Source organism: Suncus etruscus, chromosome 4 (assembly GCF_024139225.1).
Source record: "Suncus etruscus isolate mSunEtr1 chromosome 4, mSunEtr1.pri.cur, whole genome shotgun sequence".
Lineage (NCBI taxonomy): Eukaryota > Metazoa > Chordata > Mammalia > Eulipotyphla > Soricidae > Suncus > Suncus etruscus.
In genome coordinates, this window is record NC_064851.1 from 154,022,166 (window position 1) to 154,093,306 (window position 71,141).

A 71,141-nucleotide genomic window follows, 5' to 3' on the forward strand; every position below is an offset into this window, starting at 1 on the left:
TGTTGACTCCTATATCATGGGCTATTCTAAATCAGTAAAGACACCACATTATATTAGAATCCCTTCCTTTATTTATGAATAGCAAAACAACACTGCTGGTTTCCAATAGAGATTGAATTGAGCTGTATGCTGCTTTGGGCAACATTGTCCTCATAACAATGCATGAATGAGTAAAGTTTTCCACTTACTTTTATCTTAATTTATTTGGTGACAAAAGCCTCCCAGTCACAGTGCTCTAGGAGGCTTTGGGGCCATTCCTGGCTATTCTTGGTCAACAAGAGCAAATAATTCTGTGTTTGGGTCCAGTTGTGTAGTGAGTGGTCAAGGCTACCCAGGTGTTATTCAGGGGGTCTCCCCAGATACACCTGGGAGTGTTCAGGGAAGTTCATGAGATATCAGGGATCAAATAGGGCCCTAGACTTGCAAAGCACATGTGCCTGACCACTGAGATCTCTCCATTCATCCCAGGTCTTCCTTCCTTTATCTCTTTGAGAACTGTTGTATAGCTTTCAATGTATGAAACTTCCAAAATTGAAGTTATTCCAAAATATTTCTTCTTTTTAATGTACTATAAATGAACTTTTCTTTCTGATTTTACATTTTGGATTATTTATTGCTAGTATATAGAAATATAATTTATATGTGTATTGATCATATACTGGATGATCTTTTGGATTTGCTTGATTTATTAACTCTGTAATAATGTATATCTTCTTCAGAATAGATATGGGATCTTTTCCTCTGAAGATAAGATAATTTCACATCCCCCCTTTATTTTTTTGTTTTTTGTTTTGTTTTGTTTTTGGGCCACACCTGGTGATGCTCAGGTGTTCCTCCTGGCTATGCACTCAGAAATCACTCCTGGCTTGGGGGACCATATGGGACCTGGGAAACAAACCAAAGTCATCCTTGGTCAGCCATGTGCAAGGCAAATGCTCCACCACTGCTCTATTGCTCCGGCCCCAACATCTCCCTTTTAGAATTTAGGTTCCCTCCCTCCCTTCCTTTCTTTCTCTTTTATTTTTTGTTTGCTTGTTTGGGTCCATACCCAGTGATGTTCTGGGGTTATACCTGACTTGTGTTCAGAAATTACTACTGAAATAGCTCAGGAGCTCATATGGAGTACCTGAGATAAAACATTGGTTAGCTACATGCAAACCAAGCATCTTATCTTACATATTATTTGTCAGGCTCCTGTGCCTCTCAATTCTTTTCATGCCAAATTCTGGCTAGAAATTCTAATCCTATATTGAATGGAAGTTGTTGATCTTGAGAAGAGATGAGAGTAGGAATCTTTGTCTTTTTTCTAATCCAAATAGAAAATTTTCAGTTTTCAGCATTGAGAGTAATTTTAGGTATACTGGGTTTGGGGTGTGTGTGTTTTACTGTCATTGTGTGGTATCAGAAGCCATCAGGGCCATACTCAGTAGCCAATGTCACATTGAGAAGCTACTTTGCCAGGATCTCATAGAAAGCAGGTATGGCCCCCAGCTATTCCTAGATCATTGCATTCTTATCATAGAAGGGTGCTGGATTTTGCCAAATGCTTTTTCTGCATCAATTAGGATGATATTGCCCCTCTTTGATCAGTTAATGTGGCTTTAATTTCTTGAACCATCCTTGTATTCTTGGATAAATCCCACTTGTATGGCCTATTTGTCATATTTGATCTGCTGAAGGTTTTGCTTCTTCATTCATTAAAAAAACAACAACAACAACAAAAAAAAAACATTGATTTGGCCCGGAGAGATAGCACAGTGGCGTTTGCCTTGCAAGCAGCTGATCCAGGACCAAAGGTGGTTGGTTCGAGTCCCGGTGTCCCATATGGCCCTCCGTGTCTGCCAGGAGCTATTTCTGAGCACACAGCCAGGAGTAACCCCTGAGCACCGTCGGGTGTGGCCCAAAAACAAAACAAAACAAAACAAAAAAATAAAAACCATTGATTTGTAGGTTTCTTAGCTCGACAACAAAGGTAATGTTAGACTTACAGAAAAGGCTAGGATGTATTCCATCTTAATTTGTTTGGGTTTTGGAGTCACAGTTAATGGTGCTGAGCACAACGGCTCTGTGCTCAGGATTTACTCCTGGTAAGACTTGGGAAATGTAGTGTTGGGAATGGAAATTGTATTGGCCACAAGTGAATTAAACACCTAGCTCCAGCATACTATCTCTATGGCCCTCTTGTTCAGTTTTGAGTAAGAGTTTGAGAAGGACTAGGATTAATTTTTATTCAATTGTTTGGATTAATTTACTAGGAAAGCCTCCTATTCTTTGCTGTATAATTTTTTCTAATTTATGATTTAATCTCCTAACTTAAAAGTATTCTCATAATTTTATTTATTTCTGGGTCCATGTTGGTAATTGGCATTTATCTTGGTATTTGTTATTTCATCTATGTTATTCACTTTGTTGATTCTCTTGGAGTCCTTTTGATCTTTGTGAAGTCTGTATTGATGCCCCACCTCAGCACCTCTGGACAAAAGGAGCAATACCAGCCAGACTCCGGCTGGTACCAGGATTGGCTTGGCTGCCTTGCAAATCTGGATTCTCTGAGCATTTACTGTTTGACAGGCTCATAGAAACTAACAAGGCTACCTCCCTACTACTCACATCAGCCATGTTAGCATACCCATTTCACAAGTGGGACTGAGAATCAGAGACATGAAAGACACATAGCCAACATGAAATTGGGTTTGGAGCCAGGTCTAACTTTCTAACATCCTCACTTCTTTCAAGCCTCCTGAACAACTCAAGTTCTGACTTCTTCTTCTTCTTCATTGAAAGGTGTGACAAAGTGGAACCTCTTCCAGGAACCTCTGACAGAGAGAAGTCTCCATTGCTTCCATGCAAAGCACAAGAATTTGGAAGTGTCTGTGTAAAACCTGTGCAAAGATGTAGGCCCATGTGCTGTGTGGTCACACTCAACTGCTGGTGTATATGCAACAATTTCCAAGCCGAGGCTGGAGCACAAGTTTTGCATGCAGAAGCCCTGAGTTTTATTCCTAGTACTAACTCCCCCCCCCCCCCAAGCAATTGAGGTAGCAGTAATCTCCAAATACTACTGAATGGACCTTCCCCCAAAACTAAAAGATTTTTGGAAAATTTTTAGAAATCAGTAGTGATAGTTCTTTTGGGGAGGAGGCACACCCAGCTGCGCTCGGGGGTTACTTCTGGCAGGCTCAGGGATGCAGATGATCGAACCTGGGTCAGCTGCGTGCAAGGCAAATACCCTACTCACTGTGCTATTGCTCCAGCATCCTATATAGAAGTATTAATTCCTTTTGTAGAGAAGAAATGAGGAACAAAGGTCAGGGGCCAGAAGTAGATTCCTCCCTGTATGATCTATTGTCAAGCAAAATTGTGTTTAGAGTCATATAGGTGTGTACGTTATAAAGTGATTTTAAAGAACCCCAGAGCTGCCCCGTGTCCAGCTTTCGATCCAGGAAGAAAGGCTCCTGGTAGATTGAGAAATCTCAAAGACCAGACTCCTGACTCCTAACCTATGTAATCCTGGCAGAGTTACTTACAATCTGAGCTCAGACTCTCCTTCCATATAAAAAGAAATGATGAGCACATAATTGAGAGGTGCATATAGATAGAACACAAGAGCCCTGCGTTTTGCCCTCTTCCAATATCCCCAGCACTGCTGGGTAGGCAGACAAATGAAAAAGAAGTGATGAAAATAACTACCTCAGAGTTGTTGCTGGAATTAAGTAGTATTACTTAGCACACAATGTGAACTATCTTTTATTGTTCCCATTTTTAATTTTAATTTACTGATGCTGTTACTGATTGATTGATTGATTCCCTCAATGATTCTTTTTTTGGGGGGTGGGGGAATGGTCATACCCGGCAGTGCTCAGGGGTTACTCCTGGCTCTACGCTCAGAAATCGCTCATGGCAGGCTGTGGGAGACCATCTGGGATGCCGGGATTCGAACCGCCGCCCTTCTGCATGCAAGGCAAACGCCTTACCTCCATGCTATCTCTCTGGCCCCTCACTGACCCACTCTTTTGTGGGCGAGTTCATGTGGACTCCCGCCTTGAAAGACTAGGGCGATAGTGCCCACTGGTGGGCATATTCTGAACTGCAGCAGAAAAGTCCGATTAGAAACCCTGGCAAATGAAAATTCCATTTCATTTCCCCTTTTCCCCAGAAGTATTTCAGTGTATGCTTCTGAATAACATAAGACTCTTACAGAGAAGTAAAATAACCAAAATCTGGAAATTGTATTGCTATTATCCTAATCCCAGTTTCTCTTTCTAGATCACACATAACAACAGTTTGCTTGTCAGGTCTCATTAGCTTCAATTCTGAACTGCTTCTGAGTCTTTATCTTGAAATATATAAGCCAGTCACTTTGCAGAATGTCCTCAATAAGATGTATCTGGGGTTTCCTCTTGCCCTGACTCATGTTCCATATTTTTCTCAGGGGTTCACAGGCACACCCTTGTTACAGGAAGCTGGCTCATCCCAGATTGATGATGCCTCTACTTCCCAGATCTAGGAGCATGTGGAGTAAGTTCACGGCTAAAGAGGAGCTGAAATTTACCCCGTCACAAACTAGGCAGGACCCTCAATTTGGGGTGGCTACAGTGAGGCAGAAGCGCCACCATGGTCCTCCTTATGTTGTGAGTTCTGATGCACACTTGAGAGCTGAGTGAAATGCCTTTTCAGCATCAGCTCCCCAACAATCCAAAGTCCTACATCCCCACCCCAGCTTTGTCCATATAAACTTCAGGGACAGAACAATAGTACAGCAGGTAGGGTGTTTGCCTTGCACATGGAAGATCTGGGCTCAACCCCCAGTATCCCCCAGTGGTCCCCCTCACCACCGCCAGGAATAAGGCCAGAGCACCACCAGGTATGACCCCAAAACAAGAACAAAATTTCTTAGATTCACAAATTAAATGACTATATTATGGGGTTTTCTTGGCCAGGTCTAGAAATACAGCTCTTGCTTTTCTAAACTGCTGCCATGATTTTGTTGTTGGTTGCTATGTTTGGCACATTCAGTGGTGCTCAGGAATTATTCCTGGAGGTGTTCAGGGAACCATCTGCATTTGCACTGCCAGGTATCAAACAGGGTTGCACCTTTATCCCTAAGCTATCTCACTGGTCCCAATGTCTCCGGTTTAAAAACAAAAAAAAAAATGTTTCACACTAATGCCTGACACAAATGTATTCTGAATGACTTTGCAAATCAATGCTAAAATTTTTTTTTGTTTTGTTTTTGTTTTTGTTTTTGGGCCACACCCGGTAACGCTCAGGGGTTACTCCTGGCTATGCGCTCAGAAGTTGCTCCTGGCTTGGGGGACCATATGGGACACCGGGGAATCGAACCGCAGTCCGTCCAAGGCTAGCGCAGACAAGGCAGGCACCTTACCTTTAGCGCCACCGCCCGGCCCCAATGCTAAAATTTTTAAGAAATAAAAATGTGAGGGGCCGGGCGGTGGCGCTGGAGGTAAGGTGCCTGCCTTGCCTGCACTAGCCTAGGACGGACCGCGGTTCGATCCCCCGGTGTCCCATATGGTCCCCCAAGAAGCCAGGAGCAACTTCTGAGCGCATAGCCAGGAGTAACCCCTGAGCGTCACAGGGTGTGGCCCAAAAACCAAAAAAAAAAAAAAAAAAAAAAGAAATAAAAATGTGTTTCAATAATTTATTTTTTTTTTTGGTTTTTTTTGGGTCACACCCGGCAGTGCTCAGGGGTTATTCCTGGCTCCAGGCTCAGAAATTGCTCCTGGCAGGCACGGGGGACCATATGGGACGCCGGGATTCGAACCGATGACCTCCTGCATGAAAGGCAAAATGCCTTACCTCCATGCTATCTCTCCAGCCCCGTGTTTCAATAATTTAAAGAGATCTCTATCCTCTCCCTCCTTCAGCATTATTGGGACATGTTAATGTTAATGAGTGCCTACTGACAAATAATGCTGTGGTCTACGTGGAGGGGAAGATGATCTCATTGTAAAAAAAAGAAAAAAGAAGCACGATGTTTTGCACTGGCCAGAATGGTCCCAGAGTGAATTTACTGTGCTTAGTGAAAGAAGTTAGATAGAAAGAGAGACATTGCATTGATTCCACTTATATGTGGTATATCAAGAAGATAAGTGAACTGAATTAAAAAAAAAAACTTTTAGATGCTAGAGTCAGCTAGAAAGGAAGGTGACTGGGAACATCAGAACAAGACACATCTATAAGTTGAAGGTTGATATGGACTTTACTGAGTTGATAATATTTATACTATAAAAATTAAACTTTCGGGGCCAGCGAGGTGGTGCTAGAGGTAAGGTGTCTGCCTTGCAAGCGCTAGCCAAGGAAAGGACCACGGTTCGATCCCCCGGCGTCCCATATGGTCCCCCCAAGCCAGGGGCAATTTCTGATCGTGTAGCCAGGAGTAACCCCTGAGCATCTAACGGGTGTGGCCTGAAAAACCAAAAAAAAAAAAAAAATTAAACTTTCTCCAACTAAAACTAGAGTCTCCTACCCTTTCCCTCCCCTCTGCAAAAATAAGCAGTTGCTGGCTCGTTGTGAGCCAGAGGCACACTCACAGAAAATTTCCTGTGCAGTGCTTGGGCAGGAGATGGAACTCTGGTCCAGGGCCTGGCCACTCTGGGATGTGGAGCTGACCATAGGGGATGGACATGTGACTGTGAAACATTCCACCCCAAAGATATAATGCAGAGCTTCTCATAGAGAAATGCCCACTTCTGGGATGCCAAGAGCTGGATGCTCTGGGGCCGGAGAGATGGCATGGAGGTAAGGTGTTTCCCTTGCATGCAGAAGGTCAGTGGTTTGAATCCCGACTTCCCATATGGTCCCCCAGAGCCTGCCAGGAGCGACTTCTGAGCGTAGAGCCAGGAGGAACCCCTGAGCGCTGCTGGGTGTGACCCAAAAACAAAACAAAACAAAAAAAAGAGCTGCTCCCAGGTGCCATCGTTGGGGAGTTCTTCTGTAGTTTCCAAGACTGAAGCTCTAGGATGAATGAAAACAGGTCCTCACTAGTACCCTAGTCTGTGCCTTTCAGTTAATCTTTCTTCCAAAAACCAAGCTCCATTTTTGAAATTCAACAATGTCTTCAGGAACACTCACCTGGCAGGAATTCTTAGGAACTCCCTTCAGGTTTTGCGCTAAGCAAATTCTGATCATGGGGTTCATAGTGCCACAGGGTCTGCCTGTAGCTGTCAGCTGACAAAGCTCAAAGAGATCCTGCCAGTGCAGTACCTATGCAGGGGTAAGACTGGTGTGATACCTGGGTGGTATTTCTGTGGACCTCCAGTTAACATTTGGCCTGGTCCTGTGTTTCCACACATTCTCATGCACCTGTTTGTATAAATGCATTTCTGGGAGCTAGAGAAATAACAGAGGTGATAAGACATGCTGCAACTTGGTTTGCTTCATGCCCCAAAGATGGCCTCTCCCAGCACCACCAGGTGTTGTTCCTGAACACAGAGCCAGGAAAACAACCCAAGTATCTCCACCTGCTGAAGACAATGGGCCAGGGCCTCTCCAGGCTTCTGGCCATACTCCAACTTTGCATCAAGCCAGGGCTAGGAAGTCACAGATTTCCATCTTAGTTCTGGCTCTGGGGGTCCCCGAATGAATTAGGACCTCCAGGAACCACATTGAGAGCCAGGCAGCCCACTGGAGAACTGGTCAGAAGACAGTGTCTGAGTCCACACTCCACACATGGACAGGAACCTGCTAAATTAAGCATGTTTTCTAGGGACCAGAGAGATAGCACAGTGTTAGGGCATTGGCCTTGCAAGCGGCCAACCCTGGGCCAACGTTGGTTCAAATCCCGGCATCCCATATGGTTCCACGAGCCTGCCAGGAGCGATTTCTGAGCAGAGAGCCAGGAGTAAACCCTGAGCACTAAAACAAAAACAAAACAAAACAAAAAGCATGTTTTCTAGGAGCAGCATTGTTGCAAGTCAAGTCTCCTACACCCCGAGCAGTGAAACTGAGGGTTAAGACTGACCAGTCCCTGGCCAGCACACCAGGCTCTGGCTCAGACCCAGCCCTTCTGTACATGCACCAGACACCCACAGGACATGGAGCTGCCACCCATGAGAAGTCACATGGACACAAGATTGTCCTTGCCAGTGTGTGATGGGCACAGCTATGCCGGGATATTGTGCAGGAGAAGTTAAGAGAGCTAACACCCGGGCCCGGAGAGATAGTACAGCTGTGTTTGCCTTGCAAGCAGCCTATCCAGGACCAAAGGTGGTTGGTTCGAATCCCGGTGTCCCATATGGTCCCCCGTGCCTGCCAGGAGCTATTTCTGAGCACACAGCCAGGAGTAACCCCTGAGCACCGCCAGGTGTGGCCCAAAAACAAACAAACAAAAAAAAGAGAGCTAACACCCCTCTGGCCTTGCCATTGGACAGACACATGACACAAGTGTACAAAGAGAACCCCACTTTATTAGTAGTTAGTTCAAGATTGTACATTAATGGAGGAAGGCTCCCACTTGTAGCTTGGAGAGCCCTGACCAGGTGAGCTGGCAGCTCCCCTCTGCATCCCTCATGCCCCACCCTTCTAGTCAGCCCTCTCCTCTCCCTCATAAATGACATGAATCTCATGCACAAATTACAAAAGGAGCCCTCTTGCTGATACCAGAAGTCAGCACAGTCCTAGACCCCACATCCACATAAACCCTACCCCTTTCTCTGCAGAGGAGAGAGGAGGGTTGGAGCCAAGGCCTTCCCCCACCACGGCAGTCCACTCAGGCCTGTGCCCAGCCTCGTCTCCAGGAGGAGCTGAAGTGCTACTGAGGGGAAGCTTAGGAACACCCATTTCGCCCTCGCTCCCACTGACCACGTATTTTTCCTCTGCTGCTAGAACCTCAGTGGCTGTGGCACCTTAGCAGTTGACTCTCTAGGAACAAATTGTCCAGCAGCTACCAGATGACCCCAGTTGGATGAAGCTTCCCACCCCACCCTGTCCCTAGCATTTGGCTGAGCTCTTCCAACGTCAGAGCAGAGAGCTTTTTCCTGGGCATTCTCACAGACCACAAGACCACAAGTAAGTAAGTAAGAAAGATCCAGAGAGTGAGAAATAGAGGATGAGAGAGAGAGTGAGAGAGGAGAGAGAGAGAGAGAGAGAGAGAGAGAGAGAGAGAGAGAGAGAGAGAGAGAGAGAGAGAGAGAGAGAGAGAGAGAACACTAGAACACTGCTTTGGGGACTATGCCCATCACAAGGATCTGAGACGTGCAAATCCAGCAGGTCACGGCTTGGATTTCATGCTGCTCTCCTCTCCTTTATGGACCCCCCTCCCTCCAGCCTGAGCACCTAGATCCCACCCCACCTGTCCACTCCCCTGCTGGTTTGGCACTTGGTCTGGGAGACAGTGGAGGCTTCTCAGGCTAGGGTCAGACCATCCAGCACAAATTCCCGGCATGGGGCTGCAGGGCTCGTTCATGAGGAAACATCAATCAGACAAAACCCAGAATGAGGCTACAGCCAGTGTGTTAGTCTCCAAAATGCAGCTACGTCACAGAGACTGAATCAATTCTGACTCAACGTAACTGGGAAAGATTGCTTACATTCCGGTGTCATTTGCTTTAATCCCTAGAAATACTAATGCTGACTTTTTTTTTAAGCCAGCATAAAGAAGAGGACTTTTCAGCACCCAAAGAGATTTAAGATACTGGTACAAATGCAGCTTATGTGCCTTGAGTCTCAAGCTAGGCTAGAGTCATGTGTGTGGAGTGACAGCTTCTCCATACTTCAGAGTGCTATCTCATGACACAGACATGTATCTAAGGACGTGTGCGTGTGAGCCTGTGTGACGGGATGCTGCTCCTCTGTGAACTCTAGGAAGAGGTGCCTATGTGTACACAGCAATGAAGAGCCCTAAAGGGGGATGTCACCTGATCATATTTCCTCCTCCCCTAGAACCTGGCAGTGGGGCCTGAGAGATTCCTCCACAGAAGCAAAGAATTAGCAGTGGCCTGACAGAGACCCCGGTGCATCAAATGTCTCCGCTCCCCAAGATCTCACATCTGCCTGTTCTGTCCAGAAGTCAGTGGTAGGAAATTTCCAGGCTTATAGGGTAGATTCCAGAATGGGGGGTTCTCCCCAGGTCCTCACAACCTGCCACTGAGCCAAGTTCATGGTGAGGAGGCCAGAGATCTTCTGAGGAGCAGCACAGGAAGCTGCTCTGCAGACACTTTCTTGTGTCCCAATGGAAGGAAAAGGTCCAGAACTTCCCTGCAAATTGGATAGGAACATTCGGAGGTGGGAAGAAAGACTGGACTGTGAATACAGATTTGCAGCTGAGCTGAGAAGGCTTGAAGGCACCCTGGCTGGAAAGGAGTGGTTTGTCCCCATATCCTGGAATGACAAGGGTGTGACGAGGGAGGGGCAGGACCCTGGCACAGAGAGGTCCCCAAGGATAGGCTCAGAGGCAGTGTGGCATTGGAAGAAGAGTTCTGGACTCAGGTGCGGCAGCCTCATGTTCCATTCTCGGCCTGCTCCTCCAGCTCTGACCTTGGCATACAAAGGCTACCTTCTCTTTCAAAGGGCTTTTCCAGTCCCCGAATGCTAGAGCCTCTGAACAAGACAGGGTTCTGCAGAAAGGATTCCCTGGAGACAGTTCAAAGCTGAACCGGCAGTGGGAGGGAGGCATGGGGAAAGAGACACCCGGGCCTGAGTCACTTCACATTGTTAAAAGAAGGGAGGAAGAGCAGAACCCAGCCAGAAACTCATCTGCACCCCTGATTGGAGAGAGCTGTGTGGGCCCTAGCAGAACTCCAGCTCCCAGGCAGCTCCCGACCTAGCACCATGTGAGGGGTGGGAATAGGAGAGCCCCACGTTTCTAACACAGGCCCAGGTGCTGCCCTGGGCTTCACCACGCCAGATTTCCTGGAGAATGAAGACTCTTTGTGCGTCGCACTGTGTCCGTTTCACCAAGTCAGCCCTGTAGCAGCACTGACACAAGCAACAAAGGCCTCTCCGAGTGCCGCTCATGGCCCCCGAGCCCCGCCACACAGCGACAGACCCCCACCCACCCCCAGCACTGACCGACACTCCCCAGTCCCATTTTGTACAAGTGAATTAAAAACAAACCCAACCAAAAAAAATATAATATATATGTACACATCATATATGTATTCATATACACACATATACAGGTACATATATGTATGTGTGTATATATACATATATATTTTTAACACAGTGCGACCCCAGCACCCAGGTATAAACTGGCACCAAGAAAAAAAAAACCCAAAATATTAAAATACTTTAGCTTCTTAGTATTTGGGAGGTTAGGGGGAGTCCGGAATTCCTTGGCCATAGTTAGCTGAAGCAAAGTGGTGGATGGGTCTCAGCCACTATGCTCAGAGCCTGCCGAGGCTACCATGGGGGTTAGGGAGTGGGGCAGGGACATGTATGTACATGGGAAGGTATGTAATGGCTGGCCCCTAAGCCACCTCAGTCTTTATCACAGGAAACACCACTCATCAGATCCCAGGGTGCAGAGAGGGCCAGGGCTGGGGCTGGGAGGCCCTGAGGGAAGCAGATACTGCAGGAACCAGTGGAGACTTTCTCTCCCCTGAAGGAAGGTGACATGGAAAGGGTCCCACATCCTGGTGAGGGGACAACCCTCCCAGCTACCTGGCACCCAGCGGGGGTCCCTCTGCAGGGCCTGCCTGGCTCGAAACAAGTCAGGGGAAAGTCCAGTCTGTCTCCCTGGTTTGGCAAAAGGCCCGGCTGTGTGGAGCATAGGGAACACATGGCAGCTAATACTGAGGGATGGAGGGGCGGGTGAGTCAGTAGAACACAGTGAGGGACAGAGAGAATACATGGGACTTCCTCTCACCAGGAAATGGCCTTTCCCCAGCATGATGTGCCCCCCCCTAAAAGCTGGAAACAGATGAACTTCTGGTGGCCACAGGCTCTGCACTGGATGCTCTGAGGGTCATGTGGAAATGCCTCAGCTCTTCTTCTGGTCCTGCGTCCTCCACAGAGTATTGCTCATAAGTGCTGCCAGCTGGGCTGGGCTCCCCGCCTGCAGGTCAGTCTGGCTCAGCACGTGGCGGGATGTCCCTGCCATCACAAATGTTGAGTCTGGCTGTGCTGGCCGTGGCTACCTAGTGTTCTGGAGGTCCTCCCGCAGCCAGGTGGGCAGGGTCTGACCCATCTTGTACAGCAGCTTGGAAAGCTCCACATTGTGGTCCCGGTAATACTCCTTCAGGAAGGTGCGAGACTGCAACAGGGAAGGAGAGTTCAGGTCCCATGGGTGCTGAGCATGGAGACGCTCCCCTGATGACACACACCTGCATACCTACCACCCCATCCTAATAGCCAAAAGAAAAAAGCCTCCTGCACGTGAAAGCAAGAGGTCAGAATCCCGGTGCAGGGAGAGACGGTGGAAAACTCATGCAGGGCAAGATGCGCAGGGGGAGATCTATAAGGGGAAAGGCACAAGGGAAGATGTACAGGTGGGGAAGTGCAGAATAGATGCCGGGGGAAGATTCTCAGAAGAAAATAGCAGCAGCAGGGGAGGCCAGAGTGATAGCACACCGAAATGGCATTTGCCTTGCACACTGCCAACCCAGGACCAATCTGGGTGTGATCCCCGGCATCCCGTATGGTCCCCCGAGCCAGGAGTGATTTCTGAGTACATAGCCAGGAGTAACCCCTGAGCACTGTTGGGTATGGCCAAAAAAGAAAAAAGAAAGAAGATTAAAAGCAGTAGGGGGGCCCGGAGAGATAGCACAGCGGCGTTTGCCTTGCAAGCAGCCGATCCAGGACCAAAGGTGGTTGGTTCGAATCCCGGTGTCCCATATGGTCCCCCGTGCCTGCCAGGAGCTATTTCTGAGCAGACAGCCAGGAGTAACCCCTGAGCACCGCCAGGTGTGGCCCAAAAACCAAAAAAAAAAAAAAAAAAAAAAAAAGCAGTAGGGGCCAGAGTGATAGCACAGTGGTAGGGCATTTGCCCTGCACAAGGCCGATCCAGGATGGACCTTGGTTCAATCCCCGTTGTCCCATATGGTCCCCGAGCCAGGAGTGCTTTCTGAGCACATAGCCAGGAATAAACCCCTGAGTGTCATAGGGTGAGGCCAAAAAAGGAAAAAAAATATAAAAATAAAAAAGCAGCAACAGCAGGGGATGAGGCAGAAGAGCGCCTTCACAAGATAAAGTGTCCTGCATTCTGAACTCTTCCTAGCCCTAGCACCCCTCTTGAGAGAACCCTTCGTCCTGTACCCAGCTATAAGTGACTCCCCTGTTCTCATTTCCCTTGGTCCTGTATACACCTATCTGCACAAAATGCTCTGCCTCCTGTCCTGGCCACACTTCCCTCCTCCACTACTACTCTTGGAAGTAGAGAAAGCCCAGAGCAGAGCACTCAGTCCTTAATAGCAGAGGTAACAAATCCTCACTGGACTAAGCCAGTTCTCACCCTGTATTTCCTTCTCTCAAGCACAGTCAAGTGTAGGTAAGGTAAAGGGGAGAAAGATTCCCTGCAGTAGAGCATCTCCATTAATCCAGCATTAAGTCCATCACTTACATCCAAGTCCATTTCTGGATATTTCCGGCCCTTGCTTTTGCCCAGACACTTGGTTTTTCCTCCTTCAAGCAGCTGGCACCAAAATCCTTTCTTTGGATCAAACCTGCAGAGATGAGGGGAAGCTGAGTGGAAAGGCTGAGACCTGCTCAGTCTTCCTGCTAGCAAGGAGGTGTTCATTTCCCAGTAACAGCAGTGCTAAGGATGCACTGGACCCCAGCATACCCCCCAGCGTACCCTGGAGCCATGGACTGCATCTCGCTGACTCCCACTTCCACTCAACATACCTGCCCCTTTCCAGTGAGGACAGCTCACGTACTCTGGGCCTTACGTGCCTCTGAACAGTCTGATTGCCAGCAGCAGCTACAGGAGCACATTGTCCCCTGTAGGAGCCTGGGAGGCCCTTCTGAGTCCCTCAAATACAGAATGAGCTCCTAAGTGTTTTTCCCCATGATCACGGGGGAGAGTTTTTGCTGAAGTTCTTTCTTTTTTATTTTAATTTTTGTTTGTCTGTTTTAGGGCCATACCTAGTGGTGCTCAGGGGACCATAAGTGGTATGGGAATCAAATCTAGGTCAGCTGTGTGCAAGGCAGAGCCCTACCCACTACACTATCACTCTAGCCCCTCTTTTTTTATTTTAACTTGATTGATTGATTGATTGATTGATTGATTGATTAGTTTCTGGGCTATACCCAGTGGTGCTCAGGGATTATTCCTGGCTCTGCACTCAGAAATCACCTCTGGAAGACTGGGGGACCATATGGGATTCCAGGAATCAAACCGGGTCCCTCCTGATCGGCTGCATGCAAGGCAAACGCCCCACCACTGTGCTATCTCTCTGACCCCCTTCTTTTGTTTTTAATAAGTTCTTCAGGGATGGGAAAACTTAAAAGGCTGTACTGTTGAGTCTGGCTCCCCTCTTCTGCCTACATCTACAGGACAGTGAAAAGGAAATATTATTTGCCTTAAGACTTTCCCAACGGGCCCGGAGAGATAGCACAGTGGCGTTTGCCTTGCAAGCAGCCGATTCAGGACCAAAGGTGGTTGGTTCAAATTCCAGTGTCCCATATGGTCCCCCGTGACTGCCAGGAGCTATTTCTGAGCAGAGAGCCAGGAGTAACCCCTGAGCACTGCCGGGTGTGGCCCAAAAACCAATAAAAAAAAAAAAATTACTTTCCCAACAAGGTGACTTCATTCCTTTTTTTTTTTTCTCTTGAACTTATCTCATCCAGAAAAGACAGTGAGACAGAGTGTTGCCATCTGGACCTTCGCACCACACACAAGTACTTTCTCATCTTAGGATACCTCAGGGTTCCCTTTTCCTGATGTAGAAGTTCTAGTATAATGCTAAGAAACCATAGTTTATGGGAACTGAGGCTGCCCAGTTAGATAAATGCTTGGTCTGACTGAAAAAAAAAACAACAAAAAAACATTCAAAGGGTGGGAGCAACCTGAATGGAATAGTCTCATTCCCCCCTTTCTCCTAATTTACTCTGACTCTATAGTCATCTTATCTACCTAACCACCCTCAAGGACACACACACACACACACACACTCCAAATGGTATGTATCTCTCATTATCATTCAAGTCTTTGACTTGTGGACCCAGGTATGCTGAAAGATAAACTCACGCCAAAGTTTTGTGGTAGTCAATGACGTTAGGCACTCCAAGGAACTTCTGCACTGTGTCCATCACTTTGGCAGGTTCTGTCCGCAGCAGCTTGCCATCCAAGACCAGAATCTGCCCACAAAAGAAGGCAAGAAGGGTGACCCAAAACCATGTTCACCCCGAAACCATAGATCTGGAGCAGTGGTCCTCAAACTATGGCCTGCAGGCCACATATTGTATTTGTATCTGTTTTGTTTCTTCATTGCAAAATAAGGTATATGCAGTGTGCATAAGAATTCGTTCATAAGATTTGTTTTTACTATAGTCAGACCTTCCAATGGTCTGAGGGACAGTGAACTGGCCCCCTGTTTAAAAAGTTTGAGGACCCCTGATCTGGAGCCACTGCAGCTGATAGGGTGCTGACAAAGGGCCCCCTGCACCAGCCAGGATCTGCTGCCTCCTCCCCACTCTGGAGGACAGGCCTCCTGGGGCCTCAGTGTACCTCTTGGCAGTGCCCCTGACAGAGACGTCCTCTGCCCAAGCTGAGGCGCTCGCCATCCCTCGCCTTGCCCCCTTGCTTCTGACCACAATCCAAGGGTTTCCCTAAAACATTTCAATGCCAATTGGATTCTCACAGTCTGGACCCCTATCTCAGGGGTCCCCCCCTCAGGATGTCTCGTATCCCTCTGAGCTACAAAGCCTGCCATGAGAGGGCAAGGCTGGAGAATCCCAAACACTGGAGTAAACAAGATTGAAACCCACAAAGTACAGATGCCTTGGGTGGGTGAGAGAGACCTGGGGACTTTCTGCTAAATACCAGTGCTTTAGTCAGGACTGCAGTGGCCTCCCAAGGAGCAGGCCAAGGGCTGGCAGCTACCTGGTTGGCATGGAAGGTGCTGAGCCAGCGCTCGATGTGGGTGGCATACCAGCCAGGGACCAGGCAGCGGCTCTGAAGGGCACGTAGCTTTCCTGAAGCATCGGGCCTGGCAGTGATGACCTCATGGAAGGTGTACTTGAGGGCCACCGGATCATCGTGGGCTCTCTGGTGCTGTGGGCAAGAAGAGAGTTCAGCACCACTGAGGGAATTAGGGTAGAGTCTGGTGCTGCCATGATCACTGATCATCCTCAGGGAAGTCCCGGGGCCCTCTAGCATTCATTTCCCCCTTTTGCAAACTGGAAATTGGACTAAATCAGTTTCCAAATGGCACATTTACAATGCACCTCCAAGATGTTTGCCGTACTCACATCACTTGTAGACCTCTCTATAGTCTACCACTTCTCACTCAGGCACATTAGGTCAGAAAAAAAAAAATAAAAAACAGAGAGCCAGAGAAATAGGGCATGTAGGGCATTTGTCTTGCAATTGAAATAGGTTCAATCCCTAGCATTCAATAAGGTCCCCTGAGCACTGCCAGGAGTAACTCCTGAGGACTGTTGGGTGTACCTCCCCCACACAGACACATACACAAAAACTATTATCTCCTCTAAGCACAGAGAACCAGACCTATGGTCTATAAACCCTCTCAAGTGCTTTTCAATGCCAGATAAAAGGTATCCAGAAACAAAATCCCGGGGCCAGTGAGGTGGCGCTAGAGTTAAGGTGTCTGCCTGGCAAGCGCTAGACAAGGAAAGATCTCGACAGCGGTTCGATCCCCCAGCGTCCCATATGGTCCCCCCAAGCCAGGAGCAATTTCTGAGCGCTTAGCTAGGAGTAACCCCTGAAGATCAAAGAAATGTGGCCGGGAAAAAAAAAAAAGAAAGAAACAAAATCCCACATTGGCTATTAAAAAACAGAATTTAGGGCTGGAGTGAAAGCTCAGCGGTAGGGCATTTCCTTGCACACAGCCAACCCAGGAAGACCCTGGTTACACACACACACACACACACACACACACACACACACACACACACACACACACACACACACACCAGAATTTAGCTATGTGAGAAAGAACTTATAAGCCATTTGTACAAATTGGGAGCTGCTAGGGCTGAAGAGACAGTACAGTGGGTAAGGTAATTGCCTTATACATAGTGAACCAAGGTTCGATTCCTGGTACCCCCATATGATCCCCAGAACCCGCTAGGAATGACACCTTAGTGCAGTCAGGAATAATTCCTTAGCATCACCAGGTGTGATCCAAAAATTAAACAAAGAAACAAATCAGGAACTGCTTCTTTATAGAAATCAGAGGGTGCTATGGGCTAAATATGCATGCCAACTCATCAACAATCAAAGGTTGAAGCCCAGTACATGTGTACACTAACATTATTCCCATGTGCTTGTGCAGAGGTGGAGCCTTTGGTGGATAAGACAAGGCCAGGTCCCTGGGGAAGGATAAGAGCCTTAGAGATGCCAGAGTCCTTTCTACCACTTAAAGATATGGTGGCCAGAGCAGAGCTCACCCTGGTATCTTTGGGTCTAATTTAATCACCAGCATTCTACCTATCCCTGCTCAGTACCAGCACTGGAAGGAGGAATGCCTGGTTGTTAAGGCCAGGGCCTCTTCCACTTGTAACCCCCTTTCATCCAAGAAATTCAGCCCAGAGGAATACTTCCAGAAACATCCCAGATGCATGAGGTGATTGATTGGCTGTTGTGCAATAAGAAACATTTTACTATTGTCAGTTTTTCTGCAACCCCCACATTCAGCTATGTGGCCCACAGTTTGACAAGTGAGGGTTTAAACTTGTTATGACAGCCTGAAAAAGGATTGAGAGAGCTGGAAAAGGTCTGTGTCACCTAAGATAATGCCACAAGCCAAAGATTTCTATAGAGGGGCTGGAAAGATAGCGTAGTGGGTAGGGCCCTTGCCAACTTAGATTTAATTCCCAGCACCACATATAATCCCAAATATTGCCAGGAGTAAGCCCTAAACACAGCAAGATGTGACCGTTAAAAAAAAAAAAAGAATCAAAAAAGATATCTGCAGAAAGTCCAAAAACAAGATAGCACAAAGCACCCACCAGACAGTAGACTCACAGTTGGGGGAGGTGATAATGGCATACCCATGTCCTCCCTCCAAGACAGGCACCTGCCTGGATCCTAAAGGTAGGAATCAGTTTCCCTTCTCTTTACCTTAATCATAGACTGGAGGAATAGGGTCTTGGGCACTAGGCACAGAGACCTGTACACAAAGGGCCAGAAAGATACAAGAAAGGGTGAGGCACTTTGCAGCTGCTTTGGCTGAGATGGGTTCAATCCCCAGCACCGTTTATGGGCCTCTGAGCACTGCCAGGGGATTATTCCTGAGCAGAGTCAGAAATAGCCCCTGAGCACTTCCAGGTGCAGCCCAAAATAAAAGCAAGCAAACAAACGAAGGAACTTTAGCTGATTACTTGCTCATTAGCCTTTGGGACCAAACAGGCTCCTTTGCCTGCCAAGAGAAGTGTGACAGTGCCAGTGAAGAGGCAGAGTCAGGGCTGCCCCCAGAAAAGCAAAGAGCTGGTGGGGTCCCAGGAGATGGGGTACATGACAGAAAAGAGAGGGACCCTAGTGAGTGTTTCTGACTTTTTTCCAAAGACAAATTCCAGGAGAAAAAGAAGACACAGAAAGCAGGAGGAAGAAGGGATTGTCTAGTCAAGAAAGGAGGGGAGAGGCGTTAAGAAGAGGGAGAAGAGGGAAAGGAAAGTCAAAGCCTTGAGAGAAGAAGGGGAGGGGTTGCAAGCTATGTGATTAGAGAGCCTACTTGTGCTTCATGCCAGCACAGATGCAGATCCCGTACCAGGTTCAGGAGGAGCCTCTAGCTCAGAGAAGTGGCTAGAAGCATGCCACAGGGCAGCCATAAATGGCCTTTCTGGCCAGGGAGGTGACCAGGGATTCCAAAACTCTGGAAGTGGTGCATAGCCCAGAGGAAACTCTCAGAAAGGCCAGAACCTCAGCTTCCTGTCACTCCCTCTAAGCAGTGCCAGAAATCAAGTCAGCCCTTCAGACTCAGGAAAGACCTGGTTCTTCGTGCCAGCTGAACGGGGCCACCGCACTCCCTGGCATGGACTGTGGGTAGGCTTCTAAATCCCTCTAGGGGTGATGGGTCCTCATCCTTCATCCATCAGACACCCTAGTCCTCCAGAGCCTGGTGAGGTGCCCACAGTTCCTAGGCACTCACATCACTTGGCACCAATGTCTGCTTTAGGGGACACTGGCCCCTACTTCTGGATGTCAGGATGAGAGCCAGGACACCAGATGCATCTAGGAGGGTCTGTCACCAAACCACAAGGCTTCCTCTGCTGGCTCAGGGCTGTCCCTCAGAATAGATCAGTGAATTGCTGCTGACAACCCCACAGCCCTTCCAAGCCCCCACTCACCTGGTACCAGGAATAGGCCCGGTCTGCAGGGTTGATGAGGATGGTCAGGACCTTAGCCTTGGGCAACAGGGCAGCTGCCCGCCGGGGCGCCACTTCTGAGTCAAAGTAGTTGGCGCTTTTCTCAAAGTAGAAATCAGAGGTGGTATTGGAGGGAATGGGGAAGAATTCCATGTACCTGCAGGAAGCCCAAAGAAGGTCAGACTCAGGAGGAACATGGAGGAAGGTGTAGGGTGAGAACTGTAGGGAAAGAATACCTGGAAGCAAACAGGACCAGGGGCTGCCACCCAATGTCTTCAGCAATCTAAAATCACCAGAGTGATGCTGCAGCTTGTCTTTCTGACCCAAGGGGACCACTTCACTGACACCACAGACCCTAATGGTGCTGCTAGCTAGCAGGCTGGGTTTTGGCATGGTTCCACTCAGCAACAAGGCTTATGGCTCTCTGGCTTTAGTGACAGACCCCCCCCCCCCATCTGATCTGGGTGACATTTTCTATACTATCACTGAGAACCAGGAGCTAAGGAGGGATTGATTCTCTTTGACATCTATACTCCCCACCCACACGCACATGGGGGAACCCTAAATACCAGCCAGAGTGAACATCTCAAATCTATCCTTTGGAACCATCTCTAGGCTTAGGACTCGCAGAATAACGAACACTCCAGAACCCACCCCCTAGGGGAACCCACTCATCAAAATGATGGATACAATTTAGGGGTTCCTAGAAACCAAAGGCCACAAAGTACCCTAAGGGGAATAGCATCCCTAAACTCTCTCCTATAAATGAGTTTCTCCAGGGCATTCCTAGGGAGCCCTTACCAAACCAGCTGAGGTACAATTCTAGTATCCCACTCTAGACCTTACAAACCAAAACCTTAGAAATGGGTGTGAGGATGAACATGTGTCCACAGCATGTCATCCTATGATAACAGAGGTCTGAAAACAGAAGCTTCCCCCAAATCTATGGCACAGCCCTGGGTGCAAATCTTTACCTACTATGCTAGATATTAGTCATGATTTTGCGAATGCTGCTGGTGAGGACAGAAGTCAACCTGTCACTTCTCTGGCATTACAGAACTGCTAACTTCTGCGACCCATTTAGTCCTGGCAACATTTCTATTAGAGTTTGGCCTATTCCAAATAGAGTCAGACAGGTAGGCAAGTAAACAGAGACACCACAGATGGAAGAGAAAGGGAAATACAGAGAAAAGCACTAAAGCAAAAGAACACCCTCATCTCTGCTGACATGAAAATGATCAACACTAGTGATGCATTTCATGGTGGAAAAGACCAGCATTTTAGGAAAATCCAAATTGATACCTGCCCCTCCGTGCCCTGTCTCTGCTACCATAGCTCCAAAGAGCCTCTAAAAATTCTCAAGGACAGTCATCTTTGTCCACTGGGACAATTGCACCCAGTCCTGCTGTGTCCCCAGCTCAGACTCACAGGCAGATAGATCCTTCTGCCAGGCTGGGAACTCTAGATATTCTTGACTCTGGCTTCAAGTGACCTCTGACCCAGGTGACTCAGAGAGGCCCAAGGCCTCTCACACTAAGTGTTTTGTCTATGACGAGGCTCCAACATTATGACTCAAGGGTCACCACGCTTGTCCTTGTTTACAGGAACTTTATTTAGCTGCGTGAGAGCAAGCACCAGCTGCTTCCTGCTGTGGCCCAAGCAGATTTCTTCTGGAAAGGCTCTCGCTGGCTGCCTGTCACTTACCAGTCAATGCCTTTGTGATAGTTGTGGCCATTGAAAAACTGGATCTCCTCGAATGTCTCGGAGCTGGGGTAGTTGCTGCTGAGGTCGGGGTGCATGCCCAAGAACAGATAGAGAGCTGTGGTGCCTGGGCAACAGAAGGCAGGTGAAACTGGGGTGTAAAAATCTGCATCTGGTCTTAGTTCGCCACTTCTCACTGGGAGATCCTAAGCAAGGTGGTGGATGCAGAACATGCCCACCTCACTCCTTCACTCAGCAGAACTATCCCTAAATTCATCCTAGTACTAACCTAGGTTTAGTTTCAGAACCCTTTCCTGCATTGTACTCCAGCAGCTATGTCCCTCAGAACCCTAGAACTAATGGCTCCTGCTCGACCTTTAGCTCTGGGCCTCTGTGCTCATGGGCATTCAAAGGAAACTCAGAGAAAAAGAAACTCCAGACCCTCCAATCTGCTAATGAGAACCTTTCTTTTTTTCTTTCTTTTTTTTTTTTTTCCACTCCTGGTTCTGCCATCAGATCACTCCTGGCAGAGCTTGAGGGATCATATGTGGTACCAGGAATAGGACCTGAGTTGGTACCATCTCTCTGGCCACATGCTAGAGAGATTTTTGGGAGGTGATTTTGAACCACACCTGGTGACACTCAGGGATTACTCCTGGCTATGTGCTCAGAAATCACTCCTGGCTTGGAAGACCATCTGGGACGCCAGGATCTAATCCAGGTCTGTCTTGGGTCAGCTGTGTGCAAGGCAAATGCCCTAGTGCTGTACTATCACTCCAGCCCCGAATAGAGAGATTTTTTTGAAGGTCTAAGGAGTTTAGCTCAATAGCCACCTCTTCGTGGGGTCCATCCCACCCTCCCTCTCCTCAGTGGCAACACAAGCTCAGCCTCTTCATCATGGGCTCATGACTGGTCCACATACTACAGTTGTAGAGTTGGGGAATTAAGAATATAAAGTTTGAAAAAAAAAAAAAAGAATATAAAGTTTGGAGGCTAGAGAGATAGTACAATGGGTAAAGCTGACCCAGATTTGATCTCCAGCACCCCATATGTTCTCCGGAGCACAACCAGCAGCATGGCCAGGTGTACCTCACAAACAAACAAAACAATCACTTAAGGTTTGGGGCCATAAGTCTGTATTTCCATAGGCCTGTTCTATATTTCTGAAAAGAATGGAAGTCACTCAACTGCTCTGAGCTCCACGGTTCTGTCTGTAAAGTGGAGGTCTCATGCTGTACAGGTGTGTGGCAGGCACACACTTAGCAACTCTGTCACCACTGTCTCTCCCATAGCTCTGGCAGATGTTGGACATTGGCATGGAACCAGTCTTATCCAGAGCTGCCCAAACCACCTGATACCTGGGAGGGACTAAAAGAAAGTCCCAAAGGCTGACTGGGGCAGAAGTCCACAGCCACAGTCCTCCCACTTTAACGCTAACAGATAGTCATGTTCACCCCCAACCTTCACTCCCACCTCCTAGTAAAGAGGCAGAGTCCATGGCCAGATGGCCTGGGAACTCTGTGCTGATGTTGCAGGCTCAGTGGGGGGCTGTGAATATGGAGAGACCTGCCTGTTTTCTGGGGGCCAATGATGAGGAGCTTTGGGAAGCGGTCACATGTCTTCTCCTTGGACCAGATGTCTTTGTGGCGTTTGTCCTCACAGGGGTCCTAAAATGACAGAAGGGGGGTATTGTTAAGGTCCAGGTCCCCTGCACAGAGACCCTGACAGTAGCGGCTGAGTGTCCATCTGCCTGTGCTGGTTAGGTGATGAAGCCTCGGGCAACCTTGTGGAACTCAAGTAGATGACCTGTCTGGACCTTGTCCGCAAACTTGTTTGCAAAACTGTGTAAATCTCTGGCAACTGTTTAGTTAATAAGGGGTCAGAGCCATAGTACAGTGAGGCTAGGAGTTTGCTTGGTAAACTCTGTTGCAAACAAAAATGGTCCCCAGCTTAATGTTCTTCATTTAATTTACTTGGAAATTGGGGTGAGGTGGGGGGATGGAGTCACACCTGGTGGTACTCAGGGTCTTCTCCTAGCTCTGTGCTCAAGAGTTACTTTGTGTGTGTGTGTGTGTGTGTGTGTGTGTGTGTGTGTGTGTGTGTGTGTGTGTGTGTGTGTGGTTTTTGGGTCACACCCGGCAGTGCTCAGGGGTTATTCCTGGCTCCATGCTCAGAAATTGTTCCTGGCAGGCACGGGGGACCATATGGGATGCCGGGATTCAAACTGATGACCTCCTGCATGATAGGCAAACGCCTTAACTCCATGCTATCTCTCTGGCCCCTCAAGAGTTACTTTTAACAGTGTTCAGGGAACCATGTGGGGCCAAGGGTTGAACCTGAGCCTCCTACATGCAAAGCATGAGCTGAGTCCTTTGAATGACCTCTTTGGTCTTCGGCTTTGACTCTTGAAACAGAACATTCTGCTTCTCATATTCAGTAGAGCATTTAATAAGTTACACAATAACAATACTTTGTTTAGATGGTTCTGCCCAACAGTAGATTACTGTGAGAGCACATGTTAAAAAGACTGGCCAAAGTGCTGGTGTAGTAAATGCATTTCTTTTTTGGTTTTTGAGTCACACTCAGTGGCCCTCAGGGGTTACTCCTGGCTCTGGGCTCAGAAATCGCTCCTGGCAGGCTCAGGGGACCATATGGGATGCCGGGATTAAAACCTACCATCCTTCTGCATGCAAGGCAAATGCCCTACCTCCATGCTATCTCTCCAGCCCCAATAAATGCATGTTTAATTTATGACTGACATATTAAGACATAATCCCACCTAAACCAAAGAAGGCCTGTGCTCAGTTGTGCTGTCTGAGTATGGAGCAGCCCAACAGTAAGTAAGACATGAGATGAGATGAGACTGGCTGGGCCAGTCAGACTGCAGAGGCTAGAGAGACAATGTAGGAGTTAAGGCTGACTCACCTTGAGCACTGCTGACCTCAGTTCAATCCCCTGACACTAGCAGGGGCCACTCCTGAGTACAGAACTTGGAACACTTCTGAGCAGCATGAGGTGTGGACCCAAAACACACACACACACACACACACACACACACACACACACACACACACACACACACACAATATAACAAACAGCAGGCAGATGTACCCCACAAGAAGTCAGGGTTTGTAGGTTCCTGACCTAAACTATATAAAACATCCATTGATTTCGGTATCTGCTTTGTTTAAAATAACAACAACAATAACAACAACAAAAGCAGACAGCAGCTGCAGGATCTCAGTCAGTGTAGATGGGTCCTGAGAGCCAACTGCCTGCATCTGCCCTGGAGAGCCTGGTCAGGAAGCATAGCTACCTGTATTCCTCAGCCAAGAAATGCCCTCTGTTGGGAATGTCAAACTCTGACTGAACACAGCTTTGAAGAGACAGTGTTAATGTGTGTGGAAGAGCACCGAGGAGAAGGGGATCCCAACTCAGCTAGACCCACTGCATCAAGTCTGGCATCAACCAGATGGCAGATGTGGCAGCCAAACCGCCTCACACACCATGCTGCATATGAGCCAACAACCCCAGGAGTCAATTGCCCCAAGAACCATCCCCAAGCCCTTGCTCCTCCTCTGTCCATGGCACAGAGCCAGCGGAAGTACAGGGATCTAAGCGACTGAGTGCCACATTGTACTACATGAGTGTCAGCTGCCCATTTCCCTGTATCATATCCACTGACAGTCTGTCCCACTACTCTTGCAAAGGGAGGCGGTACTGACATAGGCTCAAGAACAAGCACACATACCCCCCACATTGGTACTGGGACGTGTGTTAAAAGAAAGTGCTTGGGGAAAGTGGGTTCTGTCCTAGCTGTGTGACGCCACAGCCTCCACTCACCTGCCAAAGTGGGTCCTTCTCCTCAGCGAAGATCTGAAAATATTTCTGGGCCAGCTGCACAGGGGGCAGCGTCTGCAGTCGGAGGTTGGTCCAGGAGTGCAGGAAGCGCACCAGGTGCTTAAAAGTATATAGGCCCAGGCGGTCATTGCCGTAGTTAGAGAGGTGTGTCATGAAGATGCTGATCTGCACCAAAGTAGGAGGATGGGGTTAAGCTCTCTGTTCTCCCTTCAGCTGCCAGAGCCACCGACAAACTCCCACCCTGCACAATCCAGGCTAGAGTTGAGTGGCCCAGGGATCTTGAGCCAAGAGTTCTCCCAGGCCCCAAATTCTCTACTGCACAACGACTGGGTGTGCTTTGGTTTCTTAGTGAAAATTAAAAAGTGAACAACTGTCCCAGTTGTTCTAGTTAACATTAAAGTAAGGCCTTATTATTTCTATAATACAAATTAGGAATGAGAACCCTGGGGCCAGAGCAACAGCAGTGCTTGCCTTGCATGTGGCCAACCCAGTTTCAATCCACGTAGTGCCAGGAGTAATTCCTGAGCACCGAGTAACCCCTAAACACCAATGGGTGTGGACCAAAGACAAAATATACAAAAACAAAAACAAAGAATGAGGGGTCAGAGTGATAGCACAGCAGTAGGGCATTTGTCTTGCATGCTCCCGACCCTGGACAGACCCAAGTTCAATCCCCGGCATCCCATAAGGTCTCCTGAGCCTGCCAGGAGTAATTTCTGAGCTGAGCGAAGCCAGGAGTAACCCCTGAGCACCACTGGGTGTGGCCCCAAAACCAAAACAAATATAAAAACAGACAAAGAATGAGAAAACTGGCAAACTCAGGTGAAAAGCTTTAAATATAATGTGAATATATTATAGTGTAACATATTAACAGCTGATTGTGACTAGTAGCATATAACATATAGTTTAAGTTTGGGGGTCACACCAACAGTACCCAGACTACTCCTAATCCGTAATTAGACATCATTCTTGGAGGGGTCCCAGGGACCACCTGGGGTACCAGAATGGTGCAATGCAAGCACCATACCTGCTTTACAGATAGTAAAGTAATATATTTAACATATAAAATAACAAATGTAATATTTCTATGTGTGCATTCAAAAGCAATAAGTACATGAGCAAAGACTGAAAACGGAATAGAGCTACCATGCTGACCCGCCTACATACAAGGAAGGACTGTGAGGGGAAGGCAGATTCAGACCCTTCCTGCAGGTTCCTGCCCCCCTACCCAGGCTGCAGCCTAGCTTGGGGATGCAGACAACACTCACCGGGTTGAGGAGCACAGTGAGGAAGAGTTCACCCCCATTAATGATCTTGTCCAGCTCGCTGGAGCCCCCCGGATACTCGTTGTAGAAGATGGTGTGCGTGAAGAGGCCACAAGTCTGCCTGGGTAGAACCTGTGAAGAGGAAGGGAGCTGTAGCACCCCAAGACTTGGACAGCTATGGGAAGATGCTCCTTTGGGCCAGCATCCTTGGAAAGCCCAGCTCCCTTTGGAGATCTTTCTCGAAAAGACCTGCAGCCTGCAACATTCTCCCAAGTGAGCTCAACGGCCCCATTTCCAGACTCACTGCTATTCTCTATATAAACAAGCAAACCACAGTAACTGAGACAGACAAGGGTGAAGGTCCTGGAAATACAAACTGTCAGCCACTGTCACTTCTCTCAATACCTCATCCTAAAGTTAGGATACAAGTGAGGGGCCAGAGTGATGGCACAGTGGTAGAACATTTGCCTTACACGCAGCTGCCCCAGGACGGACCCACGTCCCATATAGTTCCCCAAGCCAGGAGTGATTTCTGAGTGAATAGCTAGTAGTAATTCCTGAGTGTCACCTGGTGTGGTCCAAAAATTAAAAAATAAATAAATAAATAAAAATAAAAAAGGATACAAGTAGAGTACCTGGTACCACAGAGATCCGTGGATGGACAGACTAACCTGTTCCTTCCACAGCACAGCCACCTCCAGGGAAAGATGGCAGCTCACCTTACAGTGGCCCAGGCCACACATCTGGAGCCACGGCTGACTCATCTCTCCCACCACCACCTTTCCTCAGTGGGTCTGACTTAGTCTAGAAGGCAAACCTGAGCAGCTCTCATGCCTGTCCCAGGGCCTTGCTTTCTTCCTATTCTGCCCCCATAGTCTTTGCTGACCCTACAGCATTAATGTCAGCCCTAAACTGTCTGTACCACTTCTCCATGTCAAGCCTTCCTTTCTCATATTGAAAGTATAGCCTGTCTGTCTGTTTGTCTGACAACAGGCTCTGCTGCCTGTCTCCCCACTGCAGTCAGCCATACTGTCTAGTTGCCCTTTCAACATGCCCAACCCAGAGGCTCCTGGAATAGCATTGTCCATCCTAGAAAAACCCAAACCCCACCTTCACCTAGCTTCTCCCCTCCTCCCTGCCACTGCTATCCACCGCATCTGGCACCTCAATCAGGAGAGATTTATTTAACAGAATCAGGCTCACAAGGGGCTTCAGTGGGTGCTGAGCAGACTCCCACCATGGCAGACAGTTTCAGGGAGCAGGCACAGAGCCCCTCTAGAAGACGGCCCCTGCCCTCATGGTCCCAGACACACCATGGAAAGCCTCACATGCCAGAGAGAGCAGCAAACACTGTTCTGGCCCCTAATAGCCCCACTGCCCGTGCTCCGAGCCCGGGCACTCACCATGATGCCATTGTGAATGAAGCCACGGCGATAGCGGGCTGGCTTCAGGTGGGGGTACTCCTCCGTGCTGGTCACGCGGATGCCCCACACCTGCTTCCAGGCCTCGTACAACTGCACATGCACGGGGTACACGCCCGAGTGGTGGGGCGCCACAGCATACCCCATGTCTGTGGGAATGCCATGCTCCTGGGGAGGAAAGAGCCAGAACAGGATGAGGATGGGAATCTGCCCCCGCTACAAACCCACACACACAACCTTATCTCCTTTAAAGAAGAGGAGAGAGAACTCAGAGATCGGAAGGCAGTGCAGTGGGTCTGTACCTCAGGTACTGATGGGGAGCTGAGTCCTGAGAGGGGAATGGGTGCATCCCAGAAGCCCAGAAGCTGGGGAGAATTAGCCCAGCAAACATGCCCTCCAGCAACCCCGGTGAAGCCCAAGAGGAGATGACTGTTGTCCCTGCACCTCTACGGAACTGAGGGCACAGGCTGGGTTGCTGCCCTTCCTGTCTCGCTCCTCCCGCTTGGCACTGGAGGGCTCCTGCTAGGAGATAAAGCTCCACAAACAGGCAAGTAGGTCCTGTTCTCAGCAGCCATGTGGCCTCCCAGAACCCCCATCCTCTTAAAGCAAGGCAACCTATCTCCTGGGGCTGGGGGCTAGAGGACATCTGAAAGCTGTCCTGCTGAACTTCCAGAGAGGTGAGAAGCTTAAAGCCTGCCTGCCCCCTTCCCCACTGGCCCGCCCGCTCGCCCGCTCTCCACGCAGGGAATCTTACTCACGACAGCGAACTTCTTGTTCAGGGCCATCTGCTCCGCGAGCACGGACTGGTTGTGGAAGAGGTGAGGCTGCATGTGGCTCCACATGTGCGGGAACCACCAGAACTCCTTCACGTAGGACAGCAGCAGGTCGTCTCCAGCATCCTCGGCATCAGTACCTGCACCCGATGCCAGGCAGCTCAGCCAGGCTGCACAGAGGCTCCCCACCGCCACCTAGAGCAGGCAGCACCCTCTGGGTCCCAGGTTCATCCAGTCAAGAGCATGCACGGGTGGTCCCACTGCATGGGGGGCTGTGACCAAGTTTTTCTCTGCACCTAGAAGCCCTACCTGGTCAGTGTGAGTGGGGCTCAGAAGCAAGAACATGGCAGCACCTGGTTTCCTATTGGGCCCTTCCTCCTCCTCCTTTTTCTTTTACAGGGAAGGGAGGATTTGGCCACACCCAGAACTACTCAGGGTTTACTTCTGGTGGGACTTGGGGGAACCATATACAGTGCAAGGCTCAAACCTAGGCAGGACAAGAGCCCTACCCACTGTCCTATCTCTCCTGCCCCATTCATCATTTTCTTGCAATCTGTTCATAGAAGATGCCCCTATCTCAAAGTCTCATGCTCAGCACTGAGAATCTAAACCCCCAGGCCATAGCACTGGGGTGTTCACTGGGTCTAGGGGGTCTCTTAACACCTATACCCAGAAGTGTAGGGAGTCGAATTGCTGAAACTCTCCTCCCCTCTGCTGGATGGACAGGGATTGCCTGTCCATTGTCCCACTGCCCTGGGACGGGGCTTCTGGCAATGAGGGAAAGCCTGAATATACCTCAGCCTGCAACCCCAGACTGGAAAATAAGCTCAGAACATCTGACATCTTGGAGGACAGATTACTTAAAGAGCATTTTCACATTCCATCTTAAGGTTTTCTATAGCCATTTTTTTTTTTTTTGGTTTGTTTTCGGTTTTGGGTCACACCCGGCAGCACTCAGGTGTTACTCCTGGCTCTGCACTCAGAAATTGCTCCTGGCAGGCTTGGGGGACCATATGGAATGTCAGGATTCAAACCACCGTCCTTCTGCTTGCAAGGCAAACGCCCTACCTCCATGCTATCTCTCCAGCCCCCTTCTACAGCCATTTTAACTACCCTATTACTTCTGTTTTTGCTTTGGGGCTACACCTAGTGGTGCTCAGGAATCACTCCTAAATGTGCTTGGGGAAGAATATGGGGTACCAGGGACCAAACCAAGGTCAGCCTTATATAAGGCAAGCATAATGCCATAAAATTCCAGCCCCTTAGCTACATTCATCAGCAGACACAGTACAGATGACTTTGAAAGGCAAGGTGGGGTGTGATAGAGATATTCTCTCACTTTTAAGGCTAGTCAGAGTAGGGCAGGACCCAGCATGGTGTGGCTGCCATAACCAAGTGACTATAGGGTCAGATACGCCTCGTATGCAGTCCCTCCCCCCCCCCAGCACCCTCATTTCCAAGGATGGCTTTGGAGGAGGCCCTGGGCGGGGCCAGTGCCTTACCTGTGTGGAAGAATTTCCCTGAGTAGCCCAGGTTGAATGTGAAGTTCGGGATGTGTGTGCGCAGCTCATTTTGCGTGTCAAACAGGGCCTAGACAGGCAGAAAAGGCAGGGGTGAAGGGGGCTGCCCTCTTCTCCCATCTGGGCCAGAGATAGCTTGGCAGCAGCAGCATGGCCAGCTACGAGGGTGAAAACGTGGGACCCCTGTTCAAAGGTCTAACCAAGAAGAAGGCAACCCTGGGCATCACCCAGTATGGTCGCTGTTGTAAGGGCCTAGGTGATGGTCCAGTGCTACACCTCAGACCCAGTCCTGTGCAGCTGCCTCCCTGGGCCTCTGGCAAGGGAGGATGTGTACTCCAGCCTGACCCTGCCACTTCTGTAGCCCTAAGCTTCCCTGAGAACAAAATGAGGACAATAATCTCTCCCTTGGGCCAGGGAGATAGTTCAAAGGGCATGTTCAGAGCACATGCTTTGCCCACGGAAGGCCTGGGTTTACTCCTGGGCAAGTTCCCCAATCACAAGCAGAGAGTGGCCCCCAAGCACAGTGGGATATGTCCTCTAAAGCAATAATAATAACAAAGAATATTAACAATAAGAATAGCCCTTGCTGTGTGGCTAGGACCTCTCTGATCTTCAGTGTCCTGTTCAAAAATGGGACTCAAAAGCCAGCACAAAGCATTGCTGTGAGGATAGGAACACTGGAAAAGTATCTTTGGTAGAAAAGGAGAGGCAGGACAGAGCAGCCTCGAAGCTGGCATGCTCCGTAGGCATCACCTCCAAACTCCCCATTCCGGAGAGGCCTGTGGGTGAAGAGGCAGGAACAGACCTGTCTCAGAGTCTAGTTTCCCTGCACCCAGTCATGTAACTCTGTGATATCCCAGAGTACCAGGAAACGGGCTGAAAAGTTTCACCTGCAGCCCTCTCCCTGTTGGACCAGAGAAGCACAGACAAAACGTAGCCAATCCAGATGCCCAAAAAGCACCCACCCCTCTGCAAGGGTCAGAAAAGACAGATGGTCCTCTGCTCAGCCCAGCAGGCCTCAGGGTCAATCCCAAAAGTGACTTCAGAAGGACAGAGAGTTGGGACTGAGTCACTAAAGAGAAAGTCTTGCTTCCTGGAAATCTCCCTCTCCGCCCTCCTCCTTCCGGCAGACATGTCTAGGTTCTGCAAGCGGTGTCTCTCTGACACTGGCTTCCCTCCTGAAAGAGGACAAAGCTGCAGGCAGCAGTATCTAAACTTCACCACCCCTCTTTCTAGTGACTCAAATGCTGTGTCTGCCCCCAGCCCACTCTGCCCACAGCACTCCCATTTACACTTGGGAGCTCATGTCCTTGGCAAACAGCTTCACAGAAAACACTACACTTGTAAAAGATATATTAAAGATTGCAACAAAGAATTTCTAAAACTTTTAAATTGTATGCGGCCAACCCAGGTTCAGTCCCTGGCATCCCATATGATCCACCAGCACCACAAGGAGGAGGAAGACAAGAAAGAGGAGGAAGAGAAGGAGGAAGAAGAGGAAAAAGAAGGGAGGGAGGGAAGGGAAGGGAAGGGAAGGGAAGGGAAGGGAAGGGAAGGGAAGGGAAGGGAAGGGAAGGGAAGGGAAGGGAAGGGAAGGGAAGGGAAGGGAAGGGAAGGGAAGGGAAGGGAAGGGAAGGGAAGGGAAGGGAAGGGAAGGGAAGGGAAGGGAAGGGAAGGGAAGGGAAGGGAAGGGAAGGGAAGGGAAGGGAAGGGAAGGAAAAAATTGCTAGTGACATTCACTTCAAAGCTTCTTTCTCTGTGAGACTTGAAGTATGCTAAATTCCATGGTCTGCAAAATGCTTTCACATAACAGTTGAGTTTGGTAAGCACTTCTTGAGTTAAACACGCATTCTACTGCCTAAAGAGCTGAGTTAAAATATGCTTTCTGTTGATTCAAGCTCTAATTCTGGTTCTAAGAGTTTTGTCAGAGCTCTGGTAGGGACATAAACATTTCTGAGAGTTAAAACCATGCCTGGATTAAAAGACTCTGGATAAACAACCTCCATAGCTCCCGGCTGTTTGCCCCACACCCCAGGGGCAAAATTCCTCCTCTCAACACTGACGGGATGTCAAAGGGCACATCTGTTCTTTAGACAATCAGTCGTGCCAGCTGGCTGCAGAGGCTCAGAGGGACACCCTCGGTGGAGGCGAGGCTCTGCCCCACGGACCCTACCTTCACGTCCTCCACTTTCATGCGTGTACCCTCCTTGCCCACGAAGATGTCATCAATGTCCACCAGGATGTAGCGGTCCAAGGGCAGCGAGAGGCGCTTGCCAGTGAGGAAGGCCACGGCGTCCACAAAGACGAGCTTGTGCAGCCAGAAATTGAGGGTGTTGCCGAAGAGCACTCGTTGGATGCCATCGTGGAGGCCCAAGTCCTGGACCACAGTGGCATGCAGCGCAGCGTGCAGGCCAGCATCGGCGCCCAAGTGAGGGATGGACTCGGATGACCGCGTCTTGGCCAGCAGCACCGGCTCATAGGTGGAATGGTTAGATTGGAACACTGTCCAGTCCTCGCCAGGCAGCACGCCCTTCTCCACCTCACTGGGCCGCGTCACGTAGAGCAGAGGGGACTTGGAGTTGATGCTACAGTCCTTCAGGCCTAGGTTCGAGTGCAGGAACAAAGGAAAGCCCTTGAGTTGCGCACTCAGGAGGCTGTTCTCGTTGGCCTGGGAAGAGGGACGGGAAGGAGGGTTACCACAGAGCTACAGATCTTGGGTGTAATGTGGCTATCTACTATGTCGTTGAGGCTGCACAGACCTAGCTCCCTGTAGCAGAATCTACCTGTACAGTTGTGCTTTAAACTGTACAGAGGTGCTTTAAACCTCTCTGAGCCAGGGTGTCACATTGTACTCTCCAGGTTACCAACATATAGAGCTGCTGCCAATGTGCCACTTAACAGATGAGGCAAATGCAGCAGCGAAGGACACCAGTTCTTCCATTGTGCTGCTTGGATCAATTTTCTAACCCCTCTTTTTTTTATATATATATAGATTAAGAAACCCTTCACCAGTGCAACATTCCCATAACCAATGTCCCGAGTGTCCCTCCTCCCCATCCCACCCGGCCTGTACTCTAGACAGGCTTTCTACTTCCCTCATTCAGTCACTTTTTGCTATGATAGTTCTCAGTGTAATTATTTCTGTGACTGCACCCAACAATCTCTGTGGTGAGCTTCATGTCAGGAGCTGGACCCTCCAGTCCTCCTCTATTTTGTCTCTGAGAATCATTACACAAATGTTTTTCGTTTTTCTCAAAACCCATAGATGAGTGAGACCATTCTGTGTTTATCTCTGTCCCTCTGACTTATTTCACTCAGCATAATAGATTCCATATACATCCATGTATAGGAAAATGTCATGACTTCATCTCTTCGATGGCTGCATAATATTTCATTGTATATATGTACCACAGTTTCTTTAGCCATTCATCTATTGAGGGGCATCTAGGCTTGTTTCCAGAGTTTGGCTATTGTAAACAACGCTGCAATGAGTATAGGTGTGAGGAAGGGATTTTTGTATTGTATTTTTGTGTTTCTAGGATATATTCCTAGGAGTTCTCTAACCCCTCTTTAGGATCTTGATTTCCTCTGCTTTGAGGTATAGGTAAGACTAGAAATCACCTCTGGGTGACCAGAGAGATAGTTCAGGGATTAAGACACTTGTCTTGCACATGGCCAAACCATGGCTCTCCACAGGGACCCTGAGCCCCACCAGGAATGATCCCCAAGTGTAGAGCCAGGAATAAGCCCTGGCTTTGGATCACACACCACCAGGTGTGACCAATGCCCACTCTCCAAATACTAAATTACCTCTGGGGTTGCTAGGCTGTCAAAGCAACAAAATGTTCCGAACATGAGCAGGGGCAGTTTCCTGCCAGCCCAAGTCAGTTAGCTTAGGGTCAGCAGCCACTGAGACTTTGGGGAAGTGCCACCCTTAGAGCCACAGTTAAGAGCAACCATGATTCACGTTGCCACGGGGAACCAAGCCTGGGACCCACACACCTGACTGCCTGGGTCAGATTGTGCAAAGTGCTGTAAATCCTTGGAACTTCGGAAGCCTCAGGTGAATGCCAACATAGAAAAGATCATAGAGTAAATGGGGACAAAGTGTTCCTCCCTGCAGCCATTCAGACGCCAAATGCCCTTTGGGCCCCAGAAGTCCAAGTCACCTGCCTCTTACGTCATGACCCAGGGCCTGTTCCGCCCATTTCTCTTGGTCTCTGTACCAATCCTCCCCTACCTCTGTACATGGTATAACAGGTATACCTGTGCCTGTGCCAGCTCCATTCTTTCTTCTTAGTCTGGCAAACTTTTGCATATCCTTCAAAATCCAATGCACATTATTCTCTGTACTGGCCTCCTGCAACCCTATCCAGCCATGGCTGCAGCATGCCTCAATATGTTAGTGTGTTAATCCTTTGGGTTTCTCTCCCACCAATCTGCACCTCTCAAGGGTAGAGACTAGGCCATTCCCACCTGTGGATCTCGCTGCTGATGCAGGCACAGCACCCTTTGAGAACAAGCATGTTTTATAAGTACCTGGACTGGGAGGAAGAAACCACTTCTAACAGTGATAAGGCTTGCAGTATTAGGAATGAAACCCAGGTCTAGCTATGCAAAGCGTGTATTCCAGCTCTTGAGTATTTCCCTAGCTGTGTGTGTGTGTGTGTGTGTGTGTGTGAGAGAGAGAGAGAGAGAGAGAGAGAGAGAGAGAGAGAGAGAGAGAGAGAGAGAGAGAAGGAGTAGGTTTCTGGCAGTGTTGATGGCTTACTCCTGTACTGAGGGGTTAGGACTCAGGGGACCTGGGATCTGTACTCAGGGATCAATCCTGGCAGGGCTTAGGGGACTAGGGATCACACTCAGATTGGCTGCATGCAAAGCAAGTGCCCTGCCCTCTGTACTAAGGCTCCAGCTCCCTGTAAGTGTATTTGTAAAAGAAATAAAAGAACTCGAAGGATAGTTCAGCTTCTTTCATGCAAGCAGCACTGCATATGATCTACTAAGCAGTTAGAAGTGACCCCTCGGGGCCGGGCGGTGGCGCTAGAGGTAAGGTGCCTGCCTTGCCTGTGCTAGCCTAGGATGGACCACGGTTTGATCCCCCGACGTCCCATATGGTCCCCCAAGCCAGGAGCGACTTCTGAGTGCATAGCCAGGAGTAACCCCTGAGCGTTACCGGGTGTGGCCCAAAAACCAAAAAAAAAAAAAAAAATAAGTGACCCCTGAACACAGAGCCAGGAGTAAGCCCTAGGCCCTGGGCACAGCTGGATATGGTCCCAATACCAACATAGATAGATAGATAGATAGATAAATAAAATAGAAGGGGATCAGACAGCTCCCTGAACGTGGCACCCGAAAGCTGGTCAGAGCAGGTTCTGTTCATTGCGTAACAGAGTCAGGATTAAATAGTTCCTGAGCACTGCAACATGTGGCCCCAAACCCTCAAATAAATCAAAACAATACAGACGCAAAGACCCTGAGGTAGGAGAGAGCTTAACCAAGACAAGAAACAGCAAGAGGGGTGCCGGATAGAGAGCATGGAGGCAAGGCCTTGCGTGCTGAAGGATGGTGGTTCGAATCCCGGCATCCCATATGGTCCCTTGAGCCTGCCAGGAGCGATTTCTGAGCGTAGAGCCAGGAGTAACCCCTGAGCGCTGCCAGGTGTGACCCAAAAAAACAAAGAAAGAAGGAAGGAAGGAAGGAAGGAAGGAAGGAAGGAAGGAAGGAAGGAAGGAAGGAAGGAAGGAAGGAAGGAAGGAAGGAAGGAAGGAAGGAAGGAAGGAAGGAAGGAAGGAAGGGAACAAACAGTAAGAGAAAGTCGGAGCAATAGCACAGCTTGTAGGGCCTTGCACACAGCCAACCTAAGTTTGATTCCCAATATCCTATATGGCTCCCCAAGTCCACCAAGAGTGATCCTTGAGCACTTCAACAGGATCCTTGAGCAGGAATATCACCTGAGCACCACTGAATATAACCCCACCCCCCATAAAAAAAATAACCTGCAAGAGGAGCTGAGAGTTCAGAGGTTAAGGCAGTTAGTTGCCTCGCAATCAACTACTCAGGTTCAAACCCCAGTACATATGGATCCCCCAACCCTGCTAGAAATGACCTCTGAGCAAAGTCAGGAGTAAACTCTGAACACTGCTGGAGTGAAAAAAAAAAAACTGAAGGGAAAAAGAAAGAAACAAGAGGTCCACAAGGCGGTCATGAGGGAGAGAAGGGCAAAAAAGGTCAGTGGGCAGATCTGTCTGTTCCTGGAGGCCTGAGTAGTAGAAGAAACCACCAAGAACCCCCATCCAATGGTTCTCAACAAGGGACTTCCACTTGCACTCTCCAAAGTTCCATCTGAATGCTGTGTGGAAATGTGGGTTTGAGAGTGCAAGAAGACAGAAAGTGCCGGGGCTGGAGAGATAGGATGAAGGTAAGGCAGTTGTCTTGCATGCAGAAGGACAGTGGTTCGAATTCCGGCATCCCATACGGTCCCCGAGCCTGCCAGGAGCGATTTCTGAGCAGAGAGCCAGGAGTAACCCCTGAGCGCTACCAGGTGTGACCCAAAACCCAAAAAAAAAAAAAAAAAAAAAAAAAAGAAGAAGAAGAGAGTGCCAAATTAGGCTGGTGAGGGGTGCAGTACCAGCAGACAGAGCGTCCCAGAGACTCAGCGGGGTGGTAACAGTCTCTGGGCAGTTACCCAGGGCCAAGCCTGTGCCCCATCACCACTGCATGTGTCTGGGGGGCAGGGCTATTACTAATCCCCTTAAACAGTAGTGCTTCCTTACAATCCCCACAAAACCCCTGTGGAGGCCTGGCATTCAACCTGCCACATACCAGGAGACCCCACCAACTCCCATTGTCCTGAGTCAGAAACCTCATGGGATAAAGCCCATTGCAAGGACCCCTCCTGCCCCTACTGCAGGCCCCATCATCCGTAAGCCAACATTGGCCATGGAGAGGAACAGTTTGGGCTACTGAAGGCAAAGATGAAAGCAAAACACTTCGGGCCTGCCCGTTCACCTGCTGTGGCCTGGGAGACCACACAGACCCAACACAGTGAGATCCCATTTCAAAGCCCTGACACAGGGACTGCCAGGCACTCACCATTCTGCCAGCCACCCGGCTAGGAAACATCAAGAAAAAAAGAGAGCCAAGCTGTGACCCCAGCGCGCCACAAAAATAACCAGCCAAGGATGAGAGTGAGGAAGCAGCCTTGGAGACAACCCCCTAGGGCCTCACTTCAGGGCAGGGGTCTCTCCCATCTTTTCTCAGGTCCAACTCAGGAAACCCCAAGTCTGATCCTGGTTTCTCCAGGCTAAGAAGAGGACTCCAGGACTCAGGAGAGTCTGGGAATCAGCACTATTGTCTTAATATAAATTAAATTGTCCTAGTGTTGGTTTGGGGATGGTGAGGCCTTTTTGGGGCTCGACCCTGCAGCCCCTATGGCCTGGCAGGATGAGGGCGGAGACATTCACAAAGCAGCCAGAATGAAGTTCCAGGAATCAGCCAGCTTTATTTTACAGTCCCTACCGCCATATACTCCTCCTCACATGGCCTCTACACTAAATCTTTTCCTAGCAGCTACTTCTCTACTCCTTCTGGCTCTCTTGGCCTCTGTCTCCCTTGATGACCTCCATCTCCCAATAAAGATAAGCCAGCTACCATCTCTGCAGACTCAGAGTATGAAAACGGCTCAACCAAAGATACCTCCATGCCCCAAACACTGAGTAAGGTAAGACAAGTCAGTGCTGGCAACCCAAGTCCTGGGCACTGTTAAATGGTTCAATGTCCAGAATGGTTATGGATTTATCAACAGAAATGACACCAAAGAAGATGTCTTTGTTCACTGGACAGCTTTTAAGAGAAACAATCCCAGGAAGTTTTTGGGTGTGACCCAAAAACAAACAAACAAAAACAAAACAAAAAAAATCAATGTTTTCTTAGGCTAGTCTTTTGACTCTATTTTTTTGTTTGTTTGTTTTTTGTTTTTGGGCCACACCCAGCGGTGCTCAGGGGTTACTCCTGGCTATCTGCTTAGAAATAGCTCCTGGCAGGCACGGGGGACCATATGGGATGCCGGGATTTGAACCAACTACCTTGGGCCCTGCATCGGCTGCTTGCAAGGCAAACACCACTGTGCTATCTCTCTGGCCCAGACTCTTTTTTTTTTTTTTTTTTAATTATGAGAACAATGATGTAAAGAAAGAGGACAAGGTAAAGTTACAGTGGAAGGACAATCACCCATAAACAGAGTTCTCAGAAGAAATCCCCTTGCTGACACCTAAATTTTGAACTTACAATCAAAGAACATTAAGAAGAATAAAACAGAACCCATGTACAATTACTTTGTCCACAAGTCCCCAGATTGTAGTTCATTATAACATTTCTTTTTTTTTTTTTTTTTTTTTTTTTTTTGGTTTTTGGGCCACACCCGGCAGTGCTCAGGGGTTACTCCTGGCTGTCTGCTCAGAAATAGCTCCTGGCAGGCACGGGGGACCATATGGGACACCGGGATTCGAACCAACCACCTTTGGTCCTAGATTGGCTGCTTGCAAGGCAAGCTATCTCTTCGGGCCCCATTATAACATTTCTTATCAGTATACAAAGCCATGACATTTATGTGACTCCTTAAACATTGAAGGCATAGTATTTTTTTACATTTTCATGCACATGCATATTAGTTTAAATTAACATCAAAAGTTTAAGTGGGGCCCGGAGAGATAGCACAGTGGTGTTTGCCTTGCAAGCAGCCGATCCAGGACCAAAGGTGGTTGGTTCAAATCTCGGTGTCCCATATGGTCCCCTGTGCCTGCCAGAAACTATTTCTGAGCAGACAGCCAGGAGTAACCCTTGAGCAATGCCGAGTGTGGCCCAAAAACCAAAAAAAAAAAAAAGTTTAAGTGGTTTTTTTAAGGTTTAGAGTCAAAGGAGCACAGTAAAAACGGTGTTAGAGTGGCAAATATTGTTTGCATAGGCCCACCAAAATATGGGGGGGGGGCATGGAAAGGAAAAGCCTTGACCTAAATACAAGGAGACCCTATCCCTAAAGTTTCCTGGTATAAGACCAACTCTAGGCTCCAGGCAAACTAGTTTGTTCAATCCAAGTCATTGTCTGTAGTGCCAATACAATTTTATTTTTTACGGTCTCTATTGTTGGCATCAGGTTTCTGTATTAAAGATTCTGAAATCTGCATATTCTACATTAAAGTCAGGCTGGTGTGGAGCATCCTCTAGTTTCACCTCACAATTAAAGGGCAATGCAGAAAGCCCTGTCCAGTAAGCAGGTCGTTGTTGTTGTTAAGTCTTCTCAGTGTTAAGGGAAGTCTCTTTTGAGTAGGTTGATGTCAGAGCAGCAGTAGGGTCTTCCCTGGGAGAGGATTGCTTCCAGGTGATGTTATAGACAACCTTGGATGTTTCGTAGTTGGCTTCCCTAGATCAGGGGTGAATGGAGAATGCCCATTCTTCTGAGGCCTGTGCCAGGTCATATGTCAACGTTCAGGGTGTAAGGTCCCATTGCACTACAAGATTTGTGGGTTCCCATCTCTATTAGATAAGAACTTACTTGTACATATAATATTTTCCCATTTTAATGTGCCTATGCAAACAAGAAATAAAGCCACGTGGCATTTTTGGTGCATATGGGGGCGTAAGAACACGTCCAACAATATCCATGACTTGGTTCAAACATAAGCATTAAACTGAGGGACTCTTTCACCAAATTCCCTATTGAAAAGTTCACAAAGAGAAGAAAAGATAAAAAAAAAAATGGGGAAATCATCACTATATAAGAAAATATTCAGCAAGAGCTATAGCTGTCAAAGAAAACACACATAAAATGTTGAAAAGACATACGTGTCCATTTTATGCCTTTTGAAATAGTTGGTGGGGTGTTAACTCCAGTGCACCACTTTGGTCTGTGACTTAGGACTCTGCAGTACTTAAGTTAAAAGGGGTAAATGTGGAGTAATGATGGTAGGGGATGAGAGAATTAAAGAGAAAAATGAGCTTTTGTAGGGGTGTGCAAAAGGGCAGAGTACAAAATGGACATTCTGCATACACAAAACCATAATTCAAAGATAGGGAGTACTATTAATGTATCTTGTGTGTGCGGGGGCACTAGCCCCTGCGTGGTTTTGAACATATAGACTGGTAAGAAATTACCAGTGACTGCTTTAGTGCAACCGAGCAACTCTCAGCACCCACAAGTTAAGCCTAGAGTAATCTTCAAACTTCTTCAAGGGACCCATCTCGCTGGCTTGCCCAGGCATGTGGCCCAGGGGACTTTTGACTCTATTTGCATCCATCATTGTCTTACTACTTAAACTGTACTTTATCTCTATGTATCCTATTTTTTCTGTTTGTTTGTTTTTGGTTTTTGGGTCACACCCGGCAGCGCTCAGGGGTTCCACCTGGCTATTGCTCAGAAATCACTCCTGGCAGGCTCGGGGGACCATATGGGATGCCGAGATTGGAACCACCGACCTTCTGCATGCAAGGCAAATGCACTGCCTCCGTGCTATCTCTCTGGCCCCTATTGTTTTGTTTTATGCCTTACTGCAAACAAAAAATTTTGTATCACGGGGCCGGAGAGATAGCATGGAGGTAAGGCATTTACCTTTCATGCAGAAGGTCATCAGTTCAAATCCCAGTATCCCAATATGGTTCCCTGTGCATGCCAGGAGCAATTTCTGAGCACGGAGCCAGGAAAAACCCCTGAGCACTGCCGAGTGTGACCCAAAAACCACACACACAAAAAAATTTGTATCTAATTTTAATATTTATTTGCCTAATTCTGGGGGAATGCATTTCATTTTAGAGTTTTGAAAGTTCTCAGCTATCCTGATGCATGTTTCCCAATTGCTATGTTATATTGTGTATCTTACGTAATAATTTATACATATATCGCTGTTGTATCCCTGTTATAGATTTATCAATAATGCTTCTGTAATAATACAAAAAAGGTGGAGAATGTGGGTCTCCCCTCGCCCAACTTCTTATTTCTCCCGCCTGAATGATCAGAACTGCCCACACCTGGAATGGGCGGGTGAAAGAGGCTGACTTGGGGGGAGACAAGGGATAAGAAGGAGAGTTAGAGAAGTGTAGGAGAGGCATCATCATCAGAGATTCAGCATTAGCAATTGAGCATCATCAAAGAAACAGCAGCAGTAACATCACCAAAGGGAGTTAATCAGCCTGGAAGCCAGTCAGAAAGCCTGGAAAAAGCAGCTGAAAGGGAGACAGAGGCCGAGAGAGCCAGAGGAGTAGAGAAGTAGCTGCTGGGAAAAGTATAGAGGCCATGTGAGGAGATGTACATGGCGGTAGGGACTGTGAAATAAAGCTGGCTGATTCCTGGAACTTCATCAGGCTGCTTTGTGAATGTCTCACCCTGCAACCTTCAGACCTGCCAGACCACAGGGGCTGCGGGAGCCAGGTCGAGCCCAGAAAGGCCTCACCATCCCCACACCAACCCCAGGACTAATTAATTTATATCAAGACAACAAGCACAATAACCCAGGTCCCCTCCTGACCTCTGGGTATTGGCTCCCCTTTCACTCACTTTGCTGCCCAGGGTTGGGTCACCTGGCATTGGGTTAGCATTGGGTTAGACAAGACAGCGCTCAACTTTGGGGTCTCATTCCTTAGCTGAAAGTAAAGTGCCTGCTCCCTAGGACAAGTATGTACCTGGAACAAACAATAAACACAGCCTTTCACCAGTGAGAGAATCAGAAATGGGAGCTAGCACACTACTAGGATACCTGGAGTTGCCAATATAACTGAGTGATAAAGGTCCCTGACCTCAAAGACACCCTCCTCGGAGCACATGAGACCAACGGCTGGCACCTTTTGAATCTGGAGGTGACAGAACATCAACAAAGGGCCTAAGGAATAGGCCCTGAACCAATGCTGCCCCTACTGTCTTGCTGTAGCTTCAGCATGGCACAGTGAGGCAGGATCGAGGGCTGGCTCCACTTCATACAGTCATTCCGCTTGCAAGTGATGATCTGATTTAAGATACAATTCTCCAACCCCTGCTCTCACCAGTGCCAGTAGGAATAAATCCCTGCATGGAAGTCTCTGTATCCCTGATTTTGTTTTGTTTTGTTTTCCGGCCACACCCGTTTGATGCTCAGGGGTTACTCCTGGCTAAGCTCTCAGAAATTGCCCCTGGCTTGGGGGGACCATATGGGATGCCAGGGGATCGAACCATGGTCCTTCCTTGGCTAGCGCTTGCAAGGCTGACACACCTTACCTCTAGCGCCACCTCGCCGGCCCCTGTATCCCTGATTTCTACAAGCTCAAGGCATAGTGCTGCACCAGTCTTAGAGAAAAAGCCCCAAAAATGTGCACCCTAACCAGCAGAGGGCGCTTATGAGAGCAGAAAGTCAGAGCTTTTAGAAAGCACAGAGACTCTGGGCAAGCACCTGTCTCTTCTTGTGCTTTTGGGTTCACTTCCAGTAAAGGAAAGAACTATGACCCAGATCAAAAGGACCTAAGTTCTGCGATACCAACTGTGCCAAGAATCTCAGTCCCCACCTGATCCTCAAAGACAGTGGGAGTTCTGTCCTGAGTCTGATGTAGATGTGACTAAATAAATAGTATAAACACACATGCAAGGGCTGGAGAGATAGCATGGAGGTAAGGAGTTTGACTTGCATGCAGAAGGACGGTGGTTCGGCATCCCATATGGTCCCCCGAGAATGCCAGGAGCGATTTCTGAGTATAGAGCCAGGAAGAATCCCTAGTGCTGCCAGGTGTGACCCAAAAACCAAACCAAGCAAAAACAAAAACAAACAAAAAAACACAACACACACATGCAGAGTCCAGGGACCTGAGAGATGACTCAAAGGGTTGAGCACATGCTTTGCATGCAGGAGGCCCAGGTCTCATCCCTGAGCACAACCAAGAGTGCTCCCCAAGTAGGAGTAGCCCTTCAGCTCTACTAGGGTGGTCCATAGACCAAAATCAGACAAATTTTAAAAAACTACAACATTTGGACAAGAACAATAATACAGTGGTTTGTTTTACATGCAATAGACCCATGTTTGATCCTCGGCATTGCATATGATGATCCCCGAAGCACCACCTGAAAGTTGGGACTAATCTGGGTATAGCACACACACACACACACACACACACACACACACAAACAAAAAACACCCTAACCAAAAAGGAAAAGGTATTCAGAACCACACTCCCAGGCTAAAATCCCAAATCTGTACTTTCTGGATACAGGCCCATCTCTCAGGTCAAGAACCCCTGTGTGTTGAAGGATGGCTATTAAGGTTCAGTGAATTCATTCACATTCGATGAGGACAGTGATGGCACTGGGGAACAGTCCATAAACATCAGCCTCTGGAACATCCCTCAGACCTATAGCTTTGACTGAATCTAAGAAAGGTCATGGAGGATAGTATGGTGGTAAGGTGCTTGCCTCATATGTAGCTGACCCAGGTTCAATCCCTGGAACCCCATATGGTCCCCAAACACTGATGGGTGATGCCTGAGTAAAGAAAGAAAGAAAGAAAGAAAGAAAGAAAGAAAGAAAGAAAGAAAGAAAGAAAGAAAGAAAGAAAGAAAGAAAGAAAGAAAGAAAGAAAGAAAGAAAGAAAGAAAGAAAGAAAGAAAGAAAGAAAGAAAGAAAGAAAGAAAGAAAGAAAGAAAGAAAGAAAGAAAGAAAGAAAGAAAGAAAGAAAGAAAGAAAGAAAGAAAGAAAGAAAGAAAGAAAGAAAGAAAGAAAGAAAGAAAGAAAGAAAGAAAGAAAGAAAGAAAGAAAGAAAGAAAGAAGAAAGAAAGAAAGAAGAAAGAAAGAAAGAAGAAGAAAGAAAGAAAGAAAGAAAGAAGAAGAAAGAAAGAAAGAAAGAAAGAAAGAAAGAAAGAAAGAAAGAAAGAAAGAAAGAAAGAAAGAAAGAAAGAAAGAAAGAAAGAAAGAAAGAAAGAAAGAAAGAAAGAAAGAAAGAAAGAAAGAAAGAAAGAAAGAAAGAAAGAAAGAAAGAAAGAAAGAAAGAAAGACCAGGAGAAAAGCAAGCAGAGATGAGAAAGGTCATCTGATATGTGTGGCCAAGTGAAGTTACCAAATAGGCCAGCACTCTCTGGAGCTGCTATGTGAAATAAAGAGCTTAGGACTCAAGCCAGCAGGGAACAAGGTCCCCAGAAAATGCTGCTAGGGAGTTCTCGAGGCCACCCAGTCTGGCTCACAAACCCTTTCTCAGTGACAAAGCACGGAGCAATGTTCCTGTGTGAGAGCCACTCGCCCTGGCTTCTCCTGGCACACTCACTGGCCCAGGGGGGCCACAAATACTGGGTCCAGTGGGGACACAAGCCATGTCTGATCCTTTCCATGAGGCACTGGGGAACTGAGAAGTAGCTCATGCCTTGCCTGTGTGAGGCCCACAATTCCATTCCTGGGACAGAACAAAAAGAAGAGGGGAAGGCATATACAGAATAATTGCCCCCTCTACTGAGACAGCACTTCCCTTTTTTTGTTTGGTTTTGGTTTTGGTTTTTGGGTCACACCCAACAGTGCTCAGGGGTTACTCCTGACTCCATGCTCAGAAATTGCTCCTAGCAGGCTCAGGGACTACATGGGATGCCGGGATTTGAACCCCAACCTTCTGCATGCAAGGCAAACGCCTCACCTCCATGCTATCTCTCCGTCCCCAAGACAGCACTTTCTAAGAGCCACATGATTCTACCTCTCCATCCTTGACAATGGTTTCTCAAGAACCACCTTGGTCCATCACTTCTCTGCCCTTTCCATTTGCTTGCTTTCTGGTCTGCCCCCCGTCTGCTTATGAGGTCATTGTCTATAACCTACTCTGTCCCAGGGTCCTAAATGCCAAGTGGTCTACCTACCACTGTGTGCCTGAGTCTCACACAGGACCTGCCACATAGTAAATGGCAAGTAACTGAATTCTAGCTGAGTAAATGAACAAACTTCTCCACTAGCCAGACAGAATAGAGAGGTTAGAGGCACATGGTCAACCCTGGCTCCCTCATTAGAGCCTCAAATGGCCCTCTGAGCCATCTGGGTGTAAGGAAGTAACCTCCAAACTCAGAGCTAGGAGCAGCCTCCAACTGCTACTCTGTGGCCTTTAAAAAAAATAAAAATAAAAATTTCCACTCACCCAGAGTCCCAAACAGTTTGTGCTTCTAGCAGGTAAATGAGTTCCAGGCCAGAGTCCTGGATGCCCTGGAAGGCCTAGCCTGCTACCCCAGCCCCCCTCCCCAGGGCCTGATTGTTAGACACTTCAGAAACACTTAGATCCTCGAAGCCATGCTGGGAGCCTGCAGAACCCCGAGCAGCTCCCTACCCACTGGCTTTATTTTCATTTTATTTTTTTGCTTTTGGACTATACCCAGAAATACTCAGGGCTTACTCCTGGCTTTGCATTCAAGAATCACTCCTGGCAGGGTTTGGGGAACCATACAGGATGCTGGGGAATTGAACCAGGGTTGGCCATGTGCAAGGTCAGTGCCCTTCCTTCTTTATTATCACTCCAACCCCTCACTGGCATTCTTTCTACTCTTTGTCTAGGTAGATATAAGAATTCTATGTTCCCTCATAGCTGGGAAGAAAGGTCATAGAACAGGGCCACACCAGTGGGGCTCACATCCCAGCTCTTCCCTTTAAGACTTAGATGTAGTCTTACCCTCTTGAGCTCTGGTTTTCTCCTCTACAAAACAGGGGCGCAGCTCAACAGCTCAGGGGCCCCGCACTCACCTTGAAGAAACCAATGATGCCCACGCCGTAGGCCACGCAGTATTTGTCTAGTAGCTCCCGATTCCAGGCATCTAAATTGACATATTTAAGGATGTTCTCGTAGATGATGAGGGCAAAGCGGCCTCGGCCCTTGTCCGTGAGTGTGGGCATGTCACCCTTGCCTGGTGCAATCTCTGTGCGATACTTGAAGCGGCTGGACTCCAGGATGGCCACCACCTCCTGGCCCAACTGTGAGTAAAGGCTCTCCACAAACACCAGCACCAACGGATCTGTGCGGGAAGGAGTGACCACCTGCACAGGCTTGAGTGGAAGCAGGCGGCTAGGGGCCATGGGTGGAGGGTCCCCACTGTCAGGCTCAGAGGCATCCGCCGAGGGCTCCAGGCCCCGCTTCCAGCCATATAGGTAGTAGGCTGAGACAAAGACGCTGAACAGGCAGAAGATGAACAGCAGGAAGAGGACAGCCTGTGGGGACATATGCCGACACAGCCTACGGAGGCATGCCAGGGTGGGCATCCTGGCCCCCAAGATCTTAGCCACCAGAGGCCTGGCCTGCCCTGGCCACCCCCGAGGCCCCACACAGGAGACACCAGAGTTGTCCACTAGCCAATAGATTCACAAAGACTTAATAGTGTGGCCCTCAGTGGGCAGCAGAAGTGGAGGATCTGGGCCCTGGCCCTTCCTCCCAGCCAGGGGCACAGTCTGTAGGCTGGTTGCGCTCCTTCCTTCCTCTGTGCCCCTTTATGTCACCATGGCAAACCCCCACGTGGTCCTGTGCACAGCAGAAGTGCCCCAGGGCATCAGGGCCTCCTGGGGGGACTGGGCAGGAGGCCGAAGGACATTGAGCAACTCCTGGGATGTTGCATGCTGCTTGCCAAGTGGTGCCTCAGGAGCAAAGCTGTGGAGAGAAGAGAGTCAGAAGTTCAGTCAGGGCCAGAGTGATAGTACAGTGGGTAGGGCACTTGCCTTGTACACAGCCAACCCAAGTTCAATTCCAGCATCCCATACGGTCCCCTGAATCCAACAGAAGTGATTGCAGAGACAGGAGTAACCTCTGAGCAATCTGGGAGTAATTATTTGCGTATGGTCCCAAAACATATAAGCAACAACAAAAAAAAGAAGTGCAGAGTAAGAGTGAGATGGGGGTTCCATTGGTCTCACTGCAATGACCCAGGATCAAGCCCTGTTGCCCAATGTGAAGTGAGCTTGAGCCTCAGTTTCCCTACTGGGAAGTGGACTTATGAAAGTGCCCACCGTTAATAGGGATCAATCACTTAGCCCAGTCCTTGGCAGGGGTCAGCTATCTATGTCTGTGCTGAGCCCAGAAAGCCCACAGAAGCAGAAAGGACAGGTGAGACAAAAAGCATTCCTGGGCCGTAGAGATCACGCAGCAGTAGGGCGTTTGCCTTGCAAGCAGCCAACCCAGGACCAATAGTGGTTCAAATCCCGGTATCCCATATGGTCCCCCGTGCCTGCCAGGAGCGATTGATTTCTGAGCAGAGAGCCAGGAGTAACCCCCTGAGCGCTGCCGGGTGTGACCCAAAAAGCAAAAAAATAAAAATAAAAAGCATTCCTAAGGCTCAGGAGCAGGCTGAAAAGTCCTAAAGAACTCTGTGTTCCTGCCACATGAATGCCACCTAATGGCTTTCAAGGGAGCTAATGGAGCAGCTTCACCCACTATACCAGGGTCCCAAATTTCTCACCCCCCGATCTGTATATCTTCCTCAGCCCTCCAGATTTCCTTAAACTGAGTGGGTTTAAGTTGACAGCTAGCAAGGGGGCTCTCCAGGGGGGATAGAGACAAAGTCACCAGCCAGGAAGGAAATGGGTCTTCCAAATCCCTACCAGGAGTCCAGGAAGATGCTCAGAGGCTGAGCACATACTTGGCATGCAGAAGTCACTGGTTCAATCTCTAGTCCCATATATTTCTTTGTAACCACCAAGAGTGACCCCTTATCTTTGAGCCACATGAAACCTCTGATCACTACTGGGTATGGCCCAAAACCAAGAAAGAATGAGTGACTGAATCAGTGAAAGGACAAAGCCCCTCTTCAAAACAACCCCTACACTGCATTGAGCATCCACATGGGCAAAGGAAACCAGAGAGCCAGCAACTACCAGCCCTTCCAGGGCTGCTCATCAAGGTAGCAACTGCAGATCTGTCCCCCAGAACACAAATCTCAGACCAAAGCAATCCTATGGCTGGTAGGGCACCCTCTATGTTCTCCCAAGCCTCACCAGAAGTGGTCACTGTGTGCAGAGTCCAGAGTAAGTTATGAGTACAGCTGGGCATGCCACCCCCGAAAGAAGAACACAAATCTCAGTGTTGTTTCTAATAGCAAAGGGTGTCGTTGATAGTAGCAAATGCCCAACAATAGAGGCTTGTTTCAGCATTATAATGCAGCAGCACATGATGCAGTCCCAGGCAATCAGTTGAGAAAGGACATATACTGACATAAAACTGTTTAAGAGGTCCCAAAACACAAAAAAAGGGGGGCCAGAGAGATAGCACAGCAGTAGGGCATTTGCCTTGCAAGCAGTTGATCCAGGATGGACAGTGGTTCAAATCCCAGCCTCCCGTATGGTTCCCCATGCTTGCCAGGAGCGATTTCTTTTTTTTTTTTGGGGGGGGGGGGGCCACACCCGTTTGATGCTCAGGGGTTACTCCTGGCTAAGTGCTCAGAAATCGCCCTTGGCTTGGGGGGACCATATGGGACGCCGGGGAATCGAACCGAGGTCCTTCCTTGGCTAGTACTTGCAAGGCAGACACCTTACCTCTAGCGCCACCTCACCGGCCCCACCAGGAGCGATTTCTGAGCACAGAGCCAGGAGTAACTCCTGAGCATCTCCAGGTGTGACCCAAAAACTAAAAAAAAAATAAAAAAAAATAAAATATATATATACTAATTAAGGTGGTCAGAGTGATAATACAGCAGATTAAGGCACTTGCCTTGCATGCAGCTGACCCGAGTTCGATCTCAGGCATCCCATATGGTCCCCTAGAGTGATTTCTGGGACAAAACCAGGAGTAAGCCCTGAGCATCTCTGGGTGTGGTCCAAATAAAATAAAAAAATCGAAAAAAAATCTAATAAATATATATGTGTGTATGACAATACATATATAAATTATTTAGATATATAGATAAAATAAAAGATATTTATAAAATTATGCATATATTTGTTAATTTTTGGTTTTAGTGAAGCAAGATAGTTTTTATTGAATAAAATTTACTTAGAAAGATGGGCGAGGAAGAGGGAAAATATGTGTTTAAGGGAGAACATGAGCTTCCCCAAAGTGAAAAAGCAAAAAGAGAAACAAGCAGGGCCGGAAAGATAGTATGGAGGTAAGGCATTTGCCTTTCATGCAGAAGGTCATCGGTTCAAATCCCAACATCCCATATGGTTCCTCGAGCCTGCCAGGAGCGATTTCTGAGCATGAAGCCAGGAGTAACCCCTGAGCACTGACAGGTGTGACCCAAAAACCAAAAAAAAAAAAAAAAGAATTCTGTGGGGCTGGAGAGATAGCATGGAGGTAAGGCATTTGCCTTTCATGCAGAAGGTCATTGGTTCGAATCCCAGCATCCCATATGGTCCCCTGAGCGATTTCTGAGCATAGAGCCAGGAGTAACCCCTGAGCGCTGCTGGGTGTGACCCAAAAACCAAAAATAAAGAGAAGCAAGCAAAATACATGTTCAAAGGACAACAATAGCGCTGGTAGAGCAAGCCTGTTAAATTTCTAAGCAGAGGCCAGAAATTGGTGTTAAATCCCCAAAAAAATGTCTCTTAATGATAATCTTAATGATTATCTCTAAATAATTTCTTTTCTTTTTTGATTTTTTTGGGCGGGGGGGGGGGGATAGTTTGGGTCATGCCCAATGGCACTCAGGGGTTACTCCGAGCTCAGAGCATAGAAATCACTCCTGTATGGGGCCGGGTAGGTGGCGCTGGAGGTAAGGTGTCTGCCTTGCAAGCGCTAGCCAAGGAAGGACCGCGGTTCGATCCCCCGGCGTCCCATATGGTCCCCCCCAAGCCAGGGGCGATTTCTGAGCACATAGCCAGGAGTAACCCCTGAGCGTCAAACGGGTGTGGCCCAAAAACCAAAAAAAAAAAAAAAAAAAAAAAAAAAAAAAAAAAAAAAGAAATCACTCCTGTGAGACTCGGAAACTATATGGGATCTATGTGCCAGGGATTGAATCCAGGTTGGCTGCATGCAAGGCAAATGTCCTCCCCACTGAGCTATCACTCCAAGTCCCCTCTTTTTTTATTTTTCTATAATAATCTTATGTATTTATGAAAAGAAAATAGCGTTTTTTAGTTTTGGATTTTGGGCCACACCCAGGTATGCTTTGCACTCAGGGATCACTCTTGGCACGATTTAGGAAACCATACAGTGATGCTGAGGATCGAACCCGAGTCAACTGTGTGTAAAGCAAGCACCTTGCCTTCTATACTATCTCTCTGATCTCAAAAACAGCATTTTTAAAGATTGTGCCCAGAAGCAAGGGACAGGAGTGTGAGCCAGGTACTGTCTGGGACTCTAGGCCTTCTCCCACCCACACTCCGAGGCCACGTTGTGCAGGCTTCATAGGCTCACAGTGCCTCCCGGGGCCTGTCAGAGAGGGGTGTAGGCAACATATTTGGGAGTCTCCCACACTAATGTTCAACAACTCGGTTCCTACAATATGGCAGGTCCTTAGGAACTCAAGGCAAGGTAGCAAAGAAAACAGGCACCTACTGTTCCTGAGAAGCTGAGGATGGGACTCAAGTAGTGGTGTAGAAAGTGGGTCTAGAAAAGAGAAGAGAAGAGAAGAAAAGCCAAAGGAGAGGAATAGACTGTAGCCTGAAAACTGGGAACATGCAGAACCTTCAAGAACTGCCTACACACCCATAGAACAAGGCCTGAGGGTGGGGTTCCTGGGTGCAGGCAGGAGGTCTCTGACTGGCTGTGCTGAGGGCGGTGCAACCCTGCCTCACTGCCTCTGATAAGGGCACCCTCTGCCCTTTGGCAGGACAGCTCCACCCCCTGTCAGGAGCAGGGAGGACAGGAACACAGTGGGCAGGGAAGCCCAACTGCCCCCAACAACGCCCTAACTGCCCCAATACAGAGGGCACCTGGTCACCCAGCAACCCACCCTAGCTCTGCAACCACCAGCTCTGGTTCGCCTTTCGGTGTGTGTGTTAATGAAGCGTCCAACAGCCACTGGCATCTGGAGCTCACAGACCTCTGTGGGACTCTAACAACGTTTTCCCATGGAAAATATGCACATGCGCCTAAAATGCAGTCACATTCAAGGAGTCCAGCCTCCACCCTGAGTGCCACCATGAATCGACAGCTCTCCACGAAAGCAAATTTAGCCTCACCCAAACCTAGCCACTCCACTCAGCTGTGGGATCCCAGACAAGCGAGTTCATTTCTTCGTGGCCCAGTTTCTTAAGTCGTAAAATAAGAAGATGTGACATCCTCCACAAAGTTGTGAAAATGAAAGAACTCACCCAGAGCACAGTGGGAGAATCAGGGAGAATGCCTCAGCAGAGGTGACTGCTTTCTAAGCCACGTGCAGCACACTTTACACACTTCAGTAGCTCTCCTGAGCTCTGGCCTTACTTAGCCAGACAACTGGTCACACATCAACGTACAGAAACAGCTAGTCCTGGTTATACATCCAGGCCTTTGCTAACTAAGGAAGTTCCCCTTGCCTGCCTGCTCTCCCACCCTGGGGACACTCACTCACCCTCCCAGATCCCAATTCTCCAAACTCATCTCCAGCCACCATCCGCCATTCCTGCTCTTACAAGCCAGGCAGTAGCCCCACCTTCACTGCAGAGCCTATGGCTATAAACTCAGCCCCTCAGGCCAAAGCTGGCGCAGTTGTCAGTTCTTTGGCTTGCACGGCACTTTCTTCCCTCTACTGTGAAATCAAGGACCCCCATTTCTAAATCAGGACCTAGGGCCAGAGAGACAACTATAGGGGGTAAAGTGCTTGCCTTGCATGCAGATAACCTCAGTTCAATCTTAACACCTCCCAAGCACCAACAGGAGGAACCCTTCAGCACAGAGCCAGTAACAAACATACACACACACACACCCAGCACAGCCCTCGCCTGCAAATAATGGTAAAATAAAAACAAACAAAACTGAAGCAGGATATATCACAGAAAACCCAGAACTTCTCATTTATCTAGAGAGAGCAGATCCAGGACACTGAGTACACTTCCCCATCCTAGATACCCTTTGGTATCTGGGGCAACTTGCCAATGGGTCACATATCACCCAGGCAACCTTCTTCCTTCATTTAGCCTCTGCCTTGCCTGTAGATGTTCCCGTGACCCCAAGTACAAGGACCTTCAGAGCAGCAGTTTCCAGCCAGCAGCCTGCAGATCCCAAGCAAGCCCGGGCCTCACTGGCTCTGCCAGCCAGCAGGACACAGAGAACCTCCACAAATGTTCAGCTTCTCCTGTCCTTATCCCCAAATACCTGGGTACTGCTCTGTAAGGCAGGGACAAGCTGCTTCATCACAGAAGCTCTTGCCACTGTGCCTGGCCTCAAGTCCTTACTGAGAGCACAGACAGCTGTTGTTCCCCAAAAATCAAATTCGGACAAGACACAAGACCTCTCCACAGTCCCAAAGAAATCCACATCTTCACTCATGCAGGTTTCCTTCCTGAACCCTAAGCTGTATAATGAAAAATAACAATGGTGTCATTATAATGATGACTAGCACTACTTTTCACTGCTATCATATATTAAGCATCTACTGTCAGCGGAGAATCATATGAAGCACTGGAACATACCGTAACCCCATTTAATCCTTAAAATGAATATCGCCAGGATCAAAGAGATAGGACAGTGGATAGGGTGTTTGTCTTGCACACAGTCAAGCCAGGTTCAATCCCTTGCATCCCTCACGGTCCCTCGAGCACAGCCAGGAGTGATTCCTGAGTGATTCAGGAGTGATTCCTGAGTGCTGAGCCAGGAGTAATCACTGAGCACTGCCAGGTATGGCTCAAATATAAACAAACAAAAAATACTGCCTTTATTCACATTTATAATGTGGGAAAATGGGCTCAGAGGTTAAATCACTTGTCCAAAATTGCCCAACTAATCAGTGGCAGAGTTAAAATCAGAACCCAGAGCCCATGAGAGGAAAATGTCTATAAAATCTGCAGGAGAAACTTGGCTGGGATGAGCCAACAGCATGAGGGGAGCTCGGCCCCTGAGGCCTCCAGTCCTCGGACAATCTCCCACAACACTCCCCAGCCCTTGGCCCAGCTTCTCCTGCCAAGGTGCTAGGGATAGTGAATGAGATGCTCTGGTTGTCATGGAGATGCCATGGCAACACAGCACTTTGAGGAAACACCACAGTAACTGTGGTCACTGCTCTGAAGTTCAAAGTCACTTCCTACCCATCCCTGGCTCCAAATGCTCTGGTTGCCTCCCAGTGCCCTCTAAGATCCAGGGAGAAAAGAGGCTGAGGTGCAGGCTTGACAAGGACCCTGGTGTTGGAACAGTGCTAAGAGCTCCCTCCACAGGCCCTGCCTGGACAGGTGGCTAGAGCTGGAGTCCTGGAGCTCCCAGATATTTTGCTTCCTGTGCCTTTCATGGCAAATGCAGCTAAAAGTCCACTCGCATGCACAGGGCACCTGCTGTGAACAGTGGCCCTGGAGGAGGGACTTCATGTACTGTGATGTTGCACACATGCCAACAACCTGAGAGGCAGCAATGCTAGCAAGACAGATGATGACAGCCTGGGGCCATTGGCCTGGACAAGATGTTTATCCTACTTTTCTATCTAACAGGCTTGCTAACCCCCCCCCAAAAAAATAATACCACTTTGTAAAACCAATCTGGGTTCATACCTTGGCACCCCAAATGATCTTCTAGGCAAGCCAGGAGTGATCCCTGAGCTCAGAGTTAGGAAGGAGTCCTCAGTTACCACCAGGGATGGTCCAAAGACAGTAACAAAAAAAAAAATCATCCATTTTCCAGATTTGGAAACTGAGGTACAGAAGAACTGGCCCAAAGCCACATATCAAATTAATATTGTCCTGAGAGAGAGGAAAGGAGATGAGGTTCAGGAACACTCTGGCATAGAGCCTGAGCAAGAGGTGAACCACTCTACTCCCCAAGTCTGGATGTACCAAGAATCACTGGGTACCAGGCCTGGCACTAAGCACTGCAAATCTGAAAGTTATAAGGACTAAAGGAGGAGAGAACAGCCCCCTAGCCCAGCAGGACTCCCTTGTCCTCTCACCCAGGCCGGGCTTTCTCTCCTACCCAGTCACTCCTGACAATGGCCCTTACATCTGGGCACCCCACCCACTCATAGGCGGGACAGGCCAACTTGCCCAGAGCCCACATGTTCCAGTGGTGTCACTGCAGGCATCTGGGCCACAGGCAGAAGTCTGGGGGTGTGGCGAGGAAAGGGGATGGGATGGGGATGGGCCCTGCAAGCAGTGTGGGAACTGGCTGCAAGCATTGGTGGCCCCCATGGGCAATCCCAGAGCCGCTCCTACAGCTGACCCAGCCCTCCCAGCCTGTCACACCCCTGGCACGGTCATGCTACTACCACCCACCACCCTGCCACACCCGAAGTTACCCAGCTCACAGCACAGCGACTCAGCCAGCCCCACCCACTAAGATCAGGCAAAGGAAAGTTCCTGTGTGCAGCACAGCTGTGCTGGAGGCTCTCCTATGCAGCAACAGCCCTAGGAGCTTAGGCCAAAAGCAAATCCTTCCTCTTCCTTGGCTGAACATGTGGTCTACCCATTCCACAGCTGAGGGCCACAATGCAGCTTATCAGTCCCCACAAGGAAGACCCAATCACCACCACCAGGACCAACTCCAGACCCACCCTACAGAGAGCACCAGGGGGTAGGGGGTGGGGGGAAACACAAAGGCCAGGGAAAGAAAGGGATTCCCTGGTATGCAGTAGGGCAGTCCCTAAAATCCTAAAATCCTATCTATTCTTCAAGGCCAGCCTCTCAGCCTAGAGTTGGATTTCAGCTCAGTGGCAGAAGTCCTGAAGAGCCCACCAATGGCCCTTCACCCCATGACTTACACCCCAGATTTACATGGTCAGAGGTCAGTTGTTCTCAGCCCCAACTTCAGAGAAGCTCTCCCAGGCAGAAGCAGTCTCTGAAAGCTGAATACGCTGATTATATGAACTTCCTGTGGTCCTTCACGGTATGCTCTATGCTGTGCTTCAAGTCTACAACAACCTGACCCAAGCCTGCAACCCCCCCACTCACACACCAGGAAACAGGCCCATAATCAACAAGGGTGGGTGAGTGCATCTCAGTCCAGAGCCGCCTGCTTCCAGAGTCCAAGCTGAGTACCTCTGGGCCCCTACAAGTCAGCTACATAGGTCCCCCACTGCTCCCTCCCCTCATCTCACTGGTTAAGGTTTCAATCATGTTCCAAATGTTTTAACATTAAAAGCAGCCTCTCACGATCCTTCTTGGAAGCGGACCTACAAAACATCCATCAATCAACAAGTAAACAAAGCAGAAAGAGCCGCTTCACTCCAGGGCCCTCCACCGGGATTTACCAACAAAAAACCTCAGGAGCTCAGACCCCACTGGTGGAGAATCTGTCTCTTATCCAACAGGGCCTAAGTTGAGTTTACCTTTGCACCAGCTCTAAAGAAAGCATTTACTGAGCAAACAAACCAAACAGCAGCAGTGGGGAGGGGCTGAGAGCAGGGCAGGTCAGGACCAGCTGCCCTCTAGTTTCAAGGTCACACTGTATTCCCAGCCATTGGCTCTCTGGCAGGCAGGCAGGCCTATAGAGGGCCTGCTACCACTAACCATGGAGTATCCCAAAGCGGGGAGCTGGCCACCCAACTCCCCAAAGCGTCTATGGCAAAATCAAAACCATCACTAACTACTTCCCTATTTACTGAGGTCCTGCTAGGAATCAGGTGTTTTCCTAGTAATCTCACAAGTTTTTCTTTTTTTTTTGCTTTTGTTTTTGTTTTTTGGGTCTCACCCAGCAGTGTTCAGGGGTTACTCCTGGCTCTATGCTCAGAAATCGCTCCTGGCAGGCTCAGGGGACCATATGGGAATGCTGGGATTCGAACCACAGACCTTCTGATTGCAAGGCAAATGCCTTACCTCCATGCTATCTCTTCCGCCCCCATTTGGCGGGGGGGGGGGGGGGTGTCACACTCGGCAGTACTCAGGGGTCACTCCTGGCTCTACTCTCAGAAATCACTCCTGGCAGGCACAGGAAACCATATGGGATGCTGGGATTCGAACCACTGTCCTTCTGCATGCAAGGCAAACGCCCTACCTCCATGCCATCTCTCCAGCCCATTCTCACAAGTTTTTCAGTGAGAACAATTTAGCTCCATCCGATGGTGCTCCCAGCCCTATGCTGTCCATCTTCCAAGACCACCCTCTCAGCCCAGAAAATAAGAAATCTCAGCTTCAATTGGCCAAGGAACTGATGCCAGGTCAAGGAACTGAGCAGGGACCATGGGCAAGCCTCAAGCCAGCCCCTCAGACACCTCCTTACAAGCACTACAAAGGCCAGAGCCTTGCTGGCCACACCCTCGAGCCAGAGCAGAACCAGAGGGCCAGCTGGTGCTGACCAGGTGACGATCCCCAGGGCTGCCTCAAGCAAGGAGAAACCTCTGTTTTTGAAGTGGATACCAGGGGTCCCCAGAAAGGCTGAGGCGCTCAGCTTCCCTGTCCCGGGAAAGACAGGAAACTCCATGCATCCTCTATGCCCTAAGCAGAGGAAAAAGGCAGGGAGAGGGAAGACAGGCAAACAACAGGGCCTACAGGCCTCGCAGGCTGCAGCGTGCCAATGTCTCTACCAAGCTCTCTATAGGCCCTGCTTCTCCCAGCTCTGTCTGCCAACTGAGACATGTAAATGAGCTTGTCATGTCTGAACTGCTCCCTACCTGTCACCCTTCCTGCCTCAGCACCCATGAGCCCAACTCAAGGCACTAGGTGCCCTGAGGGTCTGAGAAGGTCTAGGAGGTGGGGACTTCATCTCTCCAAAGCAGATACAAGGGGCCCAGAGAGATAGCACAGCGGTAGAGCATTCATTCGCCTTGCAAGCAGCCGATCCAGGGTCAACAATGGTTCGAATTCCGGCATCCCTTATGGTCCCCCGTGCCTGCCAGGAGTGATATCTGAGCGCAGAGCCAGGAGTAACCCCTGAGCACCCCCGGGTGTGGCCCAAACACAAAACAAAACAAAAAAACCAAAGCAGATACAAAGTCATATCTATATCAGCACCTCCGCTGCTTCCCAGCATGTCTCTGTATCACCTTTCTCCTCTCTGAGCCTGTGTCCTCAGCACCACAAGGAGGGCTATAGGGGGCCCTGAGCAGTAGTACAGCAGGTAGGGTGCTTACCTTCCATGCAGCCAACCCAGTATTAAGTCGCAGCATCCCAGGTGGACCCCAACACCACTAGGAGAATTTTGAATAAAGAGGAACTGCCGGATATGTCCACCACCAACAGAAAAAGGAGGGTTGTGAGCCCAGTGTATGTGACCTCCTGGGAACCTTTGAGAACCTTAGGAAGCCTACTGGTGCCCTCTCCCCAGCCTTTGCCACACTACAGACATCCAGGATACCAAAGACATGCAGCCAGGGGTTACTCCTGGCCTGGGGGGACCAGCCAGTCGACCTAGGCTAGTGCTTTCTTTTTTGGTTTTTGGGCCACACCCAGCGGTGCTCAGGGGTGACTCCTGGCTGTCTGCTCAGAAATAGCTCCTGGCAAGCACAGGGGACCATATGGGACACCGGGATTCGAACCAACCACCTTTGGTCCTGGATCGGCTGCTTGCAAGGCAAACACCGCTGTGCTATCTCTCCGGGCCCTAGGCTAGTGCTTTCAAGGCAGATGCCTTACCTCTAGTGCCACCCTGCCGGCCCCTAAAAATTAAGTCCATAGACATTTGCCTCAGCTCTGACTTCCTGTGGCCACAGTTCAGTCTGCCTCTCAAGTACACTGGTAGCTTCCAGACTCACGGAACTGCCAATCGGAGCAGCCACCTTCCTCCCTCGCTGCCACCTCCTCCTCCCCCTGTACCCAGAGATGGCCAGGTCAGCCAGGTGCTGAAACACTGGAGAAATCTGCTGTGGATCCTGAACTGGATGTTACTCAGTGCCAGGCTGGATCAGCACCCAGCCCCTCGCACCTGTATACACGCTGTGTGTCCATACGCGTTCAGACAGACCTAAAGGGGCTGCACTGGAGGGAGAGGAAAGCGGCCACCATCCAAAAAGTAGAAAAGGATGAAAACAGGTAGACCTACCAGCACGGCATGCAGCAGCTGCTCAGGGCTGTGTCCCCTGGCCGTGTCCTCTCAACAGCTCCTGCTCCCCAATCACACACTTAATACAGCCGCACCTAATCCCAGAGCCAGGACAAATAGTATTATTGTCAACCCAGTCCCCTCCCCTGAAGGGAAAGGAGGGGAGGAGAGGTTGGCCTGAAGGAACCCTACGCCACCAAAGCAGTCCAGAAGCCTCTACCTCGCTCCCATTCCAAGTCACTCTCCAGAGGCCCCAGTCCCTGCCTCCTTGACCCCAGGCAGAATCCTCCTTGGGTCTGCCCAGGCCCCGAGCTCAGGGAGCCACACAAAGCAGGGCCCTGTTAGACGTGTTGCCATGTTAGAGGGAAAGCAGACTCCAAATCACACCAGCAGGTAAACAGCCCCTCGGGAGAAAGGGAAGCCATGCAAGAAAAGAACCCTGTGTAGCCAGCGGATGGCCCCTGATCCCTCTCCCCTGCCTGGTTCAGCCTCAGTTTCCCACCTGTCCTGAAAATGAAGGGAGGACATATATCCCTGTTCATGGATATATATATTTCCTTGCTTGAGTCTCTGATGTTGGCTTTTGACCCCTAACTCCAAATCAATCTGGCCACTAGGCCCCATGTGGCCCAGCCTACTGGGGTAGGGGCCCACAGCTCAGGGTGAGAGTAGGGCCCAGCCAAGTGCAAAGATGTGGAGCAGAAACAGACATAGGAAGTCCAGGGCAGTGTGAGACTGCAGAAAGGACCCCAAGAGCCTGGGCTCACCCTTCAGCAAGGCCAGAACAGGTACTTGCAAGGTATGTGCTTCCAGAGGACACCCAGGAGGACACACAGCTGAGATTAAAATCATAGCTCCCACGGCGACTATGAAAGATTCAGACAGAACTGACTGTGTGAGTCCAGCAGCCCAGCCAGGGTACATCCTAGGAACCACCATGTTGCCCCTCTAAATCAGCAACCCACGCCCACCCCAGTCTCTGCCAACTCCTGGAAGCCCCGACCAGACTGCCTCCAAGACTCCAGTGATGAGAGCAGAAAAACACCAAGAGTGGCTTTTGATTTTGGAGCAGCAAAATCCCCTAATCTCCTGGGGGCTTGATGGGCAGCACAACATGGGCCTGCTGAAACAGAAGCTTCTGGAAGCTCAGGAACATCCCACTTGTCCCTCCAGAATCCCAGGGAGCTATCCACAGAGTTTCCTCTCCCGTGGAGGTTCCCCAGGCCTCCAAGGGTTACAGCTTTATGTGCCAGGTCCCAGAGAAGCTAGAAGGTGCCTCTTGCTCATGGTCAATTCCTTGGGCACAAAGCGCCAGACTGCCAGGAGGTGACAAGCATGGGCTCTCCTGGGACTGGCACTGTACAAGCTGCAAGCAGGATAAGTGGTCCCAAAAGGTGGTCAGGGACCCCACTGGCCCACACTCCTACCCTGTCGTCACCCCGGGGCCAGGGCTAGACTTACAAAAAATCAGAACCATGTGACCCCAAGGTTCCTCCCAATTTAATAGGGGAGGATTCTGGAGAAAGCATCACTGACCTCCAGCAGTCACCAGAAACGATGGTAAATAGGCTGCCACATCAGCAGGCTCTGGAGGAAAACGAGCCAGTCTATTTAACTGTTGGCCAGGCATTGGCTGACATGGGGCCTCACCCTACAAATGCGGAGACAGGCTCAGGGAGTCAGGTGGCCACTCAGGAAGTGTCGAGCTGAGACTGGACTCATTTAGGCTTCATTTCCTAAATCCAAAGAACCTGCCACAGATTATGTTCCCACCCATCCATGAGGCAGACATGATGCTGAACATCTCTCCTCCCACTCCTTCAAGGGTGATGGTGCTGGAAAAAACAGCTCACTCGTTCTCTGCCTCTCTCATTCTCTCCTTCTCTCTCTCCTCTATCTCTCTGTCTTTGTCTCTCTCTCTCTCACACACACACACACACACACACACACACACATCATAACTCTCTTGCACTATCTTATACTAGTCTCAACTCACCCTTTGCATTGCTCTGGCTTCATAGAACAATGCTCTAAGAACAGAGCATGGATTTCTTCCCCTTTTTTCTTTTTCTTTTTTTTTTTTTTTTTTTTTTTTGGTTTTTGGGTCACACCCGGCAATGCTCAGGGGTTACTTCTGGCTCCACACTCAGAAATTGCTCCTGGCAGGCTCAAGGGACCATATGGGATGCCAGGATTCGAACCACCGTCCTTCTGCATGAAAGGCAAATGCGCTACCTCCATGCTATCTCTCCGGCCCCTCTTCCCCCTCCTTCAAACACAAAAAAGGAGTCCAACACATGCAGAGACAGGACTGAAAGGGAACCTGCACCCAAGCTACCTTCCACACCTGGGCTCCATGCTTTGTCTTTTCAGCTCAACAAGTACTAAAGGGGAGCTGGAGCGATAGCACAGAGGTAAGGCGTTTGCCTTGCATGCAGCCGACTTGAGACTGATCCAAGTTCAATTCCCGGTATCCCGTGTGGTACTCCAAGCCTGCCAGGAGTGATTTCTGAGTGCAGATCCAGGAGTAACCCCTGAGCGCCACTGGTTGTGGCCCAAAAACTAAAATAATAAAAAATAAGGGGCTGGCGAGGTGGTGCTAGAGGTAAGGTGTCTGCCTTGCAAGCGCTAGCCAAGGAAGGACCGAGGTTCAATCCCCCGACGTCCCATATGGTCCCCCCAAGCCAGGGGTAATTTCTGAGCGCTTAGCCAGGAGTAACCCCTGAGCATCAAATGGGTGTGGCCAAAAAAAATAATAAATAAATAAAATAATGGGCCCGGAGAGATAGCACAGTGGCGTTTGCCTTGCAAGCAGCCAATCCAGGACCAAAGGTGGTTGGTTCGAATCCCGGTGTCCCATATGGTCCCCCATGCCTGCCAGGAGCTATTTCTGAGCAGACAGCCAGGAGTAACCCCTGAGCACCGCTGGGTGTGGCCCAAAAACCAAAAAATAAAATAAAATAAAATTGGGAAAAGTGATTCCTCCTATTTTTACCCAAGTACTAAAAGGTCTACTTATTGCTTTAAGGGCTATACCCTGGCATTGTGTGTGTATATGGGGAGATGCATAAAGTCCCCGGAATCAAACTCAAACCCTTCAAGGCATGAGCTCTGCCACTGGAGCCACATTCAGCCCTTAAAGGGCCAAATTTGACCCAGTTGAGCCTGGTCATCCAATTCCTGAGAGAGTTCTGGACAGGCTCACACCCAGCAGTTCTCAGGTGATCTCATTTAACATTCTCACACCCTTCTAAGTTGAACACTGCTCCTGTGCGCATTGCCCACTTCACAGAGGGGAAGAGCATGGCTGTTTAGCTTCCTAACCTTGGGCTGGAGGCCCAGGCTGAGGTCCACCCAGCAAGGGGCCTGCGCTCAGACCCTTTGCACCTGTCTGCTGGCTGCAGGAGATGGGAGAACAAACACCCTCAAGAGTGTGCGTGCCTCTCAGATCACAGGAAGATCAGGATAATGGGTGGACAAACAAAGCTCTTAAAGAGCCCACAAGAAGGAGGTTGTTACAAACGTCTGGGCAGGAGTCCAGGACTCGAGCAAGGGACATGGAAACAGGGAGAGGAAACAGATAGGAAGGAGATGGTGAGATGGCCTTGCAAGACCTTGGTCAAATGCCTTGCCCGCTCCAGGTCTCATTTTATCCAGCTGTTAAGAAGCGTCGCTGGAATGGCTCCAGTGCCTCCACCATCCCTAAAGCCCCCCTGAACCTTGGGAAAGCAAGCAAAACTTAGTGACAGCCTGGCTGCAAGCCCTGGGGACTCTGAAATGTCCTTGGCTGTCCTGGCATATCTCATGTGCTGAAAAACAGCCTTGCAAAAAAGCAGAGGGCTTGGTCAGCATGCCTGGGCACCGATCAAGTGTGGGTCCTCAGGGGCACATTCCACCTGGGGCCAGCCTCTCCATAGCGCCTCCAGAGCAAGCTCCACCTCTGAGTGGACCCAGACAGGGAATTTAGGACCAACCAAGTGATCCGGAAAATGCCACCTCCAGTGTGCCCAGCTGCCTCAGTCCTTGGCCAAACCCAACAGTCAGGTCCAATCAACCAAGACACCCCTTGAAGTCTCTCACTTCCAAAGGAAATACCCTTGCCACCAGGGACCAGTACAGAGCCGGCCCCACTCACTCTGCAGCAAGTCTGTAGAGACCCTGAGTTGGAGAAAGACAGATGCCCACCAACGCTGATCAATTCTCATTCTGTAGGACAAAGGGTGCAGGGATTTAGCAAGAGAACTTGGCCCAATTCACCAAACACAGCTGCTCCCTCTCGGCACACTCATGCTCTGAAGCTTTCAGGCTTCCCTACCACCCAGAGAACCCTTTGGCCTGCCAACTCTCACACTACTTACTGTCTTCCCTTCAAACTTCCCTTCACTGAGAGTGGCACATGCCATGGCCTCTACTGAGCTGCACTCGTGCTCGCCTGCCCTCGCTGTCTCCAGGACACATGCTCTATGATTGTTTTTGCAGACAGGAAACTGCAGCTCAGGACAGTTCTGTCCTGGGTCCAGTCTCAGGCCAAGTGGCAGAGCAGCATTCACACCCACCCCTGATTCCAAGTCTAGTTCCGGGTACCAGAGCCCAAGAGACCCTATTCTCACCCTCAGACCTTGAGGACAGCTCAGTACTTATGTACAGGAAGGAATACCAAGGCAGAAAGACCAGTCTTCCTTTTCAGGCTCTCCCTTGTCCTCGACCCCAACAAGAGGTCCCATGAACAGGCATGTGGGACAAATGAGCAGTTGACCCTCAGACCAGCCTTTCCCTCTGGACAAAAAACAAGAAAGCAGGGGAAGAGCCCAGAAAACATTTGTCCCCCAAGACAAATTTGCAGAGCTCAGGAGGCTCCTGCAATAAGACCCCCACCCCGCTGTAGGTCTCATCTTTTCAAGAAGGTCCCCTCTTCCTGTGCCACCCTCCTATTTCACTCCCCATTTCTACCCTGAACTGCTCGTCCACAGCCTCTCCTGCATCAGCCCCTGGAATGGCAACCATGCTATGCACCCCACAACGGCACCCCAACACCTCCTCTGCCCTCTCAGCGGCACCATCAGCCATGTGCACCCACCATGTGACCATGCAGCCCTCGGCCTGGCATCCTTCTGCTGCCTCTATCCCCTTTGAGAGGGACTTTCCGGAAGCCCACCTGGCCACCCTCGGACATGTCCAAACAAGCCAACCCTCTGTCCTGCTCTCCAGCTGCTTCTGTCCTGGGCCACCGAGGAGTTTACTTTGGTGTATCTGGGAGCCAGGGCTGGACACTGGAGCCTCCCAAGGAGCATGCCACACAGACACACAGATGCACATACCGCCAGCTTCCCTTTAGTCAAACTAGAGAGTGAACATCCCATACACAAGGTCCCCTGTGCTGCCCTCTCACACCATAGCTATTCTCAGCTCCCTGATGCTCCCCAGGACAGCTCAGCCCTACATAACTATTCCCTTTGCCTGGAGCCCCAGATCTCCCACGCCTCCCTCTGCTATCCACCACCACTCTCACAGTGGAACCCCAACCCACACACTTAACCTGTCCAGCTTCATCTCCGGCCCAGGGGCTTCCCTGCTCTGCACCTGGCAAACAGCTAGTATGGGGTGGTGATGGAGATGGAGGAAGATGCTACTGCTGCAGCATTTGTAGGGTTGCTGATTCTTTCTCACTGTGAGTCCTGACCCCATGTCCAAATTAACTAGGGTGCTGGGTCACAGTTCCTAAACCCTTGAAGGAGGAGTATAAAACCCATCAGATCAAGAGCACATGGAGACAGGACCTCAGTAGTAATTCCCGGACCCCCAGAACCCTGCACTAAGACAGTGTCCCATATAGCCCCCTACATGGACATATGTCCTATGCCCATGGCATAGGCTGTCCATATCCCCAAGGACATGAAGAAGGACAGAAGCCCAGCCTCCCTGTTCCTCCTGTCTCAAGAACATCAGAACAGAGCTTTGTTCCTCGAAATAAAGAGCATAAAGCCCAGTGCCAGGTACAGAGACATTAGACCCACCAGGGACACTGTAGGGAAAAAGGGAAGAGCAGGTCACTGAGGGGTTATCTGCACATCCAGTGGCTGCATCTTCAACTCCAGACTGTCACAACCTGCAGACTATCCCAGCCAGGTGACTTGGCACCTAAAAGAGACAAGGAGAGAGACGCACATGGCCCCGCCAGGGTCAGAAAATCTGCCCATGCAGGACATAAGTGAGTCCCTGGTTGACAAGCTCTCCCACTCTGTGCCTCAGTTGACCCACTCCTGCTTGCTCAGGTTCACCTGTCACAGCACCACACAGCAGGGAGTGGCTCAGCTTGTGGCCACAACAAGACAGTTGCCAACCTTCCTGGGCACAAGCCTTCCCTGCAGGAGACACTGGAGCACAGCCCCTGCCGCTTGTGATTCAGATTCCACCTGCTCCTTCCCTGGTATTAGGACACTGCCCTAAACTATGACCTGAGAAGGTGACCCCACCTAGGCCTGGCCCATACAGATAGCAGCACAGTCTACTCCCTTTGCCCCTCAAAGGCACTTGCAGCCATAGCTCCAGAAGAAGCCAGTGGGCTACAGTACACAGGAGAAAGGAGCATGGTGCCATCCAGCACAATGGCAGGAACCTCTACACCACCTCCAGTGAAGGAAACAAAGCTACAGGTGTCTCCTTACAGGCCTACCAGGCTTTCCTTCATCAGAACAGATGCGACTCCAGCTCCCATCTCCTCCAAAACATCTTGGCTGGTCTCAATGAATGCTGAGGATGCTGATGAAAAAGGAAAAATGGGGGCTGGAGCAATAGTGCAGCAGGTAGGGCATTGGCCTTGCATGTGGCTGACCCAGGTTTGATCCCTGGCATCTCATATAGCCCCTGAGCATTACCAGGAGTAATTTTTGAGTGCAGAGTCAGAATAGCCTCTGAGCACCACCAGGTGTGGCAAAAAGAAAGGGGGAGAAATGAACATGAGATGGACAGCTTGCCAGGGAGCTGAAGGAAAAAGCTTAAGGTCTAGGTGGAGAATCAAGCAGAGAGGGAACCCCAAGGCCTGCACCCTGTGTCCAAAGGCCAAGAGGGCTGGTGCTCCCAGAACCCCAGCACACACATGCATGCCTGTAAGGACAGTCAAAAGCAAATGCTCCTCTTCCCAATCTTTTCCATGGAGGGATGTGTCCCAGGAACATTTCTCTGCCCCTCAAACCGGGCTTGGCTTTGTGGCTAAGCTTATCATTGCTTGTCTGGGAGTGGGCTTAGGGGCAGCAAGGCAGGCTGCTCCAGAGGCCTTTGTCACACAGCACCTTCACTGCCAAATGAAGCACCTAGTAAGCTCCTGCAGTATGAAGCTCTGAGGGAGGCAAAATGGAGTCTCCCCCACCCCAACAGGCAGCATACCGGAGGAGGGAAAGGAGATGGTGACTTCAAGACAGAAATCCTGCAAGGTACAGAGTGCCAGCTCCAGGCCTCATCACTAAAACAGCCACTAGAGCATATATGGTCCAAGATTTTCTGTTCTTCCCAGTTTTGAAATAAAGCCTGTCTTCAAAAGAGCTCAATATTTTCATGGACAAAGCAGATATCTTCCCATGGGCAGAGATGGCCTGCCAGGAGGCTTTCTTCAAAGGAACAGAGCGCACACAGCACTCAGGAGAGGCCAGTGTCCCTGCCGTGTAGCTGCTGGGCAGTGTCCTGGCAGAGGCAGGCGGTGCTGGGCTGCATAGTGAGGACAGGGCTAGGCACACCACTGGAGCCACGGGAGTCCTTGGTAAGGGCCAACAGCCTGGAGTCTGGAGGGGCTACTGCACAGCAAACCTCGAAACTAGATCGATTTGTGGCAGAACAGAAAAGATTCTACCTCCTCTCTGAATCTTGAGGAACAGAGCTGCGAATGCCACAATTCCGTGGTGGGGAAAGGGAAAGAGACACAATGGAAGACAAAACAAGGCTGAAAGCCATGCCTGACCAGGCCAGCTGCTTACATAACCCTGCCTCAGGACAAAGCCTCAGGCTTTCCTGCCCTCCCCTGCCCTGCTCTCCAACTATTCCTAAGGCTCCAAGTACAGACACCAGGAACTGAAGATCTCAAGATAAGGCACTTCTTGGGGCGGGAAATAAAATGGCAGCAGAGCTGGCACACAGCACAGAGGAGTGACCCTCCCCCTGGTACTGCTTTGCACATGCATGAAAGATGTCTTTACCTATTTCGAGTACTGATCAGGCACACAAGACATCCTTTACCGATTTGAAGTTTGCCATGCCCAAAGTAGCTCTTGTTGCATGGGAAACTGAAACACAGACACAGAGCTGACCCATAGTCCCTCAGCTCCTAAGAGAGGGAGCAAGTTAGATCCCAACAGTGGCCAAGGCTTGACCCCAATGTGAACTCTGACACTACTCTGTCACCAAACTACCATCCTTTCAGCAACCTCCTGGGAGGCTTCCTGTCTAGCACACTCCAGACACCAGACTGACAACTCGACAGACAGAACCCAGAGATTCTCCGCAGACAGAGCTCATAAATGACGACAAAGTGTACATAGGACAGAAACAATAGACAGCACAGTGGGTAAGGCATTTGCCTAGCACCCTCGCATGGGGCTGATCTGGGTTTGAGCCCCACCATCCAGGTGTGGCCCAACAACCAGAAATGTCACATGGTTTCCACATGGCCTCTTCATGGAGTCAGGATGAAGGAAAATATGGTTGTTTTGATCCACAGTTAGAGACACAAATCAGAACTAAGGGCCAAGTTATCCCCAGGGCTGGCACAGAAAGAATCATACACCAGAGCCCTGGTCCACTGGGCCGAAGCCTCCTCACCGCTCCCAGTACAGGGCAGATGGCAGACAGCATCTGGCTGTGGGTGGCATCTCCCGGTGGACCACCCTGTGCTACATCACGCAGGTGTGTTCTCATACCACAGGGCAGATAGGCCAGCAGGGGAGACCCAGACTAGGAGTTCTACTGCCTTGCTATGCCTCCTGAAGCCCCCAACTCGCAGGGTCTTGCCTCACCAATTCAGAATCAAGGAGACTCCATCCCAGCCCTTGAAACAAAAGCACTTGTCCAACATCATGGAACTGTGGAGTCCTGCTCTCAGAAAGTCACATAAACACCCTTCAGAGAAACAAAAGTCTCCAGCCTACAGACTACTTTTTGTTCGAGGATAGCAAGAAGCCCTTTTGAGAGGCCAGTTTCCCCCCTTCTCACTTCTATTGTTCCAAATATCCTCCGAGGAACGAGAAAATGCAGCTGCTTTCCGTCTGGGCTTTGGGATTCTGGAGCTCTTCCTCTCGGAAGCTGCCCCTCCCATGGCAGCTTTCTCCCCAGAACTCCACCATGGCTACACTCCCACCCCATGATGCTTGGGCTACCCCGGAAGGGGGAGGGCAGTTTGCCCCACTGGGGACAGGAGCAACCAGTGTTGATCAGAAGCAAAAGGGCTCCGGGTCCCGACCCTAAGTTTCCACATTTCCAGTTGAGAATCAAAGGGTCCCTGTACTGTTCTGAAAAGCTCTCAGGGAGGTAGAAAGAACCCAGGGTAGCCAGTGGGTTCTGCCCCCACACTCCTACCGCAGATCAAAGGAACCCATTTTTTCTCTCTCACATCTCCATTTCTAGCTATGATACTTGGACCTGAGCACCCGTCCTAATCTCCAGTGACCTGTGAGAGAGCAGAGAAATGCCTGGGTCTAGATCAGGAGAGAGAGGGGAGGGGTCATCATTGGCCTCCAGGTTTCAGTGTTCCAAGCACTGAAGTACTCCAGATGACCCCGACTTCTTCCAATGAACTCTTGTTCCTAATCACCCCAACGCAGCTCTGCCACTACACAGCTCTCCAGTCTCAATGTTTCCATCTTTACAAGGAGAATGACTCTCTCCCAGGATTATTCTGGGGAGCACTTGAGATGCATAGGACTGAAAAGCTTGGAGTAAGCACAGAGGGCAATTAGATCAGCATTCAAAACACCAAGAGGCTGGAAAAGGTGGAACCAATGACCACAAGGCTCCTTTGACCTTGTAAGTCACAGGCAATGCTTCTTCCTGCCACCCACCATCGTCACTCCATAAAGCCTCTGATCCTTTCATTCCCCGCTATCTTCCTAGTGGCCCCAACCCTCTCCTGCACTCATGTTCAATGGAGTTTCGGGGAAATGGACGCTGTTCCGTGGTATAGGTGGTAGCTCTTTGAATATAAGCTAGAGAAAAATGAATTTTCTTCTACTTTTCCCACATTTGTTGGGTGTCTAAAACATTGAAAACATATACTTCTTGGAGAGCCCAAGGAATGAGGCAGGCATTTCAAAAAAATTTTTTTTCAAAAAATTTTTTTTCAAAAAAAGTTCAAGTGTTTCTTGAACTTAAGTATGTAAGCAGAGTTCTCATGAGGAATGTTGGTTGTTGTTTTTGCAGTGCCAGGGTTGGAACATAGGGCCTCACACATGGCAGCACACTAGCTGAGCCGCATCCCTGGATATGGGGGCAAAGGGGGGAACCTCTAAAAATGTTGCTGGGGGCCCAGACAGTACAGGAGGTAAGGTACTTACTTGCTTCACACACAGCTGCACACACAACTTGGCCCTGGTTCAAGTCCCCAATTCCTTGAGCACTGTCAGGGCCACATCTGAGTTCCACTGAGTGTGAACCGCAAAGAAAACAAAACATAAAAATTAACTGCTAAAAGCACCCGCCCCACCATCACCGGCATTTCTCACTCCATAGGTTTGGGGTAGTCATAGCCATCTATTATTTCTAAAGAGTTCCCTGGCTTGCACTCCACTTAGGGTCAAAAAGATTGGGCCCGGAGAGATAGCACAGCGGTGTTTGCCTTGCAAGCAGCCGATCCAGGACCTAAGGTGGTTGGTTCGAATCCCGGTGTCCCATATGGTCCCCCGTGCCTGCCAGGAGCTATTTCTGAGCAGACAGCCAGGAGGAACCCCTGAGCACCGCCGGGTGTGGCCCAAAAACCAAAAAAAAAAAAAAAAAAAGATTAATCACCTCTGGGTGATTAGCCTTTCCTTTACAGAACTCCACCCTATGATTGCTTGTGTCCTTCTTTAGTGCACACTTTCCTTTACTTTGCACCTTTCTTTTCTCTCTCTGGAGCACCCCACTTCCTCCCAAGTATTCTCTCTCAGTAAAATTACTTTACTTCACTTTAACTAAAAATGTTCCCAAGCAGGGGGCCGGGAAGGTGGCGCTGGAGGTAAGGTGTCTGCCTTGCAAGCGCTAGCGTAGGATGGACAGTGGTTCAATCCCCCAGCATCCCATATGGTCCCCCCAAGCCAGAGGCGATTTCTGAGCGCATAGCCAGGAGTAACCCCTGAGCATCAAATGGGTGTGGCCCAAAAACCAAAAAAAAAAAAAAAATGTTCCCAAGCAATGGCACAGTGATAGGGCGTTTGCCTTGCACATGGCTGACCCAGGAGGGACCACAGTTTGATCCCCTGGCATCCCATATGATCCCCCAAGCCAGGAGCGATTTCTGAGCACATAGCCAGGAGTAATCCCTGAGCATCACCAAGTGTGGTCCAAAAAATAAAAATAAGATTAAAAAATAAAAGTTCCCAAGCTGGAGCACTGGAGATAGTATGGCAGTAATAACACTTGTCTTGCATAGAGTCAACCTAGGTTCAATCCCCAGCACCCTATCTAGTCCCCTGAGTCCTGCCAGGAGTGATACCTAAGCTCAGGTCAGGAGTAAGCACTAAGCCAACCCACCCCACCCAAAAAAAAAAAAATAATAATAATAGTAAGCTCAGATCAGGAGTAAGCACTAAGCCCCACAAATAATAATAACAATAATAAGTTCCCAAGCAATGCCGATGCTACTGGTCTCAAGACCAACTCTGAGAAGCATAATATAACTACAGGTATCTGGGAGGTCTTCCCTAAGGAAGTGACATAGACATTCCTGTAAAAGCAGGGGCTTTGGTATGGAGAAGGAGACAGCCAGTGGAGGATGCAGCACAACGAAGGCTCTGTGATGATGACATTTGTTTCACTTCATCTGGCTTCTGCCTGGGCAGGTCGTGCTGTGCAAGGCTGATGGTATAAACTAGAAGTGCCACACTGCACAACAACCCAACAAACCTCGCCCAACCGCCATCCTAGACCTGCCCAGACAGGCATTCGTTGGCCAGCCAGGGAGAGGAGACTACACCCTGTGGTGGGCTGGGGGCCAGAGCCCCCGTAACCTCTCAGTCTAGGATCTGCTCCAGCCTCAGCCTCATCCATCTTGGCTGGCTCTGGCCAAGTTTTCTCAGTCCAAGATCCTCACAAAACAAATCCAGAGCAGTCACTCAGGCATCAGGCCTGACCAGAATCCAGACCCTGAAATCGCTGAGACTTGGGGCCACGTCTGCTAAGAGGTGATGTGCCTGTCTCCTCTAGCCAGTAAAGGACAGACAAGAACAGCATTTTCAGCACCCCAGCTATCAAGGGCTAAGCACAAAGAGAAGCCCCTAGCCCACATTATCTTTCTTTTTTTTTTTTTTTTTTTTTTTTTTTGGTTTTTGGGCCACACCTGGAGGTGTGTAACACCGGGGTTACTCCTGGCTGTCTGCTCAGAAATAGCTCCTGGCAGGCACGGGGGACCATATGGGACACCGGGATTCGAACCAATCACCTTTGGTCCTGGATTGGCTGCTTGCAAGGCAAACGATACTGTGCTATCTCTCCAGGCCCCCACATTATCTTTCTAAATGGATGACACAGACTGGTATTACCCCTTTGGCAGGTACAGGACTAAACACATTTCCCAAAGTCCCAAGAATAGCAAAAGGCCCACTATGAACTGAAACCAACTGTCTCCAGAGCTGGACTTCATCTGCAGCTCCATATCCCTGCCCCAAATCAGTAACCCCCAGCCTTAGGTGAGATCCTCTCCCCAGGGTCTCTTTCCCTCCCCAAGAGGCCACAGTCTGTTCAAAGCCTCACGAGGTTCAAGTCCTAGCACACACATCTGAGTGGCTGGTCCAGAGGGTTGAAATCCGCCTGCCACCAGGCCAACCTAGCTGGTGCAGGAGTTGGGTCCCATTCAACCTGGACTCTCCAACGCATAGGAGGAGCCCCTCACCTCAATGAAAGGAAAAAAGAGGACAAACAGGTATGATAAAGAAACCTTGACAGCTTCCTAGATAGGACCAGCAGCTCCCATACCCCATGCAAATTGCCTGCACTC

The 71,141-nt window shown here is 49.4% G+C and overlaps 1 protein-coding gene and 1 long non-coding RNA gene across 2 annotated transcripts; both read right to left on the reverse strand.

Annotated features, from left to right (window-relative positions):
- Positions 1-8,406: 8,406 nt before the first annotated feature.
- Positions 8,407-10,690, reverse strand: LOC126006494 (uncharacterized). Its single transcript, XR_007494853.1, has 2 exons — positions 9,753-10,690; positions 8,407-9,720 (listed from the first exon to the last, which is right to left on the reverse strand). It is a non-coding gene; the product is annotated as an uncharacterized LOC126006494 (long non-coding RNA).
- Positions 10,691-11,240: 550 nt separating this feature from the next.
- On the reverse strand, positions 11,241-46,591 carry NDST1 (N-deacetylase and N-sulfotransferase 1). The gene is made up of 14 exons (XM_049771913.1): positions 45,700-46,591; positions 32,164-32,658; positions 29,973-30,060; positions 28,456-28,610; positions 27,680-27,865; positions 26,280-26,408; positions 24,994-25,176; positions 22,721-22,817; positions 21,154-21,277; positions 19,432-19,606; positions 16,004-16,174; positions 15,149-15,258; positions 13,520-13,622; positions 11,241-12,214 (listed from the first exon to the last, which is right to left on the reverse strand). Exons 1-14 carry the CDS (start codon positions 46,210-46,212, stop codon positions 12,095-12,097), a joined length of 2,649 nt encoding a protein of 882 aa, XP_049627870.1. The 5' UTR covers positions 46,213-46,591; the 3' UTR covers positions 11,241-12,094.
- Between the last annotated feature and the right edge of the window lie 24,550 nt (positions 46,592-71,141).

Bases quoted from the DNA above. Each gene is read 5' to 3' on its own strand.
- NDST1 (XM_049771913.1), bottom strand. From the start codon at position 46,212: ATGCCCACCCTGGCATGCCTCCGTAGGCTGTGTCGGCATATGTCCCCA. The intron at 28,611-29,972 runs GTAAGGCACTGG...CATCGGGTGCAG, and splicing joins AGGGAAATTCTTCCACACAG to GTACTGATGCCGAGGATGCT. The intron at 19,607-21,153 runs GTAAGTGACAGG...GGCTTCCTGCAG, and splicing joins TATCACAAAGGCATTGACTG to GTACATGGAATTCTTCCCCA.